Source organism: Adiantum capillus-veneris, chromosome 9 (assembly GCF_014529385.1).
Source record: "Adiantum capillus-veneris isolate H3 chromosome 9, ASM1452938v2, whole genome shotgun sequence".
In the NCBI taxonomy this organism is placed as follows: domain Eukaryota; kingdom Viridiplantae; phylum Streptophyta; class Polypodiopsida; order Polypodiales; family Pteridaceae; genus Adiantum; species Adiantum capillus-veneris.
The window spans coordinates 45,183,790-45,255,878 of record NC_140939.1 but is presented as its reverse complement, the minus strand read 5'-3'; positions in this window follow the sequence as shown (position 1 = coordinate 45,255,878).

The window sequence follows — 72,089 nt, the reverse complement described above, 5'->3', positions numbered from 1 at the left end:
TATTGCTAGTAGCCTGAGTGGTTTGGTCTCAAGATTCACCACTTTTATTAAGAATATGTGGTGTTAAGGTCCACCACTTGTCCAACCTATAAGGCTACATCTTAAAGGTTATTCTTTCTTACTACTTGGAGTGACCATGATAGGTTTTACATGGGGGTTTGGTTCCAAGGTCCACCACTTGTCCAAGCTAACTCTATTGAAACATAGAGAGAAGCAAAGGTCCACCCTTGTCTAAGCTAGGGTCCATTGAAACATGGAGAGAAGGATGCTCCACCATTTGTCCAAGGTAGGCTCCATTGAAACATGAGGAGAAGCAAGGTGCACCATGTCTCCAAGATGCTAGGCTCCATCGAAAAACATTAAAACCCACGATATGTCGTAGATGAGGGGTTTACATTCAAGGTCCACCACTTGTCCAAGCTATTATTGCTAGTAGCCTGAGTGGTTTGGTCTCAAGATTCACCACTTTTCCACTCTATGTCATTATATTAAGAATATGCGCGTGTTAAGGTCCACCACTTGTCCAACCTATAAGGCTACATCTTAAAGGTATTCTTTATTACCACTTGGAGTGACCATGATAGGTTTTACATGGGGCTTTGGTTCCAAGGTCCACCACTTGTCCAAGCTAACTCTATTGAAACATAGAGAGAAGCAAAGGTCCACCACTTGTCTAAGCTAGGCTCCATTGAAACATGGAGAGAAGGATGCTCCACCATTTGTCGAAGTTAACTCTATTGAAACATGGGGGTTTACGTTCAAGGTCCACCACTTGTCCAAGCTATTAGTGCTAAGCACGAGTGGTTTTTGTCTCAAGATTCACCACTTTTTCACTCTATGTCATTATATTAAGAATATTAGGGTGTTAAGGTCCACCACTTGTCCAACCTATAAGGCTATATCTTAAAGGTTATTCTTTCTCACCACTTGGAGTGACCATGATAGGTTTTACATGGGGTTTGGTTCCAAGGTCCACCACTTGTCCAAGCTAACTCTATTGAATAATAGAGAGAAGCAAAGGTCCACCACTTGTCCAAGCTAGGGTCCATTGAAACATGGAGAGAAGGATGCTCCACCATTTGTCCAAGATAGGCTCCATTGAAACATGAAGAGAAGCAAGATGCACGATGTCTCCAAGATGCTAGGCTCCATCGAAATACCTTAAACCCACGATATTTCGTAGATGGGGGTTTACTTTCAAGGTCCACCACTTGTCCAAGCTATTATCGCTAGTAGCATGGTTTGGTCTCAAGATTCACCAGTTTTCCACTCTATGTCATTATATGAAGAATATCTGGGTGTTAAGGTCCACCACTTGTCCAACCTATAAGGCTATATCTTAAATGATATTTTTTTTTACCACTTGGAATGTGCATGATATGTTTTACATGGGGTTTTGTTCCAAGGTCCACCACTTGTCCAAGCTAGATCTATTACATATATATTATACATACAATATTCAACTAGATTCCCTACCTATCATGTCCAGTAGCATGGATGCTCTAGCTTGAAGGTCCACCACTTGTCCAACCTATACTCTCTTATGTAAGGGAGATCTCGCTATAAATTCAAAACCTTCCCGCCTAAATTTAAAATATCCCTCCCAAATCTTAAATATCCCGCCTAAATTTTAAAATATCCCGCCCAAATTTTAAAATTCAAACTTTTTTATAAAAATTTAAATTTTACTACTTAAATTTAAATATTCCACGCGAAATTGATTTTAAATTCAAGTTTACCACAAAAAGATATCATTATACCACCTAAATTCAAATATGCAAACCTCAAATCATTATATTGTACATAAATTCAAACAAATTCAAATTAACAAGCCTAAACTGATATTAGTTTGCATAGATATGAATTTATCACACCTAAATTATGTCACCATGTTAGAGAGAGTGGTTAGAGAATTTGAACAAGGTCCACCACTTGTCCAACTTAGATACCAAGAAGGATTGAGTGTACAAGGTATTGTTTGGAGGTCCTTATAGTCCACTGGTCTCAAGGTCCACCACTTGTGGTAAGGGTCACCAAAAAGTGTATATATTCATCCAAAGAAATACACGTATTTTTGGTCTACATGTCCTAGTTTAAACCATTTATGTCCATTAGGTGTATCACTAAACAACACTACTATTTTTGAGAAACAGAAGTTACAATCATATCTACAAATGGATTAGAGGAAAATCAGCTCAGTATACATCCAGAACTCGCTACAAGAATCGACTTTAACAGATCACGCAAGTAAGTCTTCCATTCAATTTTACTAGTATTACAATGTGTTAGTTATTTGTGATATTTATGTATGTATATATACTATGTGTGCATATCGTAATTAAGTGTAATTGTGTATCTGCATTATGTATGAGTATTATAATGAAATAACACAAATATACAAACATACACATAGATAACACAGACGCACACATACATGAGCATGTATTTTCAAGAGAGAGATAGCAAGATACAGAGATAGATAGACAGAGAGAGAGAGAGAGATAAATACCTGTTTTTTAGAGAGAGGAGAGAGAAAGATAACAGATTTCACTGTGTTTATGTATGTGGAAGAGAGGAAGACGATGTATGGGAATATGTGCACGTATTTTCAAGAGAGAGACAACAAGATAACAGATTTCATTGTGGTTATGTATGTGGAAGTGAGGAAGACGATGTGTGGGAATATGTGCATGTATTTTCAAGAGAGAGACAACAAGATAACAGATTTCACTGTGGTTATGTATGTGGAAGAGAGGAAGACGATGTGTGGGAATATGTGTATGTGTGCGGGGATACTTTTAAACTATGTATCTCTGTCTTTTGACGAGAGAGTGTGTGTGCAAGAAGAGTTACAGAGAACCATCTTCTCTATATGGAGAAAGACAGAGAGTGAGAGAGAGAGAAATACCTGTTTTTTCTCTATTCGTGAGGTGTGCAATGTCTCCTGAGAAGACTGCCCGATCCTGCCCTTCTGGAAAGCGTTGTGTACGCTGCTGTTTCTTTATCTTGTGCGCGAACTTTCAATCCTGTGCACTCCACCTGTGTGTTGTGTACGATGCCGAGCTTGCTCCTCTACGCGCGCGTATACTCCAACTGTGTGCGATCCGTGTGCGCTTTCTGTGTGTTTTGCTGCTCGCCTGCTTTCTCTGTGTGCGTTTCTCGTGCGCTCTCTGTGTGCCTAATCTTGATAGGGTTTATTAGAATGCCACGTATGCTACAAGTCCATGTTTTATCATAGGATTAAAAAAAAACAAAAGCAATATAAAAAATTAACCAATTCACACGGCCAAAATTAAAGAAATCATGGTTGAAAATATGAAAAACATGCGTAACTCTATACTAGGAATTCACTTAAAAAAAATAAATTCTTGGGCGCTGCCCCTAGCCCCGCGGGGCGCTGCCCCGGACCCCGCCCAGAACAATATCCCAAAATCAACCTCCCAAGCCCCACCATCAAGAGCGCTATATTCCACATCCCCATCAAGAGCGCTACCCCCAAACCTCACGTGGAAGCGCTGCCTTGTCACCCCATTGTGGCATTGCCCTAAGACCCCGCTTTTTCATTAGTGAAATTTTGAACATAAATTATATTAGCATATACTTAAATATAATACAAATATTAACATATTAGCTATACTACTAATTTACTATAGCAGTTCTAGATTATGTCCCATACTATATTTAAGGTGCCAAAGGTTTGGCCTTATGGTCCTAGATTTAGCCAAGTGGTCAACACATATAGGACCAAGTGCACACTGTGCCACAAAACTTGGCCACCACTTCACTTGCCAAAGTTTAGGCCACATGGTCAATCCTAAGTTTCCAATGTTCTTATTATGTCACCTTTTGCCTCGTGGAAAACCTAGGCTTGTTTTCACATACTCAGGCACTTCAAGCCACAATAAATTGTCATTACTCTTCGACAACCCTTTTGTTCAAGTCTTTGAAAAAACATTGTTTAAGGCCACCCTAAACCATTTTCATTTAGGGGTGTCTAAAACTAGCTTTTTGGCAATTCGAGAAGAAAATGGTCAAAGTTTATACTTAGTTTTAACCACTTGACCAATTCAAATATTGGAAAGCAAGGTCTTGTAATACTTTTCTTTGGACATCACACATTAAAACTAGGTCCCTCACTTGTCCAAGCTATGCTCTAATACAATAAAGGGCTTTTGGTTTCAAGATGCACCACTTTCCAACCTTGATTCCATTAAAGAAGCTAGCTCTACTTAGACATTTAATAGCAAGGTCCTGCAGCAGTTCAGATTGAACATTTTCCATGGCAGCTAGGTCCACCACTTATCTAAGCTATGCTCTAATAGAGTAAGGGGGTTTTGGTTTCAAGATCCACCACTTGTCCAAACTTGATTTGGGAAGCAAGGTCCTATAATAGTTTGCTTTGGACATTCACCATTACAACTAAGTCCACCACTTCTCCAAGCTATGTTCTAATACACTAAGGAGGTTTTGGTTTCAAGGAGAACCACTTGTACGACTTTGTTTTTGGAAGTAAGGTCTTTACATAGTTCACCTTGGACCTTGGACATTGGATACTACAACTAAGCCCACCACTTGTCCAAGATATCCTCTATATATAGCCAAAGGGTTTGGGTTTCAAGATTCACCACTTTTCCAACCTTTCTTCCATTAAAGAAAGGAGGGGCATTATAACTAGGTCCACCACTTGTCCAAGCTATGCTCTGATATAGAAATGGGATTTTGGTTTCAAGGTCCACCACGTGTTCAACCTTGCAAGACTCAAGGGATACTTGGACATTGGAAAGCATAGTCCTATAGTAGTTGAGAGGTGGTAGTGGGTATTACAACTAGGTCCAACCTATGCTCTCATATAGCAAAGAGGCTTTGCTTTCAAGGTCCACCACTTGTCCAACCTTGCTTCCATTAAAGAAATGAGGGGCTACGTAAACATTGGCAAGCAAGGTAGCAAGGTCCTAAGGTGTTTCACGTTGGATATTGGGCATTATAACTAGGTCCCCCACTTGTCCAAGCTATGCTCTGATAAAGAAAGGGGATTTTCGTTTCAAGGTCCACCATGTGTTCAACCTTTCTAATATAGAAAGGGGATTTTCGTTTCAAGGTCCACCACGTGTTCAACCTTGAAAGACTCAAGGGATACTTGGACATTGGAAATCATAGTCCTATAGTAGTTGATAGCTGGTGGCAGTGGGTATTAAAACTAGGTCCAACCTATGCTATCATATAGCAAAGAGGCTTTGCTTTCAAGGTCCACCACTTGTCCAACCTTGGTTCCATTAAAGAAATGAGGGGCTACGTAAACATTGGCAAGCAAGGTAGCAAGGTCCTAAGGTGTTTCACCTTGGATATTGGGCATTATAACTAGGTCCACCACTTGTCCAAGCTATGCTCTGATAAAGAAAGGGGATTTTCGTTCAAGGTCCACCATGTGTTCAACCTTTCTAATAGAAAGGGGATTTTGTTTCAGGTCCACCACGTGTTCAACCTTGAAGACTCAAGGGATACTTGGACATTGGAAAGCATAGTCCTATAGTAGTTGATAGGTGGCAGTGGGTATTAAAACTAGGTCCAACCTATGCTCTAATATAGCAAAGAGGCTTTGGTTTCAAGGTCCACCACTTGTCCAACCTTGCTTCCATTAAAGAAATGAGGGGCTACGTAAACATTGGCAAGCAAGGTAGCAAGGTCCTAAGGTGTTTCACTTGGATATTGGGCATTATAACTAGGTCCACCACTTGTCCAAGCTATGCTCTGATAAAGAAAGGGGATTTTCGTTTCAAGGTCCACCATGTGTTCAACCTTTCTAATATAGAAAGGGGATTTTGGTTTCAAGGTCCACCACGTGTTCAACCTTGAAAGACTCAAGGGATACTTGGACATTGGAAAGCATAGTCCTATAGTAGTTGATAGGTGGCAGTGGGTATTAAAACTAGGTCCAACCTATGCTCTAATATAGCAAAGAGGCTTTGGTTTCAAGGTCCACCACTTGTCCAACCTTACTTCCATTAAAGAAATGAGGGGCTACGTAAACATTGGCAAGCAAGGTAGCAAAGTCCTAAGGTATTTCACCTTGGATATTGGGCATTATAACTAGGTCCACCACTTGTCCAAGCTATGCTCTGATATAGAAAGGGGATTTTTGTTTCAAGGTCCACCACGTGTTCAACCTTGAAAGACTCAAGGGATACTTGGACATTGGAAAGCATAGTCCTATAGTAGTTGATAGGTGGCAGTGGGTATTACAACTAGGTCCACCACTTGTCCAACCTATGCTCTCATATAGCAAAGAGGCTTTGGTTTCAAGGTCCACCACTTGTCCAACCTTGCTTCCATTAATATAGCAAGGAGGATTTGGTCTCAAGGTTCACCACTTGTCCAACCTATGCAAACCTTTTTCATGTTGTAGCATGATTTTTTGTTTGAAGAGTATTTTTCTATAACTATGGATTTAACAATGTAATCTTTTTACTTACAGGATGGACTTCGAATCTGGGGAGAAAGTACATATGATACTTGACAATGAAATCGTTGGTATTGGTTGTGTGTGTAGAACAGATCCAGATTCCACTTGTGGTGGTACAAAGATAGGGCTGGGAAATGTCTCCATACTAGTGGAGGAATGCTTGAAGGATGTGGTCCTACCTTTTCCTACAATGGATACTTCATCTCTCCAAGGCTCATTATGGAGTGCTGTTCGATGGTCAAAGCTTCTTTTGCAATCTTTTGTATTAAATGGGAACTTAATTGATCCACACGAAAGCTACAATGGTGATGAAGAACATGATCATTCTGATCCTCTAGTTACAGATGCAATACCTATGACAAGCCCAGAATTTGAAGCAATGATTCGAGAGTCTTGGAGAAATCAGAGGGTCCTTTTAAAAGATGACACAATGATGCAAACCATGAATGAAGGGACCATCTTATATGTATTTCCACATGATTATGTCAACTTTCAGGAACTTGGTCCTGATTGTGTGGGTGTGGGTATTGAAAGAGAAAATGCAAGCATTCATGATGTGGTTGAAGTGGGTAGCATCACTTTGCTAAAGTGGCCCATCAAGCAGACAACAATGTTGAATGGGAGCCCATTACAACGCTTTGTTTGTTGATGGCATGCATGCACATATGAGGATGAATCCAACGATGGCAATGTTGGAAAAAAACTTGATGGGAGTAATGTTGTCCAGTTGTCAAGGAAGAGACGATACACTTTCATGAACAGGACTCAAAAATCGAAAGCAGCACCAGCTTCGACTTTTTACCTTTCAAACAAATCAATTCAAAGGGTATCATGCATTGATTGTTGTGCACAAAAATGCTGCCAATTTGCAGATCGTGATATGGTGACAAGGTTACGACAACAATTTTGGGGAGAGTCTCAAAATCACGCACTAATTATGTTTATGATGTTCTTTCTATATGTTATCAGAAAGATGAGAAGTCACGATACCAATTCAGGCTAAATGGCTCTATTGTTTGTTGTAGAGCATGGTATGAGCTACATGGAATACCAAAGACATCATTTTATCGATACAAGGAGAACTTTGAAAATGGTGTGCGCCAATATGTACATGGGAACACATGTACATTGAGAAGGGGACTTCAACATACTAGTTTAGCAAGAGCACTACTAAATGAGTTTGTGGAAAACAACTCTGAGAAGATGCCACATAGAAGTAGAACACTGCTAGATGGCTCAAGAGAGACTCAATTGGTGATTCCATCAACATACAAACAAGTGGATATTTTATGTGAAATCAACACGACACTTGACCAAATGGGCTATGAGAAGAAGCTATCCCAATCTTCTTTTGGTAGAATTTGGAACAAAGAGTACCCACATGTCACTTTAACAAAGACGAGTGAGTTCTCTAAGTGCAATATTTGTAGCTCAATCAAGGCAAGGTTAGAAGCTAAACCTTCTCTTGAAGAGAGAACTCTTCTCTTGAGGGAGAGAGAAGTTCACATGGCACAACAAAAGAGTTGCAGAAGCCTATATTATGCATGGCGCACGTATTCAGAAACTCAACCACAAAAATATGTATGCATAATCCATGATAAGATGGATCAAAAGAAGACTGCCATTCCTAGATTACGCATTGTTCCCAAGGGTGTGGATTTAGGATATAATCTGCAGGTGGCATTGATTGGCATGATCACTCATGGACATGGAGAAGGTCATTACGGACACTTTGTCTTGAATGGTTTGTGGTCAGCTGATCCAAATCTTACAATTGGCTCAATTGCTAATTGTTTACATAACCTCGAGAGGATAGATAAGAATCCTCTTGGTGATCTAGTAACAAATGGACTTCCAAGGAGCAATATTTCACTACTACATGCTTTGAACTCAAGGGATGCTTTGGACTACCATAACTTGAGTGATGGAAAAGAGCCCATTGTGCAGTTGTCAGAAATTGCAGAAGAGGAATTGGGGTCAACATTTCGCAGATTGCCAGAGAACTTGTTGCTACAATTGGATAATTGTGCAGGGGAAAACAAAAATTGATACTTATTTGCCTATTTGTCAATGCTTGTTGCAAGGGGTGTTTTCAAAACCATCCAGCTGGGATTTTTAATGGTTGGGCATACACATGAGGACATAGACGCCATGTTTAGTAGGTTTTCAGAGAAGTTGAGAGTTACACAAACCTATACTTTGCCACATTTGATGGATACATTACGAAACAACTCATCTTCATCTCCAGCTCCATTTTTTCTCACAAAGATCCCCGATTTCAAGCAATATTGTGATGGCTATCTTTGTGATGGACAAGACATACTTCTTGGACATTCTAAACCGCTTCAGTTCAGGTTCTTTATGCAGGATGAGACACCAATGATGCAATATAAGGCACATGTAGGTGTATCAAGTTGGAGTGGAAGTATTCGCCTTTGGAAAACAGACATAGAAGGCAAGCCAATGTTACCACATGGAGATCCACCTCTAGTACAAATGGCGGAGTATGTCAAGGCCCACGAAGAAGTCATTTTGGGGCTAAAGAACTATATAAAATTTTGGAAAAATTTAGGGAATGGTTCAAGTATTCCGCGATATTATAGACCCGTGATAGATTATTGGAGTAAGGTAATTGAAGAGATTGGAAAAGCAATCATATCAGAGGGAGTCTTGTATGAAATGTTTTGGCCAAAAACTCAAGAATATTCTCACCTACAAAGCACTACAATGAATTTGCAACAAGGAGCAGAAAGATTCCTAGGCCTTGAAGAGTTGAACGATCATTTTTGTGGGCCTCAACGAGATAAGCCAAGGGAAGAGTTTGACCCTATGTCTGATGTGCACCAAGGTGACTTTCTTATGCTTGTTCCGAGTGACACAGAAATCTATCCAGTGTGGCTTGCAATGGCTTTATGTGACATTGATAATGAGCCTACATCACCAAACTACAGAAAACTCTTGATTCAATATTGGGCACCTTGCGCGAGAAAAAGTGGGATGACAGATAGTCAAGCTTACAGTAATTGTTGGAAGGGTTATTGGGCTGTCAACTATAAGGACCCACAAGTGTGGGAAACTATAGATGCAATTGTTTGGTCTTGGAGACCCAACAAAGAAGGACCATTTTCTAGAATAAAGATTCCAGAAAGACATGCTCTAAAAGCCAAAGAAGGCCTCACTCGTGCACATCAGCCACACTTGGATCAAAGTTCAGATATGGTATCAAATGTGGAGTAGAATTATGTGGAGCTTCTATTGTGACTATACTAGTCAATTTGTAAACAAAATCTTTTTTGTATCTTCCTTTGTTTTATGTAATTTATAGTTATTATTCAAATCCATGTGTTGTACATCCTCTTGACTTTTGGTGTTTATCAACACCACAATCCTATGAGATTTTCACTTTATTTACTAGCCACACACCTCAATTTTTCCCACTTTAAGTGGAAAATTCCCAAATTACATGAATTCGGTCGATTTGGAGATTCCCATAATGTGAGAATTTTACCAAAATACCTAATATGGTCTTCACTTTCATCTCAACTATTTTTTTTTTCACACACACCATATATTACAAAAATGATATGGTGGTATAAACACTCAAACACACACATTCATTTATATATATATATATATATATGTATACACACACACAAAGATATACACAAAATGGATTCATATATATAGTTTTACTAAAAAAATACTATGTTTTTTACACACACACACACACACAACCATATATTTAAAAAAATGATTGTATGTGTTTGTGTGTATAAAAAACATAGCATTCTTAAAGTTAAGTCATGCACACACACACACACACACACACACACACACACACAAAATGTAAAAACTATGTGCACAGTTAAATATCTTATGTGCACATACACTCAACTTAAATATCTTAACTTAAAAAAATGCACATACACTCAACTTAAAAATATCTTAACTTAAACTATGTGCACATACACTTAACTTAAATATCTTAACTTAATAAAATGCTACGTTGTTTACACACACCCACAAAATCATTTATACACACGCACAGTAATGTATATAACTTAACTAAAATAATTATATATACACACTACCAAAAACACACACACATATATATAAAATGGCAAGATGGAATCATATATATAACTTAACTAAAAAAATTCCTACGTTTTTTATACAAAGTCAGTCATATAGAATGTTACGTTTTTTATACACACACTCCCACAATCATATATATATATATATATATATATATATATACACACACACACACACACACACACACACACACACATACACAAAAGATGAAGACACTATTAGACTGCATTAAATGCAGTCCTTGAACCACCATTTAGAAATTAAATGGCCCCTCAAATTTGATGACATATTCCACTGCACATACATTCAGAACCGTCATATATTAAATGCACTTCTTCAATTATGATTTTCATTATTCTTTGAGCCGTCACAAGATCTTACGCAACTGTCTTTTCGTCTACCTACCAATCTTTCACTTTCATTAACCTTCACATCTTTCATTAACTTTCACCAGTTTCATTAACGTTAACTTTATCTTTAACTTTCATTAACCTTCACCACCTTCACTTAATCCACCACAGTTTTCGCGCATCTCCACCCTGTAATCTGTTGCTTGAGAGAATATGTCCAACATGAAAGTAACAATAACTTGGAAGGTTGGTGGTCAAATAGTCAACCGCGACATTCAGTTGAAGGGAAACTCACTGTTGCTTAGTGCTTACTATTTGCAGAGTTTGCTGCCTCCATCTTGCCATTTTCAGTCACTATCTGCTCTTATTGAAAGTGATTGTGGCCTAACAAAAGTCTTGCTGCAACCACAGTGGGATATAGAAGGTCATCAGCATTTCTTAATAGATGGTTCTTTTTCGAGCTTGTTTGAGATGCTTCATTCAGACACATTTATACAGGTATCTGACAATGAGAAAGGAAATGACAAAGAGATATCTGAAGATGTTTTAAGCATTGTGCATCTTGAAAGTAGTGGTGACGATATAGGACAGCTCAAAACTCATTCAATCGTCATTTGGATTCAACAAAATCCAGGGGCAAAAAAGTTAAATGATCGGTTAACATTGTGTGGAGCTCCTTTGCAAGTTGCTGAACTTCCACAACATTATGATGGAAATTTGTGTTTTGAGTTACCTGCAACTCAGGATAAAACAAAACGAATGACAGGGATGGAAAAACGCTTTGATGGTCACTTGTGGACTCGCCCATCTGTGACAACCATGTCAATAGCATGCACAATTCGTCTAAGCCACTGTTTGGGATTCATGCAGTGTAATTATTCAATGTGTCCTCATTATATTAAGGAACAAGAATTCAATAGTAGAGATTTTCATGGATATTTGGACAGACAAGTGAAAAAGGACTACCTTGCAATGGAAGAGAATACAACAATAACTTGTCATTATTGTCAGAAGGTTGTTACTTGTGTTGCTGCTTGTCCCTGCAAAATCTATTATGTTTTGCCTAGAGATGGTACAATGTCGCGACTGGCAATACATGTTGGTAAACATTGTCATAATGTTAAGGCAGGTACCTCTAGGGCTGCTATTTCAAGAGTGCAAAAACTAGTAGGTGCAGTACTAAAAATAGAAAAGGGTGGCCCAAGAAAAATTTAAATGTTGGTGGCTCAACAACTTGTTCTTCACTCCTTGATTGGTGAGGAAGCTGAAGCTACATCTGATGTACAATTCAATGATTTTTTGGAAGAAATGATGCCAATGGTTCAAACCAAAGGGTAAGAAAACTCAATTTGTTTCCTTGAATTTGTTAATTTTTTAACTACTATAAATTTAGCCTTCTTGTGATGCATCGTGTAGGTTTTCTTCAATTGTTTCAAAGGAGAGAAAGAGTCAAGGTGCTGTTATTGGGGATGGATATGATAATATTTTATTGCTTCAAAAAAAGTGCATGTTTCCTTTTTTTCATGGGAGTAGATTTCCTGGACAGGGTGAAGAGGATGACAAGTGCTTCCTATTTAAAATGTCCACTAAAGGACCAGGTTCTGGGATTGATCTAGTAAATCGGATGAAAAGAACTGAAACTGGTGACTTGAGAAATGCGTGGGTACATTTTGATTTTACCCATAGAATAGATGGATGGGCAACAATGTCATGCTCAATTTATGATCCAAGGTAATCTTTAAGTATTTAAATATCTCGTATTTTTTTATCATTAAATAAAAGAAGATGTGTGAAAATGTTTATGTTGAATATCTTGCAGCATACGATCACTACAAATAATTGCTATATGTGAAACTAAAGAGGAGGATGCAAAGACTCAAGTTATTTTTTGGGAGAGCCTTAATTCAACAATGGAAAAGTACAGACATGGTGCAGCTGACTTTGCAAGTTTTATGTCTGATGAAGCTGGTGCAAATTGGAATGCTATTCGAACAGTCTTCAATGGAGGGCCAGATAATATCATGGAGGGACGTGAACGATCATGCCTATTTCATTGGGAGCAGAGTCTCCACAAATATGCTAAAACGTGGATACCTCAACATCTAACAAATCAACACATTGATATGTGTGAGGACTGGAGAGCTTGTAAGACCATTGTGCTTGCATCTCAAAAGGTACTTTCAATTCAAAAGTGGTGGAGACAACATCTATCTACAGAGAGCATCACAAGAGTGAGCAGATGGTTTAAATGGTGGGAGCAACGAATTTCACACTGGGGAGGAATTGGAACAGATGTAAGTACCTTTATGACAATCTATATTTTTAGAAAAAATTCTTTTCATACATGAAATTTATAAATTTTAATTCATGTTTTTTTGCATTTTATAGGGTGGTCTAAGTCTGTGGGAGCGGGCACAAATTCCCAATGTTAATTTATCAGAAAGTGTACATGCCAGTTGGTTAGCAGGTGAAGGTGGAAAGGGAAAAATATCCTTGTATGATGCATGTGTAACAGATGTTATAAACTCATATATTCAATGTGCAAAGCGTTTGGGATATACTACTGGGCGTTATATAGGAACGGGTCCCACAATGGAGACCTTGCTTTCTCGAGTTGAATCTCAGCAAACTCCAACTCCAACCAACGTGGCCCATCTATTACACGAGGTTGTTGCAAGGACTCCCATGTATGCACAACCAATTTTGCATGGAGACAAAGAAACAGTACAACGCAAAAAGAGGGGCAGAACAGGAACAAGTAGCTCCCATCGGCCGGAATATGTCATGGAATCTAAGCAACGAAACCATCGCGGTCGACCAAAAAAAATCAAGTTTGATACCCAAGGACCAGGTATTTCTAACATTCCGCTGCAAATTAGTGACAGTGATGATGATATTGGATCTCAAAAAGAAACAACCACACCTTTGTCATCTAAAACAAACAATGTGTTTGAGAGTGATGTGCCACGCACTCAGTGGGCCCTCAGGAGAATGCCCATTCAAAGTCAAAGAAAATGTTTTGGAACATTAGGGAGAAAAAATTGTGACAATATCTTGCATAGTCGCTCAATTGGTCTTGTTGCTCCATGTATATGGTCCAAAAGAATGTTCAAGGGTAAAACAATTGAGCAATGGTTATGGTTTTGTAATCATGATATTTTGCATACCCAATCAATCAAAAGACAAGTCAAAGATTTACCTCCTGCTCCAAATGTTTGGCCAGTAGAAAGAGGGACAGATATCTCCACACAGGAACTTGCCGCGCTGCATCAGAGTGGATTTCGGACAGAGAATTCAATGGTAAATCCACAACCTCTTGCTGGCGACTGCAAAGAAGGTGGTGGCGTCTCGAGGAAGAAAAAGTAGAGGCATGGAATCTCTAAAGAGGCCATGAAGAAATTGGAAGCATGTAATAGTATGACAATTATATTTTTGGATGAAGTGAAAAGGTCTCAAGAGCATGTAATTTTCCGAGTTCTCACTGAAAATAGTTATGAGATTCATATAAAACAGAGTCCAGCATGCACGTGTCCGGATTTTCAGAAGCGAGAGAATACCAACAAATCCTTTTTGGCATGCAAACATATGTACTATGTGTACACAAAAGTGCTCGGACTTGAACCTAAGGAGCACATGATTATTCATCAGCCAATCCTCTCACCAATGGACATCGCTTTTATTCTTGGACAACCAAGGATGATTTCTCCCTCCATTTAATTACAACTGGTTTGGTATGCTTCTTTCACTCAACTAGAATATTGATCTATGATATGAAAGTGTTTTTCTGTATTTATTTTGGTTTATTATACTTGTGATTATTTATCTTGAAAAAACATTGTTTATGCAGCAAAGGATTTCAAATTTCAAGCAAAAGATATGAAGCATCTTGCAAGCTATTTGGGAGCAAATTACTTGCCTTTTAGAGTGACCATTACATTTATGGCAACTATCCTTTTTTGTACTCTAATTTTGATCTTATCCTGTGGTAGTTTTGCGAATGTACTTACATCCTCAAACTTATGTTGTTTCAAAAAGCAATTGCTTGGGAAAAATAGTATTGTCTCTATCTGGCATTATTTTTTACTTCATCACATTTATATATGTTGTGGATTATATTTAACTCTGAAATTAGTGTTGTCTCTATTCTGCATGATTTTTTAGTTTATCGCATGTTTATATGCTGTGGATTATTTGACTCTGATCACATGCGTTGCGAGCATATTTGACTCTAATGGCATGAGTTGTGAAATGGTGATTTTATTTGTTTACATTTTTTCCGTCGTTATGCCCTCTCGGTCTCTCTCTCTCTCTTTCTCTGCGTAGTGATATACAACTCTATGATTTTACTTTCTCTCTCTAGAAGAGAAGTCACTCTCTCTCTCTCAAGGATTTATGATCTCTTCTTCCAATGGTAACTCGCATAAATACTATATATCTCTCTAGAATTTATACTTTCTCTCTCCGTCAACCACACATATATGGAGTCTTATGACGATTGAAAATTACATTAAATAGATACTTTATGCTATGACACATATTTGGTTAAAAAAACTCTAAAGAATGCTAAAATTGTCAAAAAAACTTGAAATGAAAAACTCGCAAATGTTAAATCCCCGTTTGAAATCCATACATAGTGATAAGTTCTCTTTCCTTTGGCTGAGATTATCATGCTTAGTTCCTTCTTCACATGAAAGGTCAATACATAAGGTGCGATGGTTGGATTCCGGGGTCCATTGACCAAACATAAAACTCTTTATGCGATACATGATGGCTTCAGAGAGTAGCATATAGTCAATCACACTATCCCCATTATGTCTCCTACATGTAAATCCATTGGTTTCACTCCACAAAGATACACCATTGGCAATGAGCATACCCGTGCTATTACACATGTGTAAAAGTAACTTTCCATAGTGATCCGGCTCTTTCTCATCCATTGAAGTACGATCATACAAGTGAACTTCCTTCAACTTCCTTGAAATATATGGCATATCAAATTGTTGAGTATCATGTTGCAATGTTTTTGTGCGAACATTCATATCCCCAAATACAATAACATCACCTTCACCTTTGAAATAAGCAATGTCCTCTTCCAAATTAGAAAATGGTTGATCTCTATCCATGCAAGCATAAAAGGGAGAATCATGATGAGGAATGTAGCAACCGGCTACAAAAATGGGTGCTCTTTTTGGTGTCATAATTTTCAGCCATACATAACGTTTGTACTTTTCATCTTTCACAATTGATACAAAATCTTCCAATCCTTTCTTAACCATGCATGCTAACCCTCCTTGTCCTCTTCGTTTCTTGAGATTCTTTGACCACATCAATGAATGTACATTGTAATCCTCCAAGCCGTTAATCCTTTGTGTATCATGCTCCCAAGTTTCAACAAGATGTACAACATCGACTTTGCTTGTTAGTTCATCAATGCCAACCCCCGCATTCCATGGGTATCCATTACAATTCCAAAATCATATTTTCAATTGTAACTCGGTCTCATAGGTCACGCATCCCTATTTGATTGAGAGACTTGCCTCCTCCTTGGGCACATTTTCTTCATGAGAGATCTCCTTGTTTTTATTATTCTTTTCCTCATATGCCTTGCGACGCATATTTTGTTGCTTAATAGTGCGATCTTCACATACACAACATTTTGTATCCCTCAAATAGATCCAACTATTATCAAGGATAATCTTTCTCTTGGTCTCATCCGGCATGGTGCATACAATTGGCCGTTCTCCCGAGCGAGGAGCTCCTTGCTTCCCCACTCTATGTGCTCCATAGACCATAACTCCGGACATGCCAAAGTGGGTTTTGAATAAATCTTCAATAACAATGGCAAGAGAAGGAGGTGTCTCTAACTTCTCTTCGGGAATTCCACGAATAACAATGTTCTTGGAACGTCGCTCCCGTTCCTTCAACTCCTCCACATCCACATTCTCAACATTCTTTGTTTGAACCATAGCTTGCATGAGTGAGGAATTAGAAACCACATTGCTACCACATACATCAGCCCAAGACTTGTTTGTGCATACATTTTTCATGTCGCATACATCCCGGCTCATAGTGTCAAATTTCTCCTCTTTCAATACATGGTCATGCTCTACTTTGCTCATCCACTCCTTCAAAGCATTCAAGTCCACAAGAGAGCGTTAACATTCCTTGACTTCCTCTTCAAGTTTCATCAAACGTGTTGTTTGCATCTCAAGTGTCCTCTTGAGATTCTCATTCTCAACCACAAGTACCCTTAGTGTGCCATTCTCCATTGCAAGTGCTAGTAAGTCTTCGCCTTGTTTGTTTACAGTCTCTTGCAATGATACCAAGTACGCCATGATCATGGTTTCCGATGTCGTTGGTTGGGTGGTTGTGTTGCTATCTCCACACTTAAAAGATTTTGGATCATTTTCCACAATGGTTGTGGACCTTGTTGAAGAAGAAGAACCCTTGCGAGTGCCGGAAGACATTGTATGTAAAATAGGAGATGAGAATCAATTTTGTTGAACCTGTTCACTTCAAAAATGCTGCTACAGAAATGCCTTCCATAACTTTGAAAATTTATGTCTTTACATCAATGCGTAGAGGACTTGGTGCTCTTCAATTGAGGCTATAGATCACCCAAATTGGAGTTCGGATGAAGAAGTTATGAGAGAGAGAGAGAGAGAGAGAGAGAGAGAGAGAGAGAGAGAGTACACATGATATACATTGTTCACCCAATGTGGGCTACATCCACGGGAAAGCAGCCACTTAATGGCTTTAGTACTTTAAAAAAGAAGTAGGTTACAAAGGGATTATACCCTTGATAGAGCTCCCTCCTTGCTTCACTCTCACCACCTCACACCCACCTTGTTGCATCAACTACACACTGTGAAATGTGTGTAGAAATGGACTCCTTTTATAGGCCAAAAGGGCTGCCCTCTCTCATGAGAGGCAGCCATGTGTAGCCACCCTTGTGTAGCTAAGTTCAAATAGGACCCTCCAATCCGTCCATGTATGGCCGCCCTTGAGAAGATAAGTCCTCCTTTGAAATCAGCCACCGGCCCACCGGCCATTGACATCTAAGCACCAGTCTCACTGGCCATTGACTACCGGCCCCCGGTCAATTGGCCAAACGATCGGCCGTTTTCCAACCACTATCCGGCCCGCTGTTCGGCCATAATATTCCGACAAAAAGGAATATTTCAACAAATGGCTGTGAAATTTTGGCGAGTGATTTTTCTTCATGCACAATGGCTTCTCCTCATAATGGGGGCCTTACAAATGTGCATTTTTAATACAAAAAATTACAAGGGGTAAATCAGGCTCCATACTTACCAAATTGCTCTATTAGTGGATGTTGATAAAGGACAAACCAGTACATAGCAAGAGCCCAAGGAGACAAATGGTGGACAATTAGCTCAGAAAACCAATTCCAAAACAGACATTGAGAAGAGTCGAGCATCAATCAATGTTTTAGAACCATCTTAAAGGATCAATTAAATGCCAGTGTCAAATTGGACAGGCTCTCACTCCTCTAGAAGGAACCAATAAAGGAAAGATTGGCTATGAAGAAGCTCGACAGAGCCACACTGCCATATGCATTTCCTATGAAAATTTGTGGGACACCAAATTGATGCTAAAACCATTACACAGGGATGTGTTGCAGCCTTCTAGGCTAGCTGGAATACCATCATCAAGTCTATAGGCTAGATGATGGAATCTCATGCATCCATGTCTAGCTCCACCTGGCTTGGCAACAATTTAAGCCACGGGATGCCATGATTAAGTATTCCAAATTCTTGTGATCTGTATAGATAGTGATCTTATAAGAACCTCCTTCAAGTAGGTGACACCAAGTGTCGAAGGAGTCTAGGATTTCTAAGAGCTCTTTGTCATGGAGTTCATAATTGATTTCTGTTGCTGAGAACTTGCGGGAATGAAAAGCCACTGGATGTACTTGACCATCCTCACCTACTTGGGATAGAATTGTACCAAGGGCAAAATCTAAAGCTTCTATTTCTAGGATGAAAGGCTTGGTATGATCCGTGTGAATTAGAATGGGTGCAATCGTGAAAGCTCTTAAAGGATCAATTAAATGCCAGTGTCAAATTGGACAGGCTCTCACTCCTCTAGAAGGAACCAATAAAGGAAAGATTGGCTATGAAGAAGCTCGACAGAGCCACACTGCCATATGCATTTCCTATGAAAATTTGTGGGACACCAAATTGATGCTAAAACCATTACACAGGGATGTGTTGCAGCCTTCTAGGCTAGCTGGAATACCATCATCAAGTCTATAGGCTAGATGATGGAATCTCATGCATCCATGTCTAGCTCCACCTGGCTTGGCAACAATTTAAGCCACGGGATGCCATGATTAAGTATTCCAAATTCTTGTGATCTGTATAGATAGTGATCTTATAAGAACCTCCTTCAAGTAGGTGACACCAAGTGTCGAAGGAGTCTAGGATTTCTAAGAGCTCTTTGTCATGGAGTTCATAATTGATTTCTGTTGCTGAGAACTTGCGGGAATGAAAAGCCACTGGATGTACTTGACCATCCTCACCTACTTGGGATAGAATTGTACCAAGGGCAAAATCTAAAGCTTCTATTTCTAGGATGAAAGGCTTGGTATGATCCGTGTGAATTAGAATGGGTGCAATCGTGAAAGCTCTTAAAGGATCAATTAAATGCCAGTGTCAAATTGGACAGGCTCTCACTCCTCTAGAAGGAACCAATAAAGGAAAGATTGGCTATGAAGAAGCTCGACAGAGCCACACTGCCATATGCATTTCCTATGAAAATTTGTGGGACACCAAATTGATGCTAAAACCATTACACAGGGATGTGTTGCAGCCTTCTAGGCTAGCTGGAATACCATCATCAAATCTATAGGCTAGATGATGGAATCTCATGCATCCATGTCTAGCTCCACCTGGCTTGGCAACAATTTAAGCCACGGGATGCCATGATTAAGTATTCCAAATTCTTGTGATCTGTATAGATAGTGATCTTATAAGAACCTCCTTCAAGTAGGTGACACCAAGTGTCGAAGGAGTCTAGGATTTCTAAGAGCTCTTTGTCATGGAGTTCATAATTGATTTCTGTTGCTGAGAACTTGCGGGAATGAAAAGCCACTGGATGTACTTGACCATCCTCACCTACTTGGGATAGAATTGTACAAAGGGCAAAATCTAAAGCTTCTATTTCTAGGATGAAAGGCTTGGTATGATCCGTGTGAATTAGAATGGGTGCAATCGTGAAAGCTTGCTTGAGAGTCTGAAAAGCTGTCGCGGCCTCTGAGTCCCAAAAAAGATATTATGGCCTGTCAACCTTGTGAGTGCTATAACCACCTTGGAATATCCCTGGATAAAGATACGATAGAAATTTGCAAATCTGAGGAAACATTGGACATCTCTTACCGAGGTGGATGTCTCCCAATCAAGGATGGTTTGAACCTTCTTTAGATCCATGAAGATTCCCTTTTTCAGAGATAACATAACCAAGAAATTCCACCTTAGAGTGATGAAAAGAGCACTTCTCCAACTTTGCATATAACCTTGATGCACTTTTGTTGGACATATTAGTCACTATTTTCATGTTTAAGCTCTCCTAAACATGACATGGCAAAATGTGAATCAAATCACCTCACCAATAGCATTGTACTATGGTGGAATTTCACCAAAGAACACAATAGAAGAGAGCTTATTTGGCCTACATTTAAAAATTGTTCCTACCCATTTCTTATGCAAACAATATAAACTAAAGCATGTTTCTAGTGGAATTGAATTTGCAAATGTAGAAATGAAGATGTACAGGCTTATACTGATCGTTTTTTTTGGAGCTGTCTCATTTAAATGTGCAAGCCATTGAACATGTCACTTGTAGGAAACTAAAGTTTAAGTACATATCAAGGTTAGCATTGCAAATTGGTATTGTGGTAGATATTTTGGATCCAGATTCATTGTTGAAAGCTTTTAACCTAGCTCTTAATGAGAAGAAGAATAAAGGTGGAAATCAACCCCACATTGATCAATTTACTAACACAACAATAACAAGAGAGGTTCTTTTCTATTCTAGCTTTGACACAAAAAAGAATAAAAGTTGTGCTTCTTTCAAGAGACAAAGATTTGACAATTCTACTACCCCTTAGTAGCTCAATGAAACAAACAGCAAAAATATGCAACCAAGAGGAAACAAAAATTATTCAAACAATCAACGTCCTGTTCAACCTTCCAATGGCAAAAAGAAGTTGAAATGATTCAAATGTTCTCAATTTGGCTCCTATGCAAATAAGTGCCCAAACAACACTGCTAAGAGAAATAGCTATTTAACTTCAATGACCAACCCAATAGAGTCATAGATAATCCCAACCAAAGACCGTACAAAAAGATTCATGCAAATGGTGCAACAATTAACCTCATATAATATGCTATCCTCAGTAACTATGGAATTGAAGCCAACAATGTGATGATCCCAAATATGATGCCAGTGAAAACTCTTCTCTAGATGCTCCTATATCTCCATACACTTTACTAAATCTACTGCACCATGAATCTATATATCTTGGAGCCAAGGTCTTCATGCATGCAACCAAGAAGTATCCAACTTTCTTGATATTTGCAACACCGATCAACACGTCAACAATAAAGATCATGGAGGCATTGCCACGTCATTATTAAGATTAGAGGGTGAAAGCATGTTAACGTGTCGTGCTTTTTGTGCTAGTTAGCACTTTCAAGTTAGCACACCTTTAAAAAGTTGGGCTTCCGGTAAAATTTTTACAAATAATATCAAAATTTGTCGGATTTTGTAAATTTGGATTCCTTGTTTCAAGAGATTTCTATTGATATATCATACGTTATAGATCTTGGAGATGTAGCTCATGTTATTGTTCTAGTTAGCATATATCAAAATTATGCTAGTTAGCATTGTCCGGGACGTGAAAAAGTGTGACATGTTAACATGCTTTCACCCTACAATGATGTTTTTGAGAAGAAAAATGCAGACCTCTTATCGGAGCATTGATCCTATGATTGTGGTGTAGAGATTCAGGAGGGAACCCAACCCCCTTTTAGCCCAATATACAAGCTATCTCAAGATGAATTGGTAGAATTACAGAACAATATTGATGAGAATCTTGCTAACGGGTTCATATGGCATTCAAATTCCCCAATAGGATCTCCAATACTCTTTGTAACAAAGAAGGATGGAACTCTCCGGATATGCGTGGATTATAGGGGCCTGAACAAGATCACCGTCAAGAATCGCTATCCCCTTCCCTTGATCCGAGATTCTTGAGTGCCTTGGAAAGGCAAGAATAATTACAAAATTAGACCTTCATGGTGCTTACAACCTAGTCAGAATCAAACAAGGTGATGAATGGAAGACATCCTTTTGCACAAGGTATGGTCACTTTGAATATGCCGTCATGCCATTTGGTCTCACAAATGCCCCAACAGTTTTTTAACATTTAATGAATGACATCTTTTGGGAGTATTTGGATTATATTGTGGTAATATACTTGGATGATATCTTGATATTTTCCAAGGATGAAGAAGAGCATGAGCACCATGTACGGTTAGTGCTTAAAAAGCTTCGTGCACTATGTGGATATGTTTAGTATGCAATAAATGAGAAACAAAAAAGAAACAACAATCTACTTAGTTGCTAGGTCGGTGATGATGCGTAGTTCGTGTGTACACCACCAAGGCAAGGTTCAAATTGGTGATTATTAAGAAGTTTAGTATGCAAGGAAATTTGGATTTTTTTGTGTTCAAACTCCCTTGTCCTAGTAGTAGACGATAAAAAACACTATCAAAACTTTTGGATAATTTAACCTTCAAAATTTCTATCTTGTATCACCAAATCTTTACACTTTAGTTCATGAGTGGTAGATATCACTTATTGCAAGACCCTCTATAGGGTGGTTCCTCACTAAATATGAACAATGGCACCATATTGTCTTATTAGCAAAAATAACTACACCACTATGCAAATGTAAATGGTTGAGACATAATATTATTTTATTGCTAGCACCTTCTCTGAAGTTCCAACCTACACAACATACATTCATTATTAGTAAAAGAACAAAGAAAACACCATAATTAACCTTTACACGTAAGCTATCCCAATTATAATGCTACGGACATACAACAAGAGGCTATCCAATCGTGTAACAAGTAAAGGCACCATTATCTATATTCTTAGGTAACCTCTACGGCTTTACTAGTTCTAAATGTGTCAGTGTTATTATGGACATATATTTTCCTTCCTTGAAATGATGCATTCTAACTTTTCAATTATTCCATAGGTTTTTGATTTGCAATAAATACATTGGTAACAATTATCAAGCCTATGCCCTTTGACTCACATTTTATGCAGCAGGTCCCTGCTTTTCCTACTTAAGGACTTTTTATGTATCATCTTAAATAGAGCCTCATTAATTTTAGTCCAAGATCCCTTTGTTGTACTCTTGGACGTATCTTCTAAATGACTATCCAAAGAGCTAGAGTTTGTTGTGATCTGTCAGTAGATGATTCACTTGAATTGGAACTCTCCTTTCATTTGTAGCCGTCCCTTTCTTAGCCAGGTGCTCTAACTTCAGAGATCTTTGCACCTGATCATTAAACTTTGGAGTTAATGATACCACCTCCTATTCTCTTAATTTACTGCTTTTGAACCTACTCAAAAACCATGCGTGCATATGTTTCTTTCATGGTGGCTCATTTACCTATCTGGTCACCTCTTGATTTTCTCAACATAGCTCTAAAGAGATAGTTTACCCTATTTGATTTTATCCAATATGCAAAGTATGTCCTTATCCCCAGGATTTTCACTACACTCCAAAAAGAAAGTCTTCTTTAGCTTATTGTAAGTTATCAGCTTACATGTGGGGTAATGATAGTACCATTTCCTTGTTGCATCCTTTAGAGTTTGTTTTGCCTAGTCATCTTCATTGATGTCCTTCAAATCAGTATACTGCTCAAAGGTTTGTATAGGGACATACAAATTATCGCTTTTTCTGCCTTTGAAAGTGTAAAACACAATTTTCAAATCACCTCGTCGTCCCACTGTATTTGGATTTATGATGATTTGATTCCCTTTTTTGGGTTCGTGTAGATTTATCCTTGTAATTTGATTTCCTCTCTTTATGTTTGTGCTTGCTATGATGGTCCATGCCTATTTCCCATCTCTCATTATAATTATTATTAGTCTTTGCAATTATGTCAGGCACATTCCCTTCACCCGTTTTTGTGTGTGATCCTTTTTTTTTTTGCGTTTGAGTCACTGATATTAGTGTATGAAATTTTTATTTCCCTCTACCATCTGAATGCCAAGATCTATGTGAATGAGAGCATCTCTCAACCCTCTTTTAATGTCATCTTCTTGAATGTGATGATTGTTGAGAGGCTCGTTTCATGTGGCATTGCCAATAGCTTATTGACTCTAAATTCTACATAGGAGATTGATTCCTTTCAAGAGATTTAGTTTACCACCATGATTGCCATAATGGACTGAACTAATCACTTGAGAACCATTCTAGGATTAGAGTTCAAGAGTCAAATGCTCAATGTCATATAAAATGAGTTGAACCAAATCACACTTCTCAACACCAAACAAAAAAGTGAGACAAAGAATTGTTTTGAAATGAAATTAAGATGACAACTAGAATAAGATATTCAATCTCCTAACTTGTTTGAAGGAAATATAATTGATACAACACTTGAAGCAGCTACAAATGATCCAAAATTTCTAACCTATTGATAGACCTTAATCAAGATATTTTGAAAAAAAAAAGTAATGGGTCTTACTTATTTGTGTTCGTAATACTGGGTTCTGACTAATCATACATTCAAAAAAAAAATGAATCATAACTGCTAGTAAATCTGTAGGTAGCTTGTAGAAGAATCATTCGTGTAGACTATCTCTTTAAGCAAGTTCTCTCTATCTACAATCTTAGCAAGTGAAAAGATCAGTTATTTAATGGGGTTCAAATTTGAAAACATTAAGCTTGTTTGGAGAGACTAGTGGAGTTGAGAAAAATGGAAAATCTTAAGAGGAAATTATCCCCTACAAATTAATGTGTATGTGTTAGAGGCAAAAAGGAACTTGGCATAATCCACATAAAGAGTTACCTAGTTCCAAAATTTTATCTCAATGTAGGCCAGGTTTTGACATTTTGTCCCTACTCCCACACTCTCTCATCTACGCAAGCATGCTCTTAGCATCGCCTAAGCCTTGGTAGTTGGCCTCTTGCCTTGCACAAGCCCTACCCAATCCTTGCCCCTCTATTGCAACCCCATCACAGGCTGATTCGATCAACTACGCGTGCAATTGGTCTACTTTCATCGTTGTTGATTTGTAGATATACAAAGAGATGCCAAGTCTCTATCCTCCATGCATGTGAACTTATATTGACCAATAGGTCAGAGGACTTGCCGTACAATGCAAAAGAGAGGTCTTCTGTCGCCAACACATAGAACCCCCTCCCCCCCACCCCTACCATCTAGCCTACTCTCCCCTCCTACTCTTCGCTACTCCATGCACATACAACTCTCTGTGGCTTTGCACCTTCACCATCTGTTTGCTTCATGACCATGGCATACATAAAAAAAGGCAATGACCAATGTCTCTACCTTCCTCTCGATACAAATGACTACCCTTGCACCTCGCCTATGTCGATTCTCATTTGTGCTAAGAGAGAGAGAGAGAGAGAGAGAGAGAGAGAGAGAGAGAGAGAGAGAGAGAGAGAGAGAGAGAGAGAGAGAGAGAGAGAGAGAGAGAGAGAGAGAGAGAGAGAGAGAGAGAGAGAGAGAGAGAGAGAGAGAGAGAGAGAGAGAGAGAGAGAGAGAGAGAGAGAGACTGCAACCTACAAGCTGTTGTGTAGAGAGAGAGAGACAGAGAGAGAGAGAGAAAGGGAGAGGGAGAGAGTTGTGCCCTCCGTGTGTCTCCATGCAGTGCAGAGAGACCGGACGTCAAAGAGAGAAAGAAGGCCAAGCTTGTCTATCCATGTCAGCTTGCGCTCCAAAACGAAAAAGATAGCTCTTTATTTTATGAATAAAATATTATTCGGTGCCCGTGGGCCCCTTATTATATTGGTTCTATAGTTTTGTCTTTTTAATCCTATTAATTTCTTATTCTTGCAAGTGCGAGCTCCCCTTTTTTTCACCTCAAAAAAAGTGAGAATCTCCTTTGATTCCACTTAATTCGACCCCAAAAAAGATTGGTGCCACCTATTTGTGTTATCATGTGAGTTTGGTGCATTGACAAACTCACTCTAAGTACAAGGACCACTTAATGAATCGAAAAAAACAAGGAGGGGATTCTTGTATTGAGTCCCCCCCCCCTCTGTACTATCTAACACGGGGTCTTAATGACCCCATGGCAATGGGATCAACAATTGCAGACGAACAGGGGGGATCTCGAGAAGAATGGATGGAGGGAAAAACAGTTAGCAAGTTTACTCGTGGCCCCACGGGCTGGAGACTCCAACCTAAGACCTCCTTGTTGGAAGCTTGACACCTTAACCATGCATCCACATGGGTTTGCTTGTCCCCAAGGTGAATCCTGTCTCTTATAAAGTGAACTCGGATAGGGGCAAAAGTAAACACAAACCAAAAAAATAAACAACGACATACCAAATGGCATATGTGCTTTGCAAGACATGTTCTTCACTTCAGCACCCTAGATCCCACCGCTTACACTTCATTCCAGATCCATGTTAAAAAGTGTTGAAGCCCTCCCACCCATGCCCCCCCCCCCCCTTTGTGTGCGGGTGTGATATATTTTAATCACACAAAATAATGCATTGTATCGCCATGAAATACACACACCCACACACACACACTCATGCGTGCGGGACAGGGGGGGCATATAATTAGTAGCTTAAATCTTCTCGTGTAAAATTTGAAGATCGTGAAGACCTCACCTTGTGGCTAGAGCCGAAATACCAAACCCTTGCATGTGACACAATAAAATTTTTATAGTTATTGATGATGAGTTTCAGTTACCCTCTCTATGGAAAAACAAACACACTCATTACACCCTCACCTTTGGATTGTGTTGAAGAGACTTTCTACTTGATTGAGACCTTGATTAAAACCTCTTGGAAATAGCATACTTCAAATGGACTAGTATGTGACCCGCGCGTTGCTGCGGCTAAGAAGAAGCAATCATGACACTCTCCTCCCTCACCTTCCCCCAAAGGTGGCAACATGTACATATACACGTTAGTATGTGACCCCTTGTCGTGTTGTGACATGTACATAGTGGAAACGCATGCTACAAGATCTATCTTGTAACTTTTTAGATACATAATTATCTTTCCTATAATGTAAATATGCATATTTAAGTATAATAATAAGCCTTCTATCTCATCCTAATATTTTTCTCAAGGGTAACCTATCTTTACTTTACCATCAAAAAATACTATGGAAAAAGCATCAATAGCTCCGCCTCTTTAACTTGGGGCAAAAAGCATTGATTCTTTATTTCTACTATTTCATTATCATCTCACACCCTAGCTAGATCCTATATCTAGGGTAAACTCAAATATATATATATTCTATGTATTTTTTATACTTTTCTTATATTTCTTTTTAAATAGCTACTAGGAGGGAATCAAATTCTAGTGGGACACTAGGTGGCATGATTTCAAAGATACACTTATTTTAATGCATTATTGCAAGCATGATTACAAAACTTTGTCAAGGAGCAATGTCATGCTCTCATATGGCATGAGGTGTCCCTTGGAATTAAATGAAAGTTTAGGCTAAGGGGACCACGGGAAGACTTTTGCTGCCAGAAATGGACCCTACTTTGATGAATTTTTTACACAAGGTTCCAATCCGAATTGGAAAATGATTTTAAAATGAAAATAGTATCTAATGAGCTGAAGGTTCTGCCCATATTTTTAGTTTTTTATTTGGAGCTACGGTTGAGGAGATATGATCAAAATACTGGACCCCAGTCTGCCCACATCATGCAAGGACAACTCATTTCCAACTTTTCCAATTCCTATTCAGACTGGCTCCTCTGTTCTTGTGTAAACCCTTGGGGTATCCCTTCACCTATAAAAGGGGACCTATTCTTCCTTGAAAAAGAAGAAGAACTCAAGCATTCAAGCCATTGAGAGGAATTGTTGAGGGTGTGGGTAGTAATGCCTAATTGTACTTAGCCATTAACATAAGCCCAAGCCTACACTTTCTCCTAGAGGGAGACTAGCCATTCTTGCAACAAGCTAACCTTGGAAGATCAACTCTAATCAAAGAAGGTCTTGCACTTGGTGTATAAACCAAAGTGGAATTATCCACTCTTCTTCTCTCTCCATCAATAATGGTGCCAAAGGGTTTGTCAAGTAAGATGTGTTCTACATTGATGTTTTTTGGATTTCTTGTTGTTTTCTTTTTCATCTCTAATCCAACATATATATATATATGTAATATTATCTCCTTAACCAAATCTATCTCTCTCACTCTTAGTAATTCATCCTCTCTACAAATTTTAAGTTCTCTTTGCTACATGTACATATCTCCCCGCAGTATCCTTATTGCCTACGGGCAAGAATAGGGCCTGGGAGGGAAACTTCTCATCTCTTCACTTCTCTCATATATACATTTCTCACATACTAGCCTAGATGAATAACCCACATGATGATAATTTCTATCGCTTTCACTCTGTACAATCTATTAGAATTAATGTATGGATTAGCCGTAAAATACACTTTCAACAGCGTATAGTGTTTCTCTTTGGCCCAGAAAGGCTTAATGAAATACTTCTATCAACGGATCCCATCATACTACCTCTCATAGACTATAATTCTTCTTTTGATGTAAGCGTAGTTATCTTGCTATGAAGCAAGAGGATTTGTACACACAATTAATTCCAATCACTAGACAAAATATATATATTATGGTAAGCACAAAACTACAATTCCAAAGAACAATTCGTAGCCTATTTGGTCAGCCAAGATTGAATGCCATTAACTCATCTATTAACCCTTTCATACTACCCATGATACGATATGACCATAGCCTTGATGTTTTCATCTTTGTGTTATTTTGACATTCTCTTTTGTGTTCTTTCTATGTGTGTGTGAGTGCAAGAGAGAAAGAGTGGGGCTTCTTTGATTTCACTACTTTCCAAACCCTAGTCTTCATGGCATCTATGGTTTAACCCCTTCATATAGTTTTTTGGAATTCTCTCACAAACTCTCACATCCATAAGCCCGGTGCTTTCCTGGCAAGACCGCAAATTTCTCGACATATTTTTGGTGAACTCGACGCGAATCTGCTAGGGTGACAGTTTGTGGGTAACCATGGGTGATCATGTTGAGCAACAGGGTATGCATTTTGACCCAGCAACAATGCAAATGTTTCAAGAATTTGCAATGTTCATGCAACAACAACATGCTACTGAAAGAAGGGAGATTTCAGCAACGAAGGCCATACAAGCGGTCGTCAATAGAATGGATCAGTTCAATGGCAAAGATGTAACCAAGTACTTACGCGAGTATGTGAAGGAGATGGAGTTGCATTGCGTGTCAGAAGGTGAGATGATTCAAAGCTTTGAGCTAGTTGTTGCTCCAGAAATTAGGGAGTATGTTAGGGAAATTAAAGATGGGCATGGGAGAAATTGGGAAGAACTCAAAGTAGCTTTAAAGGAGGAATATTTCATGGAGGACTTGGAGAGAGTGACCAAAAGGACATTCTTAGAATCGGTAGTCAAGCCAAAGCAAGGACTATCAATAACAGAGCTACTTAGGGAATTTTAGCGCCGCTATGCACAACTCACTAGGACAGAAAGGGCCACACTAGATGCAGAGAAGACAGATCTTTTCTTACAAGCTGCAGGTAAAGAGTTTCTAGAAAATTTGGAGCTTCTTCTTGAAGATAAAGATGCTGAGCAAGGACTAAAGACCGACTGGAATGAGGTTGAAGGTGCTATCTCACTGCTCGCCAAACGACAAGGAAGAAGAGACAAGATGGTAGTAAACACTACAAGTCCTTCCACATCAACTTCTGACAAAATGGTAAAGCCTACTTTTATCGCTCCTAAGTTTGATGAGTCCATTCTAGATGAGCTTGTGAAGTGAATGCGTGACTTGAAGGTGAATTTTGCAAACCTTGAAGAAAAAGGCCAACCATCAAGGCCACTTCCTAGGCAAAGACAACAGCCCAAAGAAGGGTTTGTTAATAGATGTATTTGGTGTGATAGTACAGACCATGTAAGAAGGGATTGTGATGATTTTAGTGATGCTTTGTCAAAAGATGTTGTCTTTTTTAAGGATGGTAAAATCCACTTAAGAGAGACAGGTCTACCCTTGAGAACTAACTTTGGGAAGGGGGGAATGCAAACCTTAGTTGAAGATATGGAAACCAAGCATGCCACCTCTTCAGTTGAGGCAACTATTATGGAGTAAAAATTGAACATTTTTGTGATGAAGAGGTGAGTGACCATCATGGTCAAATGTGGCCAGATGTCATGCAATTAGCTAAAAAGGGAAAGCTTACAAAAGAGATTCTACATGAAGCAGGTGATTGCATACGTCTAGAAACAGGATGAAATGATCCAGTGGACTCATTGTCAATGCATGCTTACATTACAAAATGCCAACAAAATGAGGCAATTGTAGAAGAGAAGCACAGACGTGAGAATGATAATGAAGGACCGTCAAAAAGAGCTTCTAGAAGTGGGGTAAGAAGCGACTCAGTGCCTTCTCAAACACCCTCAACACAAGGAGCATCTCCACCTGAAGTACTCATGGAGGAGTCTACAACAGGAAAGAAGAAAGAGCCAACAAAAGGTAAGACAAAAGGCCCAACTTATAAACTACAATCTGATATTGAGGTTGCTACAGATTTAAAGAAAGTCTTGGAGGAAAGGATCTTGAATAGAAAGATTGAGTTTACTCTGGGAGAAGTTCTTGGCATTGCAAAGCGTGAATTCCATGAAGAGATCATTGACATCATCAAGATGAAGAGGCAAACCCTTGCTAAAGTTTCTCGTCCACAGGTTGAAGGGGAAACCTCGAAGACACAAGGGATGCAACTGCAAAATAAGGAGAATGATGGGTCTGTGGTAGGATGCTACCAATCTAGTGGGAGAGTGAAGCAAGTGCATTTCTCAAATGATGATGAAGAAGTTGAAGATATTCCTAGGAGTTACTATTCACGAAGTCATTGGGCAAGGGCTACTACAGAAACTTTGGTCAAGGTAGGTGATCTTGAAGAGCCATTTGTTGCCTTGATTGAACATGGTTCAGAAATAAACATAATGTCAAAGAGTCTCTACAGCAAGTACAAATGGCCGATGGACACGGATCATGGCTGGATGGTAAAAGTGGCAAACAATTCATCCGGTGAATTGTATGCAGCATGTCTAGGTGTGAAGGTAACAATAGGTGATGTAAAGATTGACCAAAAATTCTTTGTACAGGATACATCTTCATATCATCTCATCCTTGGACAACCATTGTGGGAGTTTGAATGTAAACAAAGGCAATGGATGATGGTTCAGCATATGCTAGGATACGTAGCAAAGATGGTAAACGAGTTGTCCGATTTCTCACAGTTTGTGTGAACCATGAAAGAAATCGTGACAACCTCAGAGAACATCCTCTACCAAAGGTGAACAAAGAGTTTTATGATCATAGAGAAATGATGGGTTTTGGCCAAGTACCATTGTAAAGCGGGATTGCGATGGTACAGAAAGAAAAAGGGTCTCGCCTGATCCAAAAATAGGTGAAGCGTTTTCAACGAGCTCCTTGGTAACAAAGAATGGATCAGTATGTTTTACAAAACTTGAAGATTTGAAGAGATGTGAGAGGCAGTATGTGCATAATGTACAAATAGGCATGAAAAAGAGTGTGTTGCTAGAGCCTACTGAAAATGTTTTGGGTTTGTGTGAACAAGTTTATTTTGTAGATACTATGGGTGAGCTTGATGCTATAATGGGGTCTAATTTGCATCTTGAAAATGAACTTGTGGAAGTTTGCTCTATGGAAATGCATCAAGTAATAGAAGCCTTTAAAGAAAGCCAAACAGTTGGCCCAGAAGTCTATGTTGAAACTAAATACAAGAGTGTAGCAAAGAAGGTGAAACCAGTAGCTTCACCCTTACCACCCAACAACAGGGAGAAGATTGAGTAGGCTTCTTTACAACCAAGTTTGAGGAATCCTAAAAAGATTGGGCATACCTTCACAAAGGAGTCTTTCCAAGACTTGCAGATTGGTCACAAGGAGTTTCTAACACAAGAGGAGACAAAGTGCTTCAAAGAAATGCTTTCAAAGCATGGTAAGGCTTTTGCATTTGAGCCACATGAGATAGGATGTGTTGATCCTTCTATTGTAGCTCCTATTGTAATTTTCACAATACCTCATGTGCCTTGGAATCTGCAACCTATTCCGGTTCCAAAGGCTCATTTGCCAAAGTTAGTAGAGCTACTGAATGAGAAAATCAAAATGGGAATCTTGGAGCCTTCTTGTGCTCCATACTCAAACAGGTGGTTCACAGTTCCGAAGAAGAATGGTTCTCTACGCTTCATCCAAGATATGAAACCAGTGAACAAGGTGACAATTAGAAATGTAGGTACAGGTCCAATTGTGGATGAGTTTGCAGAGGCATTTGCAGGGAGGGAAATCTACTCAATGGGGGATCTCTACTCAGGGTATGATCAATTTCAGCTTGCAATCGAAAGCAGAGACTTGACAACCATGAGGACACCTTTGGGTTTGGTAAGGATGTGTACCTTGCCACAGGGAGCAACCAACTCGGTTGCACATATGATGAATGGGATGAATAAGGTCTTACGTGACTTTATTCATCAAATCACAATGTCTTTCATTGATGATTTTCCTATCAAAGGATGTGAATAAAGTGGCAAAGATGAAGCTTTGGATCTCAAGGGATGTCGCAGGTTTGTGGTAAATCACATAAATGATTGTGATAAAATTTTGTCTGGGTTGGAAGAAGTGAATCTTACATTGTCAGGGAAAAAGTCTATGTTTGGTGTCAATGAAGTGCTTATTGTGGGGCACATGTGTGGGCCATATGGTAGGAAACCTTGTCCAACAAAGGTAGATGCCATCCATAGAATGAAAGAAACATGCACTAGCATTATTGAGGTTAGAAGGATTCTGGGAGCATGTGTCTTCTATGTTATTTGGATAGCACATTATGCACATGTAGCTGATCCTCTTTATCAGCTGCTTAGAAAGAATCAGAAGTTTAAATGGACAGGAGCACATGTAAAATCCATGAAAAAGCTAAAGGAGTTGCTCCAATCAGCAACAACTTTGAGAAAGGTAGACTATGAGTGTCAAAGGCCAGTAATTGTGACAGTAGACACCAGTCCTACGGGGATTGGATGGGCGATAGGGCAAGATGACAAAGAAGGACACAGGTATGTGGTAAGATTTGGAGCAAAGGTGCTAAGTGCTCGCCAAAGAAACTATCCACAGATAAAGAGAGTTATGGGGTATGGTTACAGCCTTGAAAAGTGGGAAAGAGTACCTAATTGGTGCATGTGTGGTTGTTGAAACAGATTGTCTACCACTTCTTGGCATGATTACAAGTTGCTCAACTCCATACATTGCTATGTTGTGATGAATTGCCTGCATTAAGTCCTTAAATCCTGAGTTTAATCACATTCCAGGTAAAGACAATACACTGGCAGATATGCTATCAAGGGCAAGGTATGAAGATGAGTCACAAATGATTGATGAGGGAGATGATGTAGGCACAAAGTTCTATTCTATCTCTCATGTCAAAGGTAACAATGTCTGCATGACTAATCTACTTGAATCATTCTTGAAAGAGCTTTATGAAGGTGATTGGCTTCTTATTGGAAGCTACTTGAGTACTCTAACAAAACAGGATGATTGGTCTAAACAAGAATTCAAGAGGATACGCAGGAAAGCATATGGGTACTTTTTGAGAGATGGTTACTTGTGGAAGCATCCTAAACAAAAGGGTGCTACACCACAAAGGGTTATATGTAAAAAAGAGACTCAAGTAAAGCTCATGCAAGAGTTTCACGAGAGTCTATGGGCTGGACACAGGGGTGTATGGGCAACCTTCTCCAAGTTGAAAGAAAAATACTGGTGGAAGGGTATGTATAAAGATGTATCTCAGTTTGTAGAGACATGTGTAACTTGTCAAGTGTATTCAAATGTTCGACATCGTGATGGATTGCACCCTACATATCCACTAGCCATGCACTATAAATGGGTTGTGGATCTAGTCACAATGCCTCTAGGACTCTGGCAGATGAGATACTTGGTTCTTGCATAAGAGGACCTAACTAACCAGGTTGAAGGAAGAGCATTAAGGGCTAAAACCACAGAAGCTGTGTGCAAATTCCTTCTTGATGAGGTGATTTGCCGTTATGGTTGTGTGGGAAAAATCACTGCAGATAGAGGTGAACTGGATGCGGAAGAAGCAAGGGAGTTCTTTTCTAGATTAGAAATCAAGCTTTCTATTACTACAGCTTACAACCCTGAAGGCAATGGAAAGAGTGAAAGAGGGAATCCTCCTATCATCAAAGCTTTGGCCAAGGCTTGCGAAGGAAGAGTTGGTGAGTGGCCAAAATTTTTACCATATGCTTTATGGGATGATCGTACAACACATAGCTCAGTAACTAGCTACATGCCTGCGGAGCTAATGTATGGTCAAAAGCCAGTGATGCCAATTGAAGATACAATTCCCACATGGAATGTACTACCTTGGCAAGAGGGGCTTAGCAGGGAAGATCTCCTTGCACTGCGTATAAGGCAGCTAGAGATAAGACCTGGAGACATTGAAGCTGCAAAACAACGACTCAAAAATGCAAGGTTGAAAAACAAGGACTACTTTGATAAGCGTCATCGAATCAGGAGCAAATCAATTGACAAAGGTGACTGGGTTTTGGTGTATGATAGTAGCCTTGATAACCAGCACACAGTCATGCGTAAGTTTTCAAAAAGATGGTTTGGACCGTACGTTGTAATGCATGTGCTTGAAACTGCTACTTACAGCTTGTCTGAACTAGATGGTACAGAAGTAAAGATTCCCATTGCAAGAAAAAGGATCAAAATGTTTAAGAGAAGAGGAGACAATGATCCAGAAGATGTTGATGAGGAAGAAGAGCAAACCACAGGTAAAGATAAAAGTGAAGATTTGGAATCATCCAGTGAAGAAGAAATCAAGGAAGATGTACAAGAGGGTTGATCTTACAAAGAAATAATGTGGCACATACCGGAGGATGTGCAGGTTTAGAGGGGGTGGATGTCGTGCTGTGACATGTACATAGTGGAAACGCATGCTACAAGATCTATCTTGTAACTTTTTAGATACATAATTATCTTTCCTATAATGTAAATATGCATATTTAAGTATTATAATAAGCCTTCTATCTCATCCTATTATTTTTCTCAAGGGTAACCTATCCTTACTTTACCATCAGAAAATACTATGGAAAAAGCATCAATAGCTCCGCCTCTTTAACTTGGGGAAAAAATCATTGGTTCTTTATTTCTACTATTTCATTATCATCTCACACCCTAGCTAGATCCTATATCTAGGGTAAACTCCAATATATATATTCTCTATGTATTTTTTATACTTTTCTTATATTTCTTTTTAAATAGCTACGAGGAGGGAATCAAATCCTAGTGGGACACTAGGTGGCATGATTTCAAAGATACACTTATTTTAATGCATTATTGCAAGCATGATTATAAAAATTTGTCAAGGAGCAATGTCATGATTTCATATGGCATGAGGTGTCCTTTGGAATTCAATGAAAGTTTAGGCTAAGGGGACCACGGGAAGACTTTTGCTTCCAGAAATGGATCCTACTTTGATGAATTTTTTACACAAGGTTCCAATCTGAATTGGAAAATGATTTTAAAATAAAAATCGTAGTTAATGAGCTGAAGTTTCTGCACATATTTTTAGTTTTTTATTTGGAGCTACGGTTGAGGAGATATGATCAAAATACTGGACCCCAGTCTGCCCACATCATGCAAGGACAACTCATTTCCAACTTTTTCAATTCCTATTCACACTGGCTCCTCTCTTCTTGTGTAAACCCTTGGGGGTTCCCTCCAACTATAAAAGGGGACCTCTTCTGCCTTGAAAAAGAAGAAGAACTCAAGCATTCAAGCCATTGAGGAGAGGAATTCTTGAGGGAGTGAGTAGGAATGCTTAATTGTACTTAGCCATTAACATAAGCCCAAGCCTACACTTTCTCCTAGAGGGAGACTAGCCATTCTTGCAACAAGCTAAGCTTGGAAGATCAACTCTAATCAAAGAAGGTCTTGCACTTGGTGTATCAATCAAAGTGTAATTATCCACTCTTCTTCTCTCTCCATCAATAATGGTGCCAAAGGGTTTGTCAAGTAAGATGTGTTCTACATTGATGTTTTCTTGATTTCTTGTTGTTGTCTTTTTCATCTCTAATCCAACATATATATATATATATATATCTAATATTATCTCCTTAACCAAATCTATCTCTCTCACTCTTAGTAATTCATCCTCTCTACAAATTTTAGGTTCTCTTTGCTATAGGTACATCTCTCCTCGCAGTATCCTTATTGCCTATGGACAAGAATAGGGCTTGGGAGGGAAACTTCTCATCTCTTCACTTGTCTCATATCTACATTTCTCACATACTATCCTAGATGAATAACCCACATGATGATAATTTCTATCGCTTTCACTTTGTACAATCTATTAGAATTAACGTATGGATTACTTGGTTCTTGCACGAGAGGACCTAACTAATCAGGTTGAAGGAAGAGCATTAAGAGCTAAAACCACAGAAGCTGTGTGCAAGTTCCTTTTTGATGAGGTGATTTGCCGTTATGGTTGTGTGGGAAAGATCACTGCAGATAGAGGTGAGCTGGATGCTGAGAAAGCAAGGGATTTCTTTACCAGATTAGGAATCAAGCTTTCTCTTACCACAGCTTACAACCCAGAAGGCAATGTAAAAAGTGAAAGAGGGCATGCTCCTATCATCAAAGCTTTGGCCAAGGCTTGTGAAGGAAGAGTTGGTGAGTGGCCAAAACTGTTACCATATGCTTTATGGGCTGATCGTACAACACATAGCTTAGTAACTAGCTACATGTCTGCGGAGCTAATGTATGGTCAAAAGCCAGTGATGCCGATTGAAGATACAATTCCCACATGGAATGTACTACCTTGGCAAGAGGGGCTTAGTAGGGAAGATCTCCTTGCACTACATATAAGGCAGCTAGAGAGAAGACCTAGAGACATTGAAGCTGCAAAAGAACGACTCCAAAATGCAAGGTTAAAAAACAAGGACTACTTTGATAAGCGACATCTACTCAGGAGCAAAGCAATTGACAAAGGTGACTGGGTTTTAGTGTATGATAGTAGCCTTGATAACCAGCACACAGTCATGTGTAAGTTCTCAAAAAGATGGTTTGGATCGTATGTTGTAAAGCATGTGCATGAAAATGCTACTTACAGCTTGTCTGAACTAGATGGTACAGAAGTAAAGATTCCCATTGCAGGAAAAAGGATCAAAATGTTTAAGAGAAGAGGAGACAATGATCTAGAAGCTAGATGTTGATGAGGAAAAAGAGCAAAACACAAGTGAAGATCAAAGTGAACATGAAGCTCTGGAATCATCCAGTGAAGAAGAAAGCAAGGAAGATGTACAAGAGGGCTGATCTTACAAAGAGCGAATATGGCACATACCGGAGGATGTGCAGGTTTAGAGGGGTGGATGTCGTGTTGTGGCACGTATATAGTGGGAACAAGCATTAAACTATTTATCTTGTGACTTTTTGATGCATAAGTATACTTCATATAATACTCATATGCATAAATAAAATCTTTCTACCGTACCTTAGTATTACCTTTGAAGTAATATAAATGTACATTACTATTAGAAAGTACTGCAAGAGAAGTATCAATGATTGTGCCTCTTTTTGTCTGGGGGAAAAGCATTTGTATATTTCTTCTAATATCTCAGCTATACCCTACCATATATAAATTATTTTCTTCGTTTCACATTTATTTAATAATATAACCCTTCAATAATGCATACTTTCTTGGATACATACAAGAGGGAAGGGCCTACTACAAGACTTTATGAAAAGGAAGATCCAAAGCTTCTTGGACCATCCCAATTTGAAAATCCTGACATAAGGGAGTGGAGAAAAGACCAAAACCAAGTCAAGCTCTTTTAGTAGGCCAATTTTTCCTTTTGAAGCATGTCAATCCGAGTTACAGGTCAAAAGTTACAAGGAAAAGAGTGAAAAAGCCTCTCACAACTACATTGCAAGAAGAGATGGTAAATAGGTGAATCAAGTGAAAAGAGGTAATCTTGGTCTTTTTCCATAAAATAAGATATTTGGAGGATAAAATACACAAGCATGTGAATGTGACACCTCAAAGATCTTGAACCCGAGGGAGAGAACGAATGTAGACGAGAGGAGAGAGAGAAGACACCAACATGTATAAGCCCCAAAGTGTGTCCAATGACTACACGAGATGAGTTTACATAGAGGGGACGAGGGTGCTATATATAGAGATACTATATATAGCTCAACACCCCCACTCAAATAAGGGTCCCTAACTGTGGATGTAAAAACCCTTGGGGGCTCAAGGGAAAAACCCACAGCTCTATATATACCCACCGTTTTATTGAAATGTTTTCAAGATATATTTACAATGTTCAAAGGAGCTACATCACTCCTATTTTACAATGTTCCCTTTCAAGGGTCTTTAACAACTCTATATATACAATTGAATTGATGTTAATTCTTCAATATCTGTGAACATCTTAAATATGTTTGAGCCGCTTCAATATCTCTGAGCTCATGTACACACTGCTTGACGTGCCTTTCATCCTGTAAACAAAATCAACTAAAGAAACATATCGAGATGTGAAGGTTAGAAATAAATACATCACATTATCCTTAGAGACGGTTCGCGACGCTGCTCTAGAGACGACATAGAAACAAACATAATGCCGATGCAATCACATGTATAGATGACATAGAAACAAACTTAACATCAATGTAATGACATGTGCACAAATATATACAATGCCGGCATGTAATAAACACATTGGGGTCCCCAAGATCGCAACTAATAGCTATCATCATCATGGATTTACGTACCATGGCATCACGGTGTTCACCATGGCATTAAAACGCTTAGAAAAATGTTGAAATAACAATCATCATGGCTTTACGTGGCATGGCATCAGAGACGCTTTCAACAAGTAAAAACTATGAAATAGCAATCATCATGGCTTTACGTACCATGGCATCACGGTATTCACCATGGCATAAGAGACACTTATATAGACTTTGCTATAATTATATAGAAACTTATATAGACTCTACTATAATTAGCGCTACGTCTTCTGTTAACACACCCTAAATGCATGCTAATTATCTAGAAACTTCATAGCAAGAACTATAAGCCTATTCCATACGGCTTATGTGATTAAATCTCCATAGTCATAGCGCTGATTTACACTCACTCTTGCAGTTGCACTTGCATCCAAGACGTCGATTGTGCTTCTCTCTTTAACTAGCTTAAGAAAATCAAATCACAAGAAAACTTATCTATCATGTCTATGCTCTCCATAGCTCTGATACCATGGAGGGAGAGAGCGCATGTAGACGAGAGGAGAGAGAAGACACCAACATGTATAAGCCCCAAAGTGTGTCCAATGACTACACGAGATGAGTTTATATAGAGGGGACCAAGGTGCTATATATAGAGATACTATATATAGCTCAACATTTTCATCAACAAAAGAGCGCATCAATGCCCTTCCCATTTCTGTATGGTCTCTTCCTTTTCTCATGACACCATCATTACCATGCACTGAGCATCTAACCCCATTCTCAAAATGTTCACGGTGACGATAAAATGAAGTTTTTGGAATGCCATGAATTTCATACCAAGCTCTACTGCAAACCTCACTGCCATTAAAAGAAAACACATAGCATGTCTTTGTAGTTGTTTTGTTCTCATGCCATGCAGTCAACATCGTATCATACACATAGGTTGTTCTATTTTGCAAACTCTGTCCCCAAAATTCATTGCGCATAGCCATGACCTTATCTCGATTGGCATATTGACAACACCTTTTGGAACAACAATCTATGGTTGAAACAAGCTGGACAGATGCTAGAGATGCTTGATTGGATCTCTTAGAAGCTTTCACTAACATTTTTGGCTTCCTATTTACAAAGAAATATTTCCGCTTTTTTGAAATAGGCTCTACCAAATAAGCCGATTCAATTCATGTGTCTTGTAACGCATGCATAGCATGTAGATCCTCACAGCATAGCAATTCTTTTCCATCCATAGTTGTCACTCTCTTGATAGGCCAACAAACTAGATTAATGCTGCATACACTAGCTTTTGCAAAAATAGTAGCCTCATCTGCATAGGATGTTTCGATACCAATACCAATGTTATCTTCACATAGCTCACCAAAGTTTACAGAGTGAAACGGACACACATACATGACAACCCCTTCAGCTACTACATGTGTTTTGCTTTCATCCCAAAGCTGAACCCTCTTATCCTTCCAAACCTCTCTGTAGCTCATTCCATTACATTGTAAATCCAATGCTCCTTCTACTTTGTTAGCCTCATGCATAGAAGCCCCTTTGTATTGCATCTCCTTTATATGTTGCAACAACCCACTACTCCATTTCACAATACTATGAAAAGAATCTCCCACTGTCGATGCATCCATTGTTGGAAAAGGGATGAGTGCTTTCTTTTCAAAACACAAATCAACTGACACCGATACATTGCCTTCCCCAATAAGCATGCCAAAACAATATGCACTTGGATTTATTTCAAATACAGTCCCACTGGCAACCTTTTGTGTCGCTACAAACATGCACACTCTATCACCATGATTGAAATTAGCCATACCTGCAAGAAGATTTGCAAGAATAATTGTTAAACAAACCACTTGCAGAGTATATTGATTTACATAGCATAAAGCATAACAAGTATGTATGTGGGTATTTCATGAGAAGCACCCTGTGGGCTAAAGGTCATAGGGTTCCCCCTATGCTACTAAGAATCTTTTTCTGCTCTATGCTCTATCGTCTATGCTCTATCATCTATATTGACTTCCTATGGCCCCTAGACCACAAGGCACCCTCATTGTTTCCAAAAAAACCTCATTGTTTTGCTATGGCCCCAGGGCCATAGCTCTCTATGCCGGTATAAAGCATATTTGCTCTATATTAGCTCCCTAAGGCCTGAAGGCCATAGGGTTGTCCTCAAGATCATCTCACGGAGTTTCATGTCAAGTATATATACATCCTATGGCCTTAGGGCCATAGGGAGTTTCATGTCAAGTATATATACATCCTATGGCACCCCATGACCTTAGGGTCATAAGATCTCCAAATGAAACATACGGAAATGTATGGCCCTTGAGCTTATACATTGCAACCCCATGACCCTAGGGCCATAGGATCGGCATATGAAACATAGGACAATGTATGGCCCTTGAACTTATACATTGCAACCCCATGACCCTAGGGCTATTGGATTTCCAAATGGAACATTGGGCAACGTATGGCCCATGAGCTTATACATTGACAACCTATGGCCCTAGGGCCACAAGACTTGAAAACATACAAAAATACTACCTATGGCCCTAAGCCCAAGGGTGTGAGCATTGACACCCTATGGCCCTAGGGCCACAAGACTTCAAAACATACAAAAAGACAACCTATGGCCCTAAGCCCAAGGGTGTGAGCATTGACACCCTATGTCCCTAGGGCCACAAGACTTCAAAACATACAAAAAGACAACCTATGGCCCTAAGCCCAAGAGTGTGAGCATTGACACCCTATGGCCCTAGGGCCACAAGACTTCAAAACATACAAAAAGACAACCTATGGCCAAGATGTCAAAGGTGGCCAAGATATCAATGCAGCCCCATGGCCCTAGGTCCATAGAATCTCTATATGGAACATGTGGCACCCTATGGCCCGTGAGCTTATACATTGCCACCCCATGACCCTAGGCCCATACGATTTCCAAATGGAACATAGGCAATGTATGTCCCTTGAGCTTATACATTTCCACCCTATGGCCCTAGGGCCACAAGATCTGACAACATACAATAAGAGAACCTAAGGCCCCTAAGCTCAAGGGTGCGGGTTCAAGGGTGGCCAAGATATCAATGCAGCCCCATGGCCCTAGGGCCATAGGATCTCTATATGGGACATGTGGCACCCTATGAACCTTGAGCTTATACATTGCCACCCCATTACCCTAGGGCCATAGGATTTCCAAATGGAACATAGTCAATGTATGGCCCTTGAGCTTATACATTGCCACCCCATTACCCTAGGGCCATAGGTTTTCCCCGAATGGAACATAGGCAATGTATGGCCATTGAGATTATACATTGCCACCCCATGGCCCTAGGGCCGTAGGATCTCTATATGGGACATGTGGCACCCTATGGCCCTTGAGCTTACATATTGCCACCCCATGACCCTAGGACCATAGGATCTTCAACTAGAAAGTAGGGAAATGTGTGGCTCTTGAGCTTATACATTGTCGTGGACCTAGGGCCATAGGATCTCCAACTTGAACATAGGGCTATGTATTGGAGCTTATCCATTGTCGCCCCTAAACCCTAGGGCCATAGGATTTCCAAATGGAATATGGGGCAACTTATGGCTCTTGAGCTTATACATTGCCACCCTATGGCCCTAGGTCCACAAGCTTTCACATTGCCACCGTAGGGCCACAAGGATCTCACAAGATAGAAGAAGAAAACCCTAGGACATAGGATTTTTAAATGGAAGTGAGTGCACGCTTTGATCCTTGACCTCCAACATTGCCGTCCTATGGTGTGAGCCCAGGGGTGGCTGAGGTGTCTTCATAATAATTTCGGCCATTCAAGGGATATCTACAAGTGGCATAAATTAAATAAATAATAAAAAAGTAATTAAAATATATATATATATATTTTTTAACGCTACAACAAACTTTGTCATAATGGGTTTTCAAATACACTTATTGATATCGGAAAAACAAATAGCGTACAATTTTCGGGATAATTTTTTAAAAATTTAGCTATTTTTAGTGTATTTTTTACTATGCAGATTTTGATTCTGAAGTCAAATTTTGCTTCATGGGTGTCGTTCCACTCGTACTACAGAGATATGGACATTGACAAAGCCTTGCACCAACTTTTTTTTTTCCATCCTCTTTTTTTTTTTCTGAAAAGCTCTTTCAATTTCAGAGCCGACGAGCTATGTCTCATTTTTGCACAAGCCTATAACTCTAGTAATCTCGACTACAAACCCCATGACCCTAGGGCCATAGGATTTCCAAATGGAACATAGGCAATGTATGTCCCTTGAGCTTATACATTGCCACCCTATGGCCCTAGGGCCACAAGATCTCACATCATACAATAAGAGAACCTAAGGCCCCTAAGCTCAAGGGTGCGGGTTCAAGGGTGGCCAAGATATCAATGGAGCCCCATGGCCCTAGGGCCATAAGATCTCTATATGAGACATGTGGCACCCTATGGACCTTGAGCTTATACATTGCGACCCCATTACCCTAGGGCCATAGGATTTCCAAATGGAACATAGTCAATGTATGGCCCTTGAGCTTATACATTGCCACCCCATTACCCTAGGGCCATAGGTTTTCCCCGAATGGAACATAGGCAATGTATGGCCATTGAGATTATACATTGCCACCCCATGGCCCTAGGGCCGTAGGATCTCTATATGGGACATGTGGCACCCTATGGCCCTTGAGCTTACATATTGCCACCCCATGACCCTAGGGCCATAGGATCTCCAACTAGAAAGTAGGGAAATGTGTGGCTCTTGAGCTTATACATTGTCGTGGACCTAGGGCCATAGGATCTCCAACTTGAACAAAGGGCTATGTATTGGAGCTTATCCATTGTTGCCCCTAAACCCTAGGGCCATAGGATTTCCAAATGGAATATAGAGCAACTTATGGCTCTTGAGCTTATACATTGCCACCCTATGGCCCTAGGTCCACAAGCTTTCACATTGCCACCGTAGGGCCACAAGGATCTCACAAGATAGAAGAAGAAAACCCTAGGACATAGGATTTTCAAATGGAACTGAGTGCACGCTTTGATCCTTGACCTCCAACATTGCCGTCCTATGGTGTGAGCCCAGGGGTGGCTGAGGTGTCTTCATGATAATTTCGGCCATTCAAGGGATATCTACAAGTGGCATAAATTAAAAAAATAATAAAAAAGTAATTAAAAAATATATATATATTTTTTAACGCTACAACAAACTTTGTCATAATGGGTTTTCAAATACACTTATTGATATCGGAAAAAAAAATAGCGCACAATTTTTGGGATAATTTTTTAAAAATTTAGCTATTTTTAGTGTATTTTTTACTATGCAGATTTTGATTCTGAAGTCAAATTTTGCTTCATGGGTGTCGTTCCACTCGTACTACAGAGATATGGACATTGACAAAGCCTTGCACCAACTTTTTTTTTTCCATCCTCTTTTTTTTTTTTTTCTGAAAAGCTCTTTCAATTTCAGAGCCGACGAGCTATGCCTCATTTTTGCACAAGCCTATAACTCTAGTTATCTCGACTGCAAACCCGTGAGAACAACCCATGCATTCAAAATTCGAATTTTGAATTTCTAATCTAGCCTAACTAACCTTATCTCTCTCTTTCTCTCTCTACCACAATTTTCTCCGCACGGTCGCTCTCTTTCTCTCTCTCGTTTCTTGCTCGAAACCTACACAGAGCTTGTCTTTCTCTATCTCTCTCTCCCTCTCTCCCTACGCATACAGTTCTACGCCACGTGCACACAAATCTACGCGACGTGCACACAAGTCTACGCGAATCCATCGCCACAACCTTCAACAGAAGGACTGTTGTCGCGACCTCCCAAACACAGATCTGTTACCATCATCGTCGCAGCCTCAACACACCTAAGTGACTGCTTGCTACTACTGCAGCCGGTTTTCATCAAACACAGATTTACTCAAAGGTAACCTGTAGAAACCCCAATCTTTTTTCTTAATTCGGTTTTAATTGTTCTTAATCTAATTACATTTTAGCTAAGTTATGAATCACCTCTCTCTAAAACAATAAACAAAAATCATTAATTACATCTCTAAAACTGTAAAACTGTAGAACTATAAAACAGAAAAATCTCTAATTAGAGATCTAAAGCTGTAATACAAAATACTCTAATTAGAGACCTAAAAATATAAAACAGAAGACACTAATTAGGGACCTAAATTTGTAAAACGAACTCTTATTAGGGACCTAAATCTGTAAAACAGAAAACTCCTCATAAGTGACCTAATACTGTAAAATTGTAAAACTCTAACTGCAAAAATCTCTAATTACAAAAAAAAATTATAAACCTGCAAATACAAAAGACAATAACTACAGAAAATGTTGAAACTATGGATACCTGTAATTGGGTTGTGGGGAGTTGGGCACACGTTGTAAGAGGACGAGTAGAGAATGTTGTTGTATGAGGATGGATTAGGGTTCAGTTGTTGCAGGAGGATGGGAAAAAAAAAGAGGCAAAGAGGTGGGAAAGAAAGTGTACACTATATGTGTTTGTAAGATATGGTGTAATATAGTTTCTTTAAATTCATTTGTAGTCACTAAAATAAAACTAGACATCCAATCTTTAGAAGGGCAGAGAGGGTGTGGCTACATAGGGTTTCACCTCATACTAAAGAGTAACATATGGCCCTAAGGCACCCTATGACCATAAGGCCATAGGGTGGTCTCACATTGTACTATAGGGTGACCAATGTCCCATTTGGCCATAGGGTGCCAATGTACAATCTCAAGGGTCATAGGGTTCCCTATGTTCCTATTGAAGATCCTATGGCCATAGGGCCATAGGATCTCCAAAACATATATATGGCACTATGGCCATAGGATCACATGGTGCTCTATGTACGATCTAGAGACCTTGTGGCCCAAGGGCCTTAGGGTGGCAATGTACAATCTCAAAGGCCATAGGGTTCCCTAGGTTCCTTTTGGAGATAGGGTGGCACTGGGGCCATAGAATTTCCAAAAGCAACATAAAGAACCTAGGGCCATAGGATCAAAGGGTGACCTATTGGAGACCTTCTGGCCCAAGGGCCATAGTGTGGGAATATACAATCTCAAGGGCCATAGGGTTCCCTATGTTCCTTTTGGAGATCCTCTGGTCCTCGAGCCATAGGATCTCCAAAATGAACATATGGCCCTACGGACATAGGATCACAGGGTTCCGTATGTTCCTTTTGGAGATCCTATGGTCCTCGGACCATAGGATCTCCAAAATGAACAATATGGCCCTATCACTACAAGAAGCTATTCATATTAGCGACGCTCACACAGCGACGCTCAAAAAAAAAATTCCCGGCGTCTCTATGAGCATCACAAATTTACTTGTAAATTTGCGATGCTCATAGCGACGCCGGCTGGGCTACAAAAATAACACAGAGCGCCCAAAAACTCAGATCTCAGATCTAAGTTTTTCGGCGCCCTCAAGCAAGGAGCAGGTAACGCTCTCCCTCTCTCTCTCTCTCTTTCTTCTCCACACACACACACACACACACACACACACGAGAGGAGAGGAAGGAGAGCCAGGTTCCCTTCCCCTCTTTCTCTCTCCCTCTCTCTCTCTCTCTCTCTCACACACACACACACATAGTGTTTTTGAGAGAGAGAGAGAGAGAGAGAGAGAGAGAGAGAGAGTACAAACATAAAAAAAAACGCACACACACATACATAAACAAAGAATGCACACACACATTGAGAGAGGAAAAGAGAGAGAGAGCATGCATAAACAAAGAACGCACATATTGAGAGAGGAAAAGAGAGAGAGAACATGCATAAACAAAAAACGCACACATTGAGAGAGGAAAAGAGAGAGAAAACATGCATAAACAAAAAAACGCACACACATTGAGAGAGAAAGAGAGAGAAACTAATTTAACGTCGTAGGAAACTAATTAAAATTAAAAGACCTAAAGATCTAGCCGACGAGGAGTTGAACTCAAGACCTATTATTCAAGAGGGAAATGGCATAACCAATCTATCATACGTGGCATGGGTGATAGAAAGGTTATACCATTTATCTCTTTTTATTGGCACACACATCCACACACGCGCACACACACAAGAAGAATAGAGTTATAACGTCGTAGGAAACTATCCTAAAAGACGTTAAAGATTAGGTTAGATGTAGACTTACGTTAAATTAGATTTAGGTTTATTCAAGTTAAATTAGATAAGATTTAGGTTTATTTTTAATTAGATTTACATTTATTTACGCTAGATTTAGATTTACGTTATATGAGATTAGATTTAGGTCTCCATAGACTGCGATGCCTGCATGAAGCGGGTGAAGAAAGCCCTCAATGGAATATAGGGTATTGTTGCCTTCACTCATGGTGGGCTCCGTCGATCCAAAAGTACTGGTAAAATGTCTTCAGAAGATAGGGAAGAAGGTGGATCTTCAGGGCGGCAAGAGTCACTACCTCCCCGACACAATGACCATCTAGATAACCTCTAGTCATTCAACAGCAACTTCAAAGTTAGTAACAAGAGCAAGAACGGTTTAAAGGGCCAATTGCTGTCGTCAGATGTGGATGGAGATGAGGCAGCGTCACCGTCGGAAGTTAACTCTCACATCTTTAGTGATGAGAATGCCAACTCTTGCCGAGTTATGTGAAAAATTATGTGTTAAATCAGTTTTAAGGTTCTTATAATCCCTGTTAGTTTAGTTCTTTGTTTTTAATATAACATAATTTACATTAGATTTAGATTTATGTTATATTAGATTAGACATAGGTTTATTTAGGTTTACACACACACACACACACACACACACACACACACACACACACAAGAAGAAGAGAGTTTTAACGTCGTAGGAAACTATCCCAAAAGACGTTAAAGATTAGGTTAGATGTAGACTTACGTTAAATTAGATTTAGGTTTATTTTTAGTTAGATTTACGTTTATTTAGATTTACGCTTATTTACGTTAGATCGAGTCCACGCAAGAATTACTTACGGTTTAGGGTTTAGAGTTAGACGAATAGTGAAAAGATCTACTGTGAAAAGATGTTAAGATGCTGTGAAGTGCTACATCTAGAGAAGAGGCAAAGGGGTTTTGTCCACTACATGCAGTATCATGTAGACGTGGGTCTGTAGATTTCTTGTACCCACAAATATAGGTATTGACCAATAAAGACGAGATTATAACCCGGTGGTTCTGATCTCCATGCACCTCTAGACCGAGGTGTGCGGGGATTGGACATGACTAGAGAATGTGAGGTAAAGAGAGAGAGAGAGAGAGAGAGAGAGAGAGAGAGAGAGAGAGAGAGAGAGAGAGAGAGAGAGAGAGAGAGAGAGAGATAAGAAGAAGAATGCCAATAGAATATTAAATTTGTTGTCCAGGTTATAAGATTTTTATCCTCATTATGAGTAGTGACGAGGATGTGGGACCGTCCAACCGAAACACCTATCTCTCAACGAGGGTCTTATGTCCTTGTAATCAATGCAAGCATGCTGTGCGACGGAGAAGACATGTTTCTTTGCAGCACGTTCGCGAATTTGGCGAGTTCGATCCATCTATTATAGATCGAGTTGTTGCCAATTATAACTCGTCAGACTCTGACGCTGGCCAACAAGCAGCAATCTTGCAACCCAATAGACATGTTCGAAGGCGCTTTGGTCAAGCAGCATATGTGAGGCCACAAGATGTAGCCTCTGACAGCTCGGGGGATGATCATGCAGAGCACATTCCCAACGAGGCAATGTTTGAGCCCGAGATTGATGAAATGATCGAGACGATCATGGATTCAGAAAGGCTTATCTATGATGATATGAAAAGTGAATCCGATACGCCATTGTATAATGGAGCACGTATGTCTAGATTGAAAGTACTCCTGGTTCTTCTCAACATGCAGGCAAAGTTTGGATGGAGTGACACTAGCATCACAGCGCTTTTCAGGTGATCTATTACAATTAGTTTACTTTAATAAAACTCTAAATGTATAATGATCTGATAGATTTTTACACGACTGTATCGTATTTTTATGTTGTGTAAATTGCTTAAAGAGCACATACTACCAGTTGACAATGTGATGCCAGATTCTCGAGATGAAGCAAGAAAGATTTTGCAAAACTTGGGGATGGATTACAATTCTATCCACGCTTGTCCTAATGACTGCATTCTTTTTAGAGGGGAATACATAGACATGGAGAAGTGTCCGAAATGTGATTCCGAAAGATATCGAGTAGATCTCCACGGGACAAAAATTCCACAAAAGGTTTTGCGACATTTTCCTCTGCTTCCTCGCATCAAGCATTTCTTCGAATGTAAGTCCATGGCCGCCCTAGCATCATGGCATGAGGAGAATAAATCTTCGGATGGTGTGCTACGAATTCCTGCAGATTGCGCAGCGTGGAAACATATAGATGGAACATGGTCGGATTTTGCCAGGGAAGCTCGAAATTTGCGCTTAGGCCTGGCTATGGATGGCGTAAATCCATTTGGTCAAAGATCAACATCTTACAGTGTATGGCCCGTTGTCATCGTCAACTACAACATTCCCCCATGGTTGACTACGAAGAAGGGGCACCTATGGCTAAGCTTGATTGTGCCAGGGCGATATAAAGTGGAGAATATGGATGTGTATCTTTGTCCACTATTGGAAGAGCTACAACAATTGTGGATTGGCATAGAGGTGGTGGATATGAGCCGACACACAGGACGACGGAATGCTTTGATCAGAGGCATTCTGATGTGGACCATGCATGACTATCCCGGGCTAACAGAATGCTCATGTGATCTATTGACACTCCTCACTCAGACACTGTAAATCTTGTTTTTTCCCATAGTTGATCTATTATCATGTGAATACATGCAGGGCTTCAAACAAGCGGATACAGAGCATGTGTCACATGTGGACCTAGACTGAATGCACGTAGGGCGCCCTCACTGAAGAAGCAAATCTACGAAGGTCATCAAGGGTATCTTCCAGAGAATCATGTGTTACGCGACGGCTTTTTGGGAAGAGAGCCACCAAGGATGTCTGCACAAGCATGGTTAGAGTAGAAGGAGATGTGCGATGAAGGATTGCCTCCAGGGATGAAGAGACTATCTCTATGGTACGAGTTACCATACTGGCCCCGACTCATGATCAATCACTTGCTCGATCCAATGCACATATTCAAGAATGTGGGTAATCTACTATGGGACCATCTGACCGGCAAGAAAGATACTTTGGGAGCCAGAGTTGACCTTAGAAATGTGGATCGTATGGAGCAATATTGGCCGCAAACAGCGTCTGATGGATCGATAAAACTCCCTAAAGCACCATGGATTTTCACAGCAGCCCAAGAACGCAAAGTAAAAGAGACCATTCTATCTTTGCGGACCCCCACTGGCGTAATGCACTCGCTTAGAACGTGTTTTACTAAAGAAGGAAAGCTTAGTGGTTTGAAGTCACACGATTGGCATAAAATGTGGACTTTACGTTCATAGTGGACTTTAATATCATTGCATAAAATGTGGACTTTAATACCATTTGCCAAACTAAATGCTGCGGAGCTTGTGTGCATGTTTGAGAAACATTTTCCTACTACCATGCTAACCATTCAGGTGCATCTTCTTGTTCACATAGTTGATGAGGTGGAAATAGCTGGCACAGTTCATTCCCGATGGATGTTCTTCTTAGAACGTTTCATGAAAATGCTTAAGGGATATGTGCGTCAAAAGGCACGTCCGTAGGGTAGCATGGCAGAAGGTTGGTTGGTATCAGAGTCCCTAGTGTACATTGGAGAGTGGCTAGACGGATTTGATAAAGCCCAGGACACGCTATGGCAAACCATAGATGATGAGCGCATATCTGGGATTGTCATGTGCAATCTCGGTGTTGAGAAGAAGATGACGGAAGATCTAGAGGCTAAAATCAACCAATTTTGCATGCTTCACAATTTAGTGATGCAAAAGTGGATTTCACAATATGAGGATGCAAAGCAAGAGCGACAAAGGGCACGAATCGAGTGGAGACGGGGAAGACGACCACCGATGCACTATCCGACGATTCTGGAGAGCCTACCAACCTTCATGAGCTTAAGATGGTTGCACAACCAATTGAAAAGCGCACAACAATGCGGTGACGAAGTGACTGAGGAAGAGTGGGAGTACTCTTGGGGTTGCGCGACCAAGGTAAGTTTGCAATGTACGACTAGCTAGTGACTTTATTTCTAAACGTTTGAATGGCCACTCATAATCTTTGTTCGTTGTAGTATAAGTCATACACAGTAGCATGGTGTAAAGGTCGACATTTTAGGGTGGAACGAATCGACAAAAAGCGTTTTACTCAAGATTGTGGAATCATGGCAAAATTCGAACAGTCTAGTCGACGACGTTCCTCTGATGCAGATCCTGTGGTGGCGGAACTCACTTACTTCGGCACGCTGCAAGAGATTTTGAGGATCGATTACAAAGGATTTTTTGTCGACTTGTTCGGCGTGCAATGGTTCAAGATAATCATGGAGGGTCGCAACGCTACTGTGCATAGAGGAGATTCTGGTTTTCTTGAGGTGGATTATACTAAGAAATGGACTGACCTAAGAGACACTTTCGTACTACCCGAGCATTGTGAACAAGTAAGTATGTAAATAGTTAACATCCCCCTTTTACAAGTTATGTGCTTGAAAGCTCTCATGTAAGTTATGTGGCTCTCGCAGGTAATATTTCATCCTACAAAGTCTACATCAAACTGGTGGTACGTCATAGAGGTAGCCCCTCGTAGTGCAAGGACGTATGAAGGCTACCATGTGCCAATCCCAACGGCATCAATGGAGGAGATCAGAGAAGATGCTCAATCAGAAGCCGCTGCGGTGGTTCCAGACGAGCATCAAGATGCTACTACTCTATATGGGGTGCATGCAGAGGAGCTACAAAATGAAATAGAGGATATGTGTTTAAACGGAGAGCTCTATATAGATATAGGAAGTTATGCTGAGTTATGCGAGGATGAGAGAGAGATCTCTTAAAGCCACAAATATTGTATTTGAACAATTTTGCTCCGTGTTGTAAAAGCTCTCGCGCTCTAAGTACCTTCCATGGTGTATAACGCTCTTTTCTACTCGCGCTCACATCTTTTGATTGAAAATTCTGAGTTTTTGACTTGCCTCTTCTATCACTCAATTCATTGCGTCATTGTATTTATATGCGGCATTACGTCATTGTATTTAATGGTCTTTGCGTCATTGTCTACTCTATTCATTCAATATTAAGTTTAAATATTCGTGTGTTTAATGCAACTATGGATGATGAGAAGTTTCTTTCTTCTTTGTCACCGCAGCAGAGACAGTGGTACGTGGAGCGTCATCACTCTGGCGCATCATCGCGCGTTCCTACTCCATCTACATCTCCCTCTCTTTCGGAGCATTCGGCGCGCTCCGAAGCTTCGGCGTCGACGAGACAAGCTTCACACTCGTCTAGACACCGGCGCTCTAGTGGGGGCGGTGGCGGTTGTTGTGGGGATTCCGCCACCGATGCCTCCACACCACCTCGTGTTCGACGAGGCTCTTTACCCTCCCCTTCTTTACCCACCCCCACACCAGCCACAGCATCGCCATCTACGCCAGGTTTTGCACGGCTGACTGTTCCTAGCAGCTACACACCTCTACCTACTCCGCTAGGAGCCACCCCACTCGACACTCCTCGCTTCGGGGCTCAGACGCCGGTGGAGACACCTGACGTCCGTACCCCCATCGACACGCCGCTAGAGACCCCTGCCGGGACACCCAGGTTCACGCGTCACCGGCCAGAGGGCTTGCCTTACTTCGTCGACTTCAGCGGTAGCATCATCATGGATGATGATGGCAAGAAGGTGATCTCGCGCATGCGTGGTCTTTGCTTTCAGCTGTTTAGACACTACATACTAAACAAATGGAGTGAAGTACCAAGTGATTTAAAAAACAGAGTCATCAGCATACTTCATGATGAGTTTCCCGTTCCAACACGGGATCAGCGCTTCAATGAAGACCTGATGAAGATTCGAATGCGTGAATACTACAAACACAAGCGTTCCGAAGTGCAAAAAGCAATCAAGCATGGGTGGAACAGGCCAGATTGGCTGGCCAAAGAAGATTGGAAGAATACGAAGAAAGCAGCGCGCGAGAATCCCGACAAGTGGAAGCAACAAAAGGATGCAGCCAGAGCGCGAGTAGAGGCTGGGAGCTCGCACCACTTGGGGAGCGGTGGATGGGCATCATTTGAGGCCGATTTTGTAAGTGTTTTCGCATTGCTCTTTATGCTCGATAGTTTAGGGTTTATGAGTTTTTTAATTCTAACATAATGAATTCTTTGTATGTTTTGACAGTGGTCAATGACAGGACGTGATCCCACACCGTACGAGCGCAAGTACGCAGGCAGGAAGGGCTTAAACGCCCTGATGGACATTCTCAATTCTCACGGCGGCATGGTTAGTATTAGGGTTTACTCTTTTCTATTTTTTGTATTGTTTTATAAATGTCGTTATATGTTTATACTTACAGAAAGCTGTCTTATTGTCTTTTTTTGCAGAATCCGACAGATACGCCGCTTGAACGCGATGAGACGTCTGACTAGACGACGTCAGTCTAGCCGTAGCTAGATAGCATTAGTTTAGGGTTTCTCATAGCTTATGTATCATGAGACGGATTTTATACGTCTTTTTGAACCATGTATATTATTACATTTGTCACCGCAGTTCATTTTGCCAATCAATTCTTTATGCCTATGATGTTGTACAATTGTCATTATTACATTTGCCTATGATGTGTACAATTGTCAATTTTACGCTTGTCAATTTTGCAAACAATGCGTCTTGTGGGTGACTATTTTGTGTCTATTATCTACCCTTGCACTTTTTTTAAAAAGTGAATCAAGTACAATATGGTTGATGGGTGGCAGGGCATTCAATGTCCTGTCACCATAAAAAATTTCTCTCGGGCGTCGCTATAACCGTCGCTATTTATGGCTCTGTAGCGTCGCTATGAGGGTCGCTATAGACTTTGTGTAAACGTCGCTATATGCTTCGCTATTTAGAGATGCTCATAGCGACGCATATAGCGACGCTATTAGCGACGGTTTTAGCGATGCCGGGGGTTATAAAAACCCAGTGTATTTCCGTCGCTAACAGCGTCACAAGAGCACACAACCTCTTGTAGTGTACGGACATAGGATCATAGGGTGCCCTATGTCCCATCAAGAGACACTGTGGCCCAAGGGCCATAGGATGGCAATTTACAATCTCAAGGGCCATATGGTTCCCTATGTTCCTTCTGAAGATCCTATGTCCCTAGCGCCATAGAATATCAGAAAGGAACATAAGAAACCTATGGCCATAGGATCAAAAGGTGCCCTATGTTCCATCTTGAGACCTTGTGGCCCAAGGGCCATAGGGTGTATTTGTACAATCTCAAGGGCCATAGGGTTCCATATGTTTTTTTTGGAGATCCTATGGCCCTATATCCATAGGATCACAGGGTGCCCTACGTCCCATCTAGAGACCTTGTGGCCCAAGGGCCATAGGGTGACAACCTACAATCTTAAGGGCCATAGAATTCCCTATGTTCCCTAGGGTCACAAGGTGCCCTACGTTCCATCTGAAGACCCTATGGCCCAAGTTCCATAGGGTGGCAATGTACAATCGCAAGGGCCATATGATTCCCTATGTTACTTTTGGAGATCATATGTCCCTAGATCTCAGGTGCATGGGGCTACCATGGTGCCTGTTATTATGCACCATGGTGTGCCCTGTGTACGTAGGCCACCCTCGGGCCCTTGGATGTCCTCTGTCCCATCTAAAGACCTTGTTATCCAAGGGCCATAGGGTGACAATCTATAATCTCAAGGGCCATAGGATTCCCTATGTTCCATAGAGTCACAAGGTGCCCTACTTTCCATCTGAAACAATGAGCGCACCTTGTGGCCATCGGGCCATAGGATCTCTATGTAGACCATAGAGCAAAGAGCATGGAGAGCTTCTTACTACCATAGAGGAAACTGTATGGCCTTCAGGCCACAAGGTGTCAATATAGAGATAACAGAGGTTCTTACTAGCATAGAGGGGACCCTGTGGCCTTCAGCCCACAAGGTCTCCTCAATATAGAGAAAATAGTGTTTTCTACAGGCATAGAGAGCACCCTATGGACCTGGGTCCATAGGTTGCCAAAAAACTGTCATGAATGGTTTCTTTAAAACATACAGGCCACCTTGTGCCCTTAGGGTCATAAGATGTGTAGAGCATAGAGAGGTTCTTACTAGAATACAGGGGGCTCTATGGCCTGAAGGCCACATGGTCCCAATATGGAGCATAGATCGGTTCTTACTCGCATAGAGAGACCAAATAGTGCTTTATACATGGGCCCTTAAGGTGTCAAAGCAATGAGGTTTTTTTCAAAACAATGAGGGCACCTTGTGGCCTTGGGGCCATAGGATGTCAATTTAGATCATATAGAGAGCTTCTTACTACCATAGAGGGAACCCTATGGCCTTCAGGCCACAGGGTACAATATAGAGATAACACAGGTTCTTACTACCATAGAGGGGACCCTATGGCCTTCAGCCCACAAGGTCTTTTCAATATAGAGAAAATAGTGTTTTTTACTGGCATAGAGAGCACCCTATGGAACTGGGTCCATAGGTTGCCAAAAAACTCTCATGAATGGTTTCTTTAAAACATACAAGGCACCTTGTGCCCTTAGGGTCATAAGATGTGTAGAGCATAGAGAGGTTACTAGAATACAGGGGACTCTATGGCCTGAAGGCCATAGGGTCCCAATATGGAGCATAGATCGGTTTTTACTAGCATAGAGAGACCAAATAGTGCTCTATACATGGGGCCTTAATGTGTCAAAGCAATGAGGGTTTTTTCAAAACAATGAGGGAACCTTGTGGCCTTGGGGCCATAGGATGTCAATTTAGAGCATAGACCATAGAGCAAAGAGCATAGAGAGCTTCTTACTACCATACAGGGAACCCTATGGCCTTCAAGCCACGGGGTGTCAATATAGAGATAACACAGGTTCTTACTAGCATAGAGGGGACCCTATAGCCTTCAGCCCACAAGGTCTCCTCAATAGAGAGAAAATAGTGTTTTTTACTAGCATAGAGAGCACCCTATGGACCTCCGTCCATAGGTTTCCAAAAAACTGTAATGAATGGTTTCTTTAAAACATACAGGGCACCTTGTGCCCTTAGGGTCATAAGATGTGTAGAGCATAGAGAGGTTCTTACTAGAATACAGGGGACTCTATGGCCTGAAGGCCAGAGGGTCCCAATATGGAGCATAGATCGGTTCTTACTAGCATAGAGAGACCAAATAGTGCTCTATACATGGGGCCTTAAGGTGTCAAAACAATGACGGCACCTTGTGGCCTTGGGGCTATAGGATGTAAGTTTAGAGCATAGAGCATAGAGCATTGAGCATAATGAGCTTCTTACTACCATAGAGGGAACCCTACGGCCTTCAGGCCACAGGGTGTCAATATAGAGATAACACAGGTTCTTACTAGCAAAGAGGGGACCCTATGGCCTTCAGCCCACAAGGTCTTTTCAATATAGAGAAAATAGTGTTTTTTACTGGCATAGAGAGCACCCTATGGACCTGGGTCCATAGGTTGCCCAAAAACTCTCATAAATGGTTTCTTTAAAACATACAAGGCACCTTGTGCCGTTAGGGTCATAAGATGTGTAGAGCATAGAGAGGTTGTTACTAGAATACAAGGGACTCTATGGCCTGAAGGCCACAGGGTCCCAATATGGAGCATAGATCAGTTCTTACTAGCATAGAGAGACCAAATAGTGCTTTATACATGGGGCCTTAAGGTGTCAAAGCAATGAGGGTTTTTTCAAAACAATGAGGGCACCTTGTGGCCTTGGGGCCATAGGATGTCAATTTAGAGTGGCATAGAGAGCACCCTATGGACCTGGGTCCATAGGTTTCCAAAAAACTATCATGAATGGTTTCTTTAAAATATACAGGGCACCTTGTGCCCTTAGGGTCATAAGATGTGTAGAGCATAGAGAGGTTCTTACTCGAATACAGAGGACTCTATGGCCTGCAGGCCACAGGGTCTCAGTATGGAGAATAGATCAGTTCTTACTAGCATAGAGAGACCAAATAGTGCTTTATACATGGGGCCTTAAGGTGTCAAAGCAATGAGGGTTTTTTCAAAACAATGAGGGCACCTTGTGGCCTTGAGGCCATAGGATGTCAATTTAGAGCATAGAGCATAGACCAAAGAGCATAGAGAGCTTCTTACTACCATAGAGGGAACCCTATGGCCTTCAGGCCACAGGGTGTCAATATAGAGATAACATAGGTTCTTACTAGCATAGAGGGGACCTTATGGCCTTCAGCCCACAAGGTCTTTTCAATATAGAGAAAATAGTGTTTTTTACTGGCATAGAGAGCACCCTATGGACCTGGGTCCATAGGTTGCCAAAAAACTCTCATGAATGGTTTCTTTAAAATATACAGGGCACCTTGTGCCCTTAGGGTCATAAGATGTGTAGAGCATAGAGAGGTTCTTACTCGAATACAGGGGACTCTATGGCCTGAAGGCCACAGGGTCCCAATATGGAGAATAGATCGGTTCTTACTAGCATAGAGAGACCAAATAGTGCTCTATACATGGGGCCTTAAGGTGTCAAAACAATGAGGGTTTTTTCAAAACAATGAGGGCACCTTGTGGCCTTGGGGCCATAGGATGTCAATTTAGAGCATAGAGCATAGAGCATAGAGAGATTCTTACTACCATAGAGAAACCCTATGGCCTTCAGGCGGGAGGATGTCAACGTAGAGGGGACCCTATGGACTTCAGCCCACAAGGTCTCCTCAATGGCATAGAGAGAATCCTATGGCCCTGGGTCCATAGGTTGCCAAAAAACCCTCATGAAGGGTTTCATCAAAACATATAGGATGTGTAGAACATAGAGAGTTACTTACTAGCATAGGGGGGACCCTATGGCCTTCAATCCATAGGGTGTGAATATAGAGCATAGATCGGTTCTTACTAACATAGAGAGACCAAATAGTGCTTTATACATGTGGCCATAGGGTACGAAAACAACATGGAGGGTTTTTTTGAAACAATGAGGGCACCTTGTGGCCTTGGGGCCATAGGATGTCAATATAGAGCATAGAGCATAGAGCATAGAGCATAGAGAGCTTCTTAATAGCATAAAAGGAACCCTATGGGCTTCAGGCCACAGAGTGTAACGTAGAGAAAACAGAGGTTCTCACTAGCATAGAGGGGAACCTATGGCCTTCAGCCCACAAAGTCTCCTCAATATAGAGAAAATAGTGTTTTTACTAGCATAGAGAGCACCCTATGGCTCTAGATCCATAGGTTGCTAAAAAAACTTCATGAAGGGTTTCTTCAAAACATAGAGGGGACCTTGTGCCCTTGGGGTCATAGTATATGTAGAGCATAGAGAGGTTCTTACTAACATACAGGGCACCCTATGGCCTGAATTAGGGTGTCAATATAGAGAATAGATCGGTTCTTACTATCAAAGAGTGGGGGCGCTATGGCCTTCAGGCCAAAGGGTGCCAATATAGAACAAAGATCAGTTCTTACTAGCATAGAGAGACCAAATAGTGCTTTATACATGGGGCCATAGGGTACCAAAGCAATGAGGGTTGTTCAATGGCATAGAGAGCACCCTATGGCCCTGGGTCCATAGGTTGCCAAAAAACCCTCCTGAAGGGTTTCTTCAAAACATAGAGGGAAACTTGTGGCCTTGGGGTCATCGGATGTGTACAGCATAGAGAGGTTCTTACTAGCATACAGGGGACTCTATGGCCTTCAGGCCATAGGGTGCCAATATAGAGCATAGATCGGTTCTTACTAGCAAAGATCGGACCCTATGGCCTTCAGGCCAAAGGGTGCCAATATAGAGCATGGAGACGCTCTTACTAGAATATAGGGGACCATATGGCTTTCAAGTCACATGGTGCCAATATAGAGAAAATAGTGTTTTTACTAGCATATAGAACATCTTGACCTAGGGGCATTGGTTGTCAAAAATCCATCATAGAAGGGTTCCTATGGCCTTTAGGCCTTAGGGAGCTAATATAGAGCATGGTGCTTTATATCGGCATAGAGAGCTATGGCCCTAGGTCCATAACAAAACAATGAGGTGTTTTTGGAAACGATGAGGGCACCTTGTGGTCTTGGGGCCATAGGAGGTCAATATAGATCATAGAGCATAGATGATAGAGCATAGAGCACAAAGAGATTCTTAGTAGCATAGAGGGAACCCTATGACCTTCAGGCCACAGGGTGCCATTATAGAGTAAACAGAGGTTCTTACTGGCTTAGAGGGGACCCTATGGACTTCATCCCACAAGGTCTCCTCAATATAGAGCAAATAGTGGTTTTTACTTGCACGGAGAGCACCATATGGCCCTGGGCTCATAGATTACCATAAAACCCTGATGAAGTGGTTCTTTCAAACATTGTGGCCACCTTGTGGCCTTGGGACCATAGGATGCCAATGTACCACATGATGCCATATGGTGTTGGTGTAGAGGCTCTAAAGGGGTATTTAGGCCATTCAAGGGATACTTCTTTGAGGGTCCTTTAATGTCATAAGGGAACATGTGATCACACTACCATAGAGTGGCCTAGGTACACTTGTAGAACCATTTTTTTGTCACCCTTTGGACCTAGGACCACATGGTTTAAGTGTAATAGGACTAATCTTTGAAGTTCTTAAAGTCGAAAAGAATGTAGTAGAGCATATCTTTCGTTTAACACGATTTGAAAGATTGTTGAATAGTCTATGAAATAGAGCTTATATGAATGAGTTTGAGATATTAATAGAGAACATATATTCTTTTTTTTTTACATAATACACTAAAGAAGTATTTGATAAAGATTAATGAATAATAGATAGTCTGTCTATGAACAGTAAAATTGAGATTTTTATTAATATCAGTGTTTTATATTTATGTGCTTTAGCTTAAAATACATGGGTAGGCTTAAAATAAGTTGAAAAAGTAGTGGAAACAAAAAAAAAGGTTTTATGAGTCACAAACTAAAAGTTGTGTTTTCAGCCAAAGAAAGACGTTTTTTGCAATTCTGTCAATGTAGCCTTGTAGACCAGACCTATTCCCGTCGTTTTGACTACCTGCAATGCTCTGTTCGGAGTTTTTTTGTAAAAGTTATGATGAAAACAAGCAGAAGACAGCAAAAGTGTAGTATACACAGGGACAAGCAGACATACAACATCATACAGCTCTCCCTGCTATCAACCAAGAAGTGGATTTCTTTCTTCATGGTAGACTATTGCAATTGAGATTATGAAGGTACATAATTATGTTTGTTTACTTTGATTATCATGTTGAATTGGTTGCACGAGTATGTTCTTTTTGCTATTTTGTAGGCGATGCAGAAATCAATGTGTGAAACAGAATCTGTGCAAAGTGTCATGATAAAAATCTAACCTTCACGGATCTCTTAGAGATCACGTTCTTATCTTATTCTCGCAGGTATACTTCGTGCGAAAATCAAGTTGACTGAACACTTAAAAAGCGACTATTTTGAGAAGTCGCAGGCTTTTCGAGGAAAAGAAGGATAAAAGCACGACGCGTGGTGCATTTGTGGACCATTCACACATCTCCTCTTCTGCGAGTGCGAGTGCGATTGCGAGTGCGAGTGAGATGCTACATGCAAGTGAGCTGAAGCTCGGGGGTGGTCGGGAGGTTCGAGCTCCGTACAACGGAGTGCGTCCATATATTTTATTGCTCCTCTGTTGTATCAAAACTCTGCAAAAATCCATCAATACAAAGATCTCTTTCTCTATCTTTTGATGTCTATCTCTATTATTATGTTCCTATGACAATAAAATATGAGAAAACGGAGAGAGTGAATCGTATTTTAGAAGATATTTTACGAATGTATGTCAATGAAAACCAATCTAATTGGATAAATATCTGTCTTTGGTTGAATTTGCATATAACAGTTCATATCATTCATCTATTAGGATGACTCCGTTTGAGGTAATGTATGGCTACAACTGTCCCACACCTATTAATTTTCTTAACTCGAGGAATAAGGTAGAACTGTCACGTGAGATGCTTGAGAAAATGGATAGCGAGTTGACCAAAATCAGGGGGAATATTAGAGAAGATCAAAAGAGACATAAATTGTATTATGACAAGAAACATTGTGTTGGGGAATATGAAATTGGTGATATGGTTTTCTTAAAGGTTATTCCTAAAAAGTCTCATTTGATTCTTGGAAAGGATAGAAGATTGTCTCCAAGATTCGCTGAGCCGTTTAAAATTTTGAAGCGCATTGGTTCATTAGCTTACAAATTGGAATTGCCTTCTCATGTTAAAGTGCATCCTGTATTTCATGTGAGTTTTTTGAAAAAGTATGTTCCTAATGTGCATCACATTGGTTCATTAGCTTACAAATTGGAATTGCCTTCTCATGTTAAAGTGCATCCTGTATTTCATGTGAGTTTATTGAAAAAGTATGTTCCTAATGTGCATCACGTTTTTCAAGACAACTCTAAGTTGAAAGATGACGAGACATTGATTCTAGAACCAGACTTAGTGCTAGATAGACATGTTAAACATCTGAGAAATAGAGACATTGTGGATGTTTTGGTTAAGTTGAAAGATGATAGAACATTGATTGTAGAACTAGACTTAGTGCTAGATAGGCGTGTTAAACATCTGAGAAATAGAGACATTGTGGATGTTTTGGTTAAGTGGCAGAACTATCCTCAGTAGAGGATGCATCGTAGGTTAATCTTAGTGTTTTGCAAAGAGAATTTCCCTCTCTTTCCAACTCTGAGGACATAGTTAATTTTGATAAGGGGAGAATGTAATAGGACTAATCTTTGAAGTTCTTAAAGTCGAAAAGAATGTAGTAGAGCATATCTTTCGTTTAGCACAATTTGAAAGATTGTTGAATAGTCTATTAAATAGAGCTTATATGAATGAGTTTGAGATATTAAGAGATAACATATATTCTTTTTTTTTACATAATACACTAAAGAAGTATTTGATAAAGATTAATGAATAACAGAAAATTGATATTTTTATTAATATGAGTGTTTTATATTTATGTGTTTTAGCTTAAAATGCATGGGTAGGCTTAGAATAAGTTGAAAAAGTAGTGGAGATCCAAAAATAGAGGTTTTAAGAGTCTCGACCTTAAAGGTGCGTTTTCAGCCAAAGAAAAACATTTTTCGCAATTCTGTCCAAGCAACCTTGTAGACCAGACCTATTCCCTTCGTTTTGAGTACCTGGATTGCTCTATTCTGAGTTTTTTTGTAAATGTTATGATGAAAACAAATAGAATGTAGCAGCAGTGTAGTATACACAGGGATAGGCAGACATACAACATCATACAGCTCTCCCTGCTATCAACCAATAAGTGGATTTGATTCTTCATGGTAGACTATTGCAATTGAGATTATGAAGGTACATAATTATGTTTGTTTACTTTGATTATCATGTTGAATTGGTTGCAGGAGTATGTTCTTTTGGCTATTTTGTAGGCGATGCAGAAATCAATGTGTGAAATAGAATCTGTGCAAAGTGTCATGATAAAAATCTAACCTTCACGGATCTCTTAGAGATCACGTTCTTATCTTATTCTCGTAGGTATACTTCGTGCGAAAATCGAGTTGACTGAAGGCTTAAAAAGCGAATATTGTGAGAAGTCGCAGGCTTTTCGAGGAAAAGAAGGATAAAAGCATGACGGGTGGTGCGTTTGGGGATCATTCAAAGATCTCCTCTTCTGCGAGTGCGAGTGCGATTGCAATTGCGAGTGCGAGTGCGAGTGAGACGTTGCATGCAAGCGGACTGAAGCTCGGGGGTGGTCGGGAGGTTTGAGCTCCGTACAACAGAGTGCGCTCATATATTTTATTGCTCCTTTGTTGTATCAAAACTCTGCAAAAATCCATCAATACAAAGATCTCTTTCTCTATCTTTTGATGTCTATCTCTATTATTCTGTTCATATGACATTAACATAGAGGTGACTCTATGGCCCTAGGTCCATATGGATGTAATAATATCCATCTTGTCTAAATATATGTCATTCTTTTTACAGAAAATGTGTCAGAAGAGAAAGTCAAAATCAGTTGATGCAACAGGCTCAACACCAAGTTCTTGGTATCTAGATATTCACTTACCAAATGGTAGAAGTGATGAGAAAGTCCACTTGTTCTTTCAAGATAAAGAGCAATTGACCTTCAAGGACTGTGGTATTGTCAAGGAGATAAAGAAAGATTGTTCAGTTCTTGAAATGTATCCATGCCTTGGAGTAAAACTACTCAATGCTAACTCCTACTTGTTGGAGCCTGTGGCCTTTGCTCAAAAATTGGTGAAGGTTGATTATGAAGGAGTGACAATGACAAAAGCAGGGTGGGTGGAGCTTCAAGACGACACTCCAAGTGAGAACTTTATAGACTTATATATTGAGGGATTTAAGAAAATCAATCAATATTTAGGTACATTGAGCAGCACAAAGAAGAATAAGAAGCGAAAGAATGAAGACACAGGTACAACAAATCAATCTAAGACACTCAAAGAGAGTCAGACTCCCTCACTTGGAGAAAATAGTGGAAATGTGGCCGAAGAAAATCTTTCAGTTATACCCTTATAGACTCAAGAAGCTGGAGATTCTAGTGGACTTGCAACCCTAACAGTTGGAACCCCCTCAGTGGAAGTGGTTGTGGACTCAGCATCCTTAGTTGTGTTGGACTCTATTATACAGCCCAAAGAAAAAGATATTGATAAAGAAGTTGCCAAAACTTCTAAGAGTGGGCTAGATGGATACGTCGGAATTGACCACTAGTTTAAATTTGGTGTACAATTTACCCAGTTGATCCCAGTTGAGCAATGCAACCTTGCACCAGATGGCTATAGATGTAGACCATTGTCAGATGTATATGTGAAATATCTCTTGAAGCAATTTGCAGGGCACTCTAGGCCAGTCTCCAGTGTAGCAGACTTGATTCCGTATAACCCAATTACAAAAATGCCTTTACAAATAGCTGAAGTGCATGGAGACGAGCTATCAACATACCACTACTGGATTCTAGCTGGTCAACATTCCATCATAGCGGCTAGAGATTTTTTGCATAACAACAACACTAAGTATGCTTTGAGAAAAGAGTTCTACAAGTTTAGAACTGCAAGGATAGTGGTAGACGCTCCGAAAGAGGTTGCTGTTCGAATTTCCAAAATGGAGAACATGGAGAGAATAACAACAATGAAACACCAACCTTATGTGGAGGTCTTGAAGCATGGCCGTACTCAATGGCTTGCATATTCTAAACCAACAAAACCCAAGGCAGGTGTTCCTATCGGTCATCCGAGTCGAGCAGGTTGGGATGTAAGTTCCACTTCCCTATGCTTGTTTTGGTTACAAATATGTCTTGAAATAAAGTTAATTTTCTTTTATTTAATTTGAAGGCCTTTGTAAATGTGGCCAACATCGTGTTCAACCATAAATCATTTGCCAACAAAGAAGCACACATGGTCATGTACGATGATGAAATCTATGATCAGTGGATACACATCTTGGACAAGCATCAGACATCAACTGCTCGTGGGAAACAACAAGCATAAAAACCTTTAGATGCCTAGCTCGTTTAGAAGATAATGATGTCAAGATACTACAACAAGAGCTGACAGATGAGAAGATCTTCTTAGTGAAGCAACCACGTCAAGCGTGCATGCTCGACCTCACTGCACGTGCAACGGTCTTAAAGAAGACCAGGGTTTTTGAGTCTCAAATGTTGATGGCATTTAAAGAGATAGATCCATCAGCAATAGCAGTTACTTCATGGGATAAATGTAAGTCTCATTATAACATTACAGATGAGATTTACAAATCTCTCTTCACGAGTTGTACGCAATGGCTAAATCTCCTATTACAAAAAGGAAAGGAGAAAGAGCCAATTCCTGAGATCACTAGGGGATATGTGTAGTGGATCATTGCAAAAAAGAATGGCACTTCTAGTTTTCAATTCATTTTACCATGGACAATCAAGTGTGTTGGAAAGAATTTGGAAGGCATTGAGTTTCTCTGCAGTGAGAATAGCTCTAAAATTCGTGTTGGTGTTTGCATCATAGACGCAACACAAAAAAGTCTTACATCTAGTGGTTGGAGTGCTTCCCAATTTGGTAAAGTAATTGATGGAGTATGTGGGTAGCACATCAACCATCAGAGTTTTTAATTGCCGGCTTAGTCAAGTATCAGCATGCTGCTTCCCTAGAGAAGGCAATTTCTGAAAAAGCTAAATGGTATGAAATGCATGTTCTACCTTTGATCTCCTTAATGGGATTAGAGACCATACAAACATGTGCTCTTCGCGAAGTAATTTTTGGAGTTTGGGCATTTTTCAGTCAAGGAGAGCAGTACACCAACTACTCTAGTGTTAAAGAGTCATTGTTGGAGCCAATGCATACTCTCTGCGTCAATGACGACGAGTATGATGCTGTGACCATGACCAAATCCTTTTTTCTACGTCGTGCAATCAAATGCATCTGTCTCAAAGAAGATGATCAAGTGATAGACATCTTCTCATTAGGCTATGGGACCAAAGAGGCACTACAACAACAGAGAAAGGTGATATCAGTTGCATGTAGTAGTGATCAAATGACGCAATTGAAATCTCTTTGCCATTCCATAGTGGAGGAAGACCTTGATCTTAGAAGGTGGGCAGGTGTGGATAACACAAAGAAAGTCAATGCCAAGGATTCAGAGGAAGAAGAAATTGAAGAACCATTGGATGCAAGTGCTGAGGCCATTCTAGAAAGTCTACAGGAAACAGGTTAAGCTAGCCGCCCATGATATTACATTACTGATATTTAGATTATTATTGTTGTCATTTTATTTTATTTGTCCCATCTCAAATCTGCCCATGATGTTAAAAACATTGATGTTTGGCTCGTTATTTTTCTCAATTTATTTTCTTTGAAAAAATGTGAACTAGTGAGTTTGAGTTTTTTCACAATAAATGAATTAGACTTAAGTGTATGATATTATATGGACATGTTTTGGTAAATAGAATTCTACATTTATATATGGTCATAAGATATATATTATGTAATACTTTAAAGTTAATTGATCATATGAGGTTTGGGAAGAATACACTATGACTTGAGGATCATAGAGATCTTTGTAGACATGACACCCTATGGCCCTAGGGCCATAGAATCCCCCAAAAGAAGATGGGATACCCTACAACCTTATAGATGTAGGGTGATTACACCAAGTCTCTAAAAGGGCACATAAGCATCTGGGTTACTCTATAGCCTTAGGCCCATAGGGTGTCAAAATAGAATCCCCCAAAAGCATTTGGCTACCCTACAATCTTACGGATATAGGGTGATTACATAGATTCTTTAAAAGGGCACATAAGCATTTAGGCTAGTCTACAGCCTTAAGGCCATAGGGTGTCAACACATCTATCCTACAATCTTTTGTATATAGAGAGATTACATAAAGTCTCTAAACGGGCACATGAGTGTTTGGGCTATTCTAGAAGGAAACATAAGTTAGCCAAGAGCATTTGGGATACCCTAAGGCCTTAGGGCCATAGGGTGGTGACATAGAATCGCCACAGGGGCACTTAAATCACCCCATGGATGCAAATCACCTAGCTCTTATGGACACATCTTATAAAACATCACATGACACCCTATGGCCTTTAGACCATGGGTTGGTTATTCTAGGTCACCGAAAGACTCTTTAAGTGTTTGAAGAACATTTTTCGTTGGCCTTATATCTTGTGTCCATATACATTAGGGACATATATTTCTTATCTTGTGATTAAGGTTTAATATTCTATTGACAATGAAATAAGCTAGAAAAAACTAAAAAGTATTTAGTACTCAAAATTCCAAAATGAGAGTTTGAACAATTGTTTTTTGTTGGGTGTAAGTTCTTCTATTGTGAATTGATGGTGTGAGCGTTTGAAATAATTATCTTTGTATTGCAACTAACTAAATTAAACATATATTCAACATTTGTTGTAAGCACAAAATTACAATTCCAAAGAACAATTCATAGCCTATTTGGTCAGCCAAGATTGAATGCAATTAACTCATCTATTAACCCTTTCATATTACCCATGATACGATATGACCATAGCCTTGATGTTTTCATCTTTGTGTTTTTTTGACATTCTCTTTTGTGTTCTTTCTTTGTGTGTGTGAATGCAAGAGAGAAAGAGTGAAACTTCTTTGATTGCACTTCCGTCCAAACCCTATTCTTCATGGCATCTATGGTTTAACTCCTTCATATAGTTTTTTTTGAGTTCTCTCACAAACTCTCACAGCCATAAGCTCGGTGCTTTCGCGGTAAGATCGCAAATTTCTCAACAACGTGATAGAGAAAAAGTAAGGGTCTTAAAGAATATCAAATCATTATTATCCTTGAAAGGTACACAAGCAATCATGCTTGCCCAAAAATTGGGATACAAGGAGCCTGTGATCAAAGTACATGAAGCCAGGAATTATATAAAGCATCTAAAAATTCGGTATGATCTCAAATAGCCCTATATCAAGAAATGATGGAGCAATGTTTTGTAACATTTTGTCATTTACAAATATCTTTATGTACTCAGAGACGTTGTTAGAGTGCTTAGGGTTTCAAGATATATGAAGATGTAAATGATTAATAGTTTTTTAAATTGTCTTTCAACACTATAAGTAACTTCTGAGTTTCATGTGCCAAATGATCTTTTTTAAAAAGCTTTTATAGTTTTTGCTTTGAAATTTGAGTTCACTGTTCCATCAAGGACAATCTACATGCTCATAAGGTCAAATCTTGCTCTATAACCTTGGGGGAATTTCACTTTATGTTCTCAACACCCTATGAATCTAAGGCCATAGGATCATAGTTTGGCATGTGTTCTTACATAGGACTTACTAAGTTTAACCACAAATTAGCACCCAATGTCCCTAAGGTCTTCAACACACTTAAGATCTCTATATTAATTAATTTTTTTTAATCATTTCAGGGCTTCTAAGAAAAAATGTTTTTCTATTAGATTATCACAAAATAGAGGAGCTCCCTTTCATATTAAATCAAATATCAAATTCAAACCAAGAGCAATGGTTTCATTTTCTACCAACATCTTTCAAACAGGACAAAAGAACGCTTATCTTGGATTTAGAGGGTGTGCTTCTTGCAACATTTGAGCTTCAATCAAGGATAACTTGGACCAAGTACATGTGCATTGTAGAAGATAACAATGAGGTGTAGAGTTCCTACTGCAAAAGATCTTCTTCTTAGTTGCAACATTGATTATGTCTCTAGGAGTGGTGTTTTAGGGGTATGACCTAGTTAATACACAATCACTCCATAGGTGCTGAGAGGCATGATTTGAACTCAGCACATTTGTACTTTCAAGGAACGAAGTCCGCAATCTACCAAGGGGTAGTGGAAAAATTCATCTTTCTTAGTTGACTCCAAAAATGTTTGACCATTGTAGACTATATTCGTGACCGTTGGCTACTAGGTTGAGTAGTTTTCATGCCAATTCTAACCAAGAGGGTTGACATTGCAATAGCTAACCAAGGGGTTTGACTTGCAAAGGCAACACCTAGGGTTACCAATTTATATTTCTTGTTTTCACTAGTTTTTCATTTAGTGTTCAATAGATCACAAATATATAACCTCTTTAAGGCTTGTTTTATGATAAGGCATCTTTCCAATCTCTTTCTAGTTGTATCTTTTAGGTTTGCAAAGTGCACATGACTATAGTTAAGTGAACGTTAATTATGCTCAACCTTCAGGTATGCATATGATTTGGTTTTATTCTCATTTTGAATATTCTTTGCTTGATTCTTTCAAGTTGGATGAATAATCTTGAATGCTTTCATCCATTTTTCTCTTCAGAAACATGACAAGGTAATGTACGAGCAAATAATTTTGGGCCGTAGTGTCCCAGATACATTTATGCTTTATGCAATTTATGGACCTATATCTAGGGTTTTCTTTGGCACACATTGTCACATAGGATGCAACATGGTCTAGGAACTCAAGGAGTTTGGTTTAGTTAGTGTGGATCAAGGTTAATGAGGGTTCCTCTCACTCATGTCACTGAGTATTTACAATTACCTCCACACACAAATACATCTCATACTTGAAGGATGTTATTTTTTTAGACATCCTATTTTCAGACAGATTTCACATGTGGAGAATATGAGTGTATGGGATTGACAATGGTGCCCGTTATGTCAACAATGTGTTGCGAGAAAGTCCCCAGGTACTAGTCATATTTGTTTATTAGACCATTTTGAGCACACTGTATCATGAACAAATTAGTGTCAAAAAACTGTCGGATACTTAGAACAACTTGTTAAGGTTACAAGTGCTGCTAAAAAACATTAACGGATGATTGTTTATGCATATATAGAGTCTATGTGTTGTTAATGAAAATGTCTCATTATTTGTACTTAAAATTGACTTTTGTTTCACATTCTGTTATGGCTCAAAGATTTCAGCAAGGCTTGCAAATGATTGGAGTAGAAAGTATTTAGTTTCTTTTAAGAAGTATTTACACTCCTCTTTCATGTGTGCTATGGGCATCATATTTTCCATAAGTATTGGCAAGTATGGTCATGGATATGTAAGATTGGGTCTGTTTTTTCTAGATGCATGCACACTAGGTGTTATGGCCCCTAATGTTTAGCAAAGGTTGATTTGGAGCGGCATGCACATTCATGACATAGATCTAACAATCACCAATAGAGTTCATGGCTCTGTTTGGGTACTTGTGGATCTTTCAAGTTAATCAAGATGGCTATTTATAACTTTGTTGATTCCGCAAAAGTATTGTAAGGCATTGTAATCCCTATTTACCAGTCATTTTGGAAGACTGGTTGTAAAAGTTAGGGAGACACACCTCAATATTATCATTTATTTAAAGAGAATAGGCAGAATACAAATATAAACTTGTGCTAAAGGATATACAAAGTGCATACGTTAATCATATGTTAGCACCAACAAGAAATCTAATTAGAAATCATGTATCTCTCTAGTTGGAGCTTTCTTACCATAAGGTAAAGCATGTTTGTGACAAGGTTTAGTCTCTTCATGTTTAAGTCAGGTTATCAACCTTGAACAGTAGTTTTGGTGGGGTTTTTTACTGATACGATAAGATAACAAGTCAAGGCCTTAAGATTTGCTAATGAGTTATGTCAGAAGTTACTTTCATTGAAAGTGAGAAAAGGTATTCTTTTATACACCTCGTAGTAGCTTTACACTATGATATATAAGGTCTTCGGTAAGGATCATTCCATTGTGCTAAATAGTCATGGTAGGACCCTCTTATAGTGCCATCCCTATGGGGGATTTGTCATGTTGCATGAGCTTGTAGATCTTGGTTATGTATATTTCATCCATGCATTCTTGATATGTCACTCTGACCTACTTCACAACAAGATAGAGACCTTCACCAAGTTTGATCAAAAATCCATATGTGAAAATTGAAATTTCACCAAGCAATTGAAGGACCGGGGGGGGGTAGGCTTTTATCCAAGGAAATTGCATTTGTAATTGAGGGACATGTGAATGATGTGACTCATGCTAGAATTTAGGCTACAAATTGAAAAATTTATTCATGAGCAGTTGGTCCTTCCTCTTTAGTCCTTGGATGTTTGAAGGTGTCTTCTTTTCTATTTCTCCCCTTGATCTCTGAATGTATCCGTGAACTAAGCTGCATCCAATTTAGAATCCCTCAAGCAATGTTGATCTAACAACATTGGATGCCCTTGAACATCCTAACAATCTGCCTTAGAAGCTACTTGAGCGCTACATGCATGACTCCATATGTTAGCATGATTGGATCAAATTGTGTCAAATAAAATGAGGCTTCTAGCTTGCTAAAATAGTGTCTCACAAGCTCTATAATGAATTACTTAAACTTTGATGCAAGCAGATTAAATGGTCAATGTAAAATATCCTCTATAACATCATATAGGCAGAGTAGAAGATAATCAACGATGAATTTATGATGAGTACACGACAACTTTGTCTCTACCATGGCTAGAATTTTGAGAAGCAACTTAGAGGAGGAAATTTGAATGTTAATGCATGAAAATTTCAAAATAACTACTAGTGAATAGAAAACATTGATGAAATTAACGTAAACATATATATATATATTTATATATATATATATTGATGCAAGTAATTTCAAATGAAAAACTTAAAGGCATGACAACCCTCCCTACAATGCGACATCGAGATCTGCACCATCGAGGACAAGATGTTTATTGAAACCATAGTCCTCCTTACAATCAGCTTGCAGTGCCACAAGGTGGTCAAAACATTGAAGGATAAGATGAACATATACACTTATTTGGACTTTGAAGTAAAGTAAGTGACCTTGTCCAAAATGATTAATTACAAACTTAGTAAAAAACAGAAGATGTGCACAATTGGCATAATTGTCAATTATGCACACTTGTCATAATTTAAAATGCATACAAACCTTCTTAAAGTGATGCACAAGTAGTTATGAAACGCTTAAAAGAAGATTGTATGTGTATTTAGTTATGACAGATATGCACAATGCGCACAAATTTTATTTCTCATTGATTTCGTAATGAATTGTTTTGGATGAGTAATCAATTACTTCACTCTAGGTAAGTAAGTGTGTATTAATCCTTATGCCCTCTTTATAGTGCAATATAATGGTCTGTAAAGTCACAGATAGATCATTTGTTTATATTTAAGCTCTTTCTACAATACAACATGGTGGTCTGCATAGTCAGGAACAAGGCATATTCTTATATGAACTTTGGAGGAGCTTTGGAGTAAAGCCACTTGTTCAAAGCGAATGATTATGAATTCAATGACATAGTCTCTAATATAATCTAGAGCTATTCAAATTGCAAGTCAAGAACGTGGGGGACCCAATCTATTGTCTAGAAGTTTTGTCCAAAAAAATTCTCAAAACTAATAGAATTAGCTCTTGTCGTAACCTATCTTGTCGAGATTAGGTAGGCATGTAAGCTTAATCATCGGAGGTGGTCCGCACATGAATGGAGCTACGTCCAGCAATCCCATTGGTAAATGTTCCTCAAAATTCTCTTTGTTATAAATCCAAAACTATACTCTCAATTCTCTAAAGCTT